General features: G+C 46.2%; 4 protein-coding genes and 1 long non-coding RNA gene across 10 annotated transcripts; 2 read left to right on the top strand and 3 right to left on the bottom strand.

Annotated features, from left to right (window-relative positions):
• Positions 1–24678: 24678 nt before the first annotated feature.
• Positions 24679–29879, top strand: LOC109786191 (glycine-rich domain-containing protein 2). Of its 6 annotated transcripts, none has more exons than XM_020344777.4 (7): positions 24679–25051; positions 25357–25764; positions 25880–26161; positions 27499–28007; positions 28273–28403; positions 28491–28633; positions 29173–29879. In XM_020344777.4, the coding sequence occupies exons 1-7, from the start codon at positions 24731–24733 to the stop codon at positions 29656–29658; spliced, it is 2280 nt and encodes a 759-aa protein (XP_020200366.1). In that variant the 5' UTR covers positions 24679–24730; the 3' UTR covers positions 29659–29879. The 6 variants fall into 6 exon arrangements, with proteins under 6 accessions (XP_020200366.1, XP_020200365.1, XP_073362121.1 ...); XM_020344776.4 differs by having other exon boundaries at positions 29170–29879; XM_073506020.1 differs by having other exon boundaries at positions 24684–25051; positions 25338–25764.
• A 307-nt stretch (positions 29880–30186) lies between these two features.
• On the bottom strand, positions 30187–32308 carry LOC109786192 (uncharacterized). The gene is made up of 5 exons (XM_020344781.4): positions 31617–32308; positions 31473–31518; positions 31096–31184; positions 30858–30916; positions 30187–30586 (listed from the first exon to the last, which is right to left on the bottom strand). The coding sequence occupies exons 1-5, from the start codon at positions 32148–32150 to the stop codon at positions 30481–30483; spliced, it is 834 nt and encodes a 277-aa protein (XP_020200370.1). The 5' UTR covers positions 32151–32308; the 3' UTR covers positions 30187–30480.
• A 518-nt stretch (positions 32309–32826) lies between these two features.
• Positions 32827–36509, bottom strand: LOC109786189 (putative L-ascorbate peroxidase 6). The gene is made up of 11 exons (XM_073506021.1): positions 36201–36509; positions 36017–36132; positions 35628–35727; positions 35151–35278; positions 34644–34714; positions 34472–34514; positions 34294–34390; positions 34085–34168; positions 33793–33914; positions 33649–33709; positions 32827–33197 (listed from the first exon to the last, which is right to left on the bottom strand). The coding sequence occupies exons 1-11, from the start codon at positions 36260–36262 to the stop codon at positions 33095–33097; spliced, it is 987 nt and encodes a 328-aa protein (XP_073362122.1). The 5' UTR covers positions 36263–36509; the 3' UTR covers positions 32827–33094.
• Positions 36510–36849: 340 nt separating this feature from the next.
• On the bottom strand, positions 36850–38806 carry LOC141028126 (chitinase-like protein 1). The gene is made up of 3 exons (XM_073506022.1): positions 38256–38806; positions 37660–37816; positions 36850–37565 (listed from the first exon to the last, which is right to left on the bottom strand). The coding sequence occupies exons 1-3, from the start codon at positions 38605–38607 to the stop codon at positions 37160–37162; spliced, it is 915 nt and encodes a 304-aa protein (XP_073362123.1). The 5' UTR covers positions 38608–38806; the 3' UTR covers positions 36850–37159.
• Positions 38807–40655: 1849 nt separating this feature from the next.
• LOC109786188 (uncharacterized) lies at positions 40656–42215 on the top strand. Its single transcript, XR_012190406.1, has 2 exons — positions 40656–41047; positions 41141–42215. It is a non-coding gene; the product is annotated as an uncharacterized lncRNA (long non-coding RNA).
• Positions 42216–70699: the final 28484 nt, after the last annotated feature.

Genomic DNA, 70699 nt, shown 5'->3' with positions numbered 1-70699 from the left:
TGAGTCTTAGGATTATATATATCGGAGAGTAGGATTCTTTTTACTCCTCAGTCCCTTCGTCGCTCTGGTGATGCCTCCTGACGTAGAAGTTTTGACTATTCTCTCCTCAGATTTCACTAAAAAATATTTTAGGATCACGCGGGTATCTTGGAATCGTTCCGATGGTTTTGTGACGAGAACATTGTTCTTGGTGCCTCCTGACATTTAGGGGTTGTGGCAGTGTCCCGGGGAGTTGAGCTCCGAGGTGTTGTCGTCACAATTTTATCCTTGCAGTTCTGGAATACCTGAGTTTCGCCGACATCGAAATCTCTTTTATGCAGTTGTTGGTGAGATCACCTCGACACCACCCAGTACTGGGGCGGGAGTTCGGGAGTATTGCCATAACTTGTATAACGGATGTTTTTCGAAGGTTGAGGTAAACGATTTCTGGAGTTTTCTTGGTTATGTGTTGACGGATGGATACAGCTGGATCTAGGGATTGCTAGTTTGGGTGATATATTTTGTGTCCCCTGTATCCCCAACACCAGATTGCATAACCAGCAAGTTTCGGGAGTTTATAAGTGGGAATTCAAGTAGCTCTTAGGATATCTTTCCGACAGACGCATGATATGAGATTGGGGTTCGACGTCTAGTGGTCCGCCTTTCCACGGTTGGTTTTACAGTGGTCTCGTAGTGTCTTAAAGAGTCCTTGGCTATGCCGACTCGGGGACGCTTCGTATGTCATGTGCACTGCCTTGTACATGATGGTGCTGTACGATCGAGCCCGTGTGGGCCCCACCACGAAAACTTCGGACGAAATCTCTAGCATATGTTTGTTCCGGCTTATTCTGCAAGCCAAATCCTTTGTCTTGTTTTATTTGTGGTATTTGAGTTGCTTCGAAGTCAAATGTGGATTCCATACCTTCCCTAAATGGTGTTCTCATATTGCTATGTGAATACTAATCCTTATTGATCTTCGAGATCGTCATGTTAATTCTTTTCCAACCGGCGTGTTTTTCTTCAAGTGTATCCAGTCATTCCAACGTTCGCAAGATCAATTCTCAGTTCTTTGCAACGGTGTTTATTCCATCTGCCCCAAGTTGCCTTTTGTTTTCCCGCCCTCCCACCCTTTTTTTTCTTCAAGGACTCAGATTTCTTAATCAAGTATCCATTTTATTCATGTGAAGCCCCTTCATTCTTTTCAATCAATGTGCTTACCCGGTGGTTCTCATGAAGTTGTTCTTCAAGTTTATTATTCTTCGTTCTTTTTCTCCTCCGGTGGATTAAATTCAAGCTTTGTCGATCATATCCTTTCCTTGTTTCAAATGTTTTCTCATGCCGGTGTACCTCTTAATCATCCACTTCTCGCCATTCAATTGTTCCGGAGTGCTGAAGATATCTCTAAAGATTCGTGTTTCCACTCCGCATCAATTCTAACTATTTCGAGGTTGTTACCTCATTCTAACCATTTAATTCAACCGGTGCAATCTCCTTTTCAAGTAATCATTTCAACGGTGTATCTTTTGAGTGGGCCCTAACCCACAGGTCTTTTCCCAGGATCTTACCTGACTCTTATAATTCTTTCCGGAGTTATTCTCAAATTCTTTTTGAAGTTTGACGTAAGAATGAATTATCATCAGTCAAATGTCTTTCTCCAAGATCTTTCAAATTCTTTTCATTGTTGATTCAACCTTTCTATTCTTCATGGTTCCGGAGTGCCTCAATAACTCTTGATGGTGTTTCTCTTTGTCATTCTCAACATTTGAAGACCGAAGAAGAATTTCTCCTAAATCTTATCTGTTCTCTTGAAGATTCATGGTTCTAGCTTGATGCCATCCTCTCCTAATTGTTTTTTATTGTGTCAATTCTTTTCTTACCATCCGGAGCAATTCAGGAGTCTTTTCAGTTTGATTCTCTGGAACTCATCATTTCAGAAGATTTCTTCGTTCTAAGTTTTCAGCTTTGTTCTCCAATTATTCTAAATTGATGTCTCTTCGTTCATCTCCATATTCTCCCGGTGCATCGTTCAACTATCCTCTAGTCAGCTCGTGATCTATTCGTTCACATGTATCTAATTTCCCTCGAGTATTTTCGTGCGTTCTTTAATTCTTACGGTGTTTCGTCCTCTTTTCTTTAATTGTTTTCAATTCTCGCGGTGGTTCGTTCAAGATTTTTCTCTCCCTTCGTTATCATATCAATTTATTCATTGTTTCAATCCTACCGGTGTTTCGATGAAGACCTTCTCTAGTTTGCGCAATATCTATCTTAATCCTTTCTACGAGAATAAGTAGTATGCAAGATCCGTTGCTTGTCATCAATCTAAATTGGTGAAGGTTGAGCATAATGTAATTCTTATTCTTGTTTCATCCAAGTGTTTAATCCCTTCTTTTGGAGTTCGTTCACGATATCAAATTCTCGGTTCCAAGTTGTTCATCTTTTCTTTCCGGAGCTTCAAGTTATTTCAATTATATCATTTCAAAGCTTCATCTAATCATTGCAAGGCTTCTCCCGGAGTTATTTTCAATTTTCCCTTTCGTTTGATCATTCTTTTATTACCGGAGTTCTTCATGGAGGCTCTACATGGTGGCTCATCAAGGATTCTTTTCATTCTTCAATTGTTCTTCAAGATTTTCTCGAAGTTAAGATCCGTCAAGCTATACTCTAAAATAAACATGGTGCTCAACACATGTGTTGTTTTGAGGAGTTCAAGCATTCTTCATCTTGCATTCCGAAGTGCAATTCTCTCTATCAAAATCTTTTGAGGTGGTGTTATGTCATTCTCGATAATTTTTCCTTCGGGTTTCATGATTCACAAAGTTTTCAAGAGTGACATATTTAAATCCATCATTTTATCTTCGTTCAAGAGATCTTTTCAACCAATCAATCTCTTTGTTGGAGTTATCTTGGGTTATATTTCACCTATAGCCTTCCCTAAGGAATGTAGCTATTTGTGGAGTTTATCAATGATCCTAGTTTTCTCCTATCCTCTCGGCGGCAGAAGTTTTCTTCTCTTCGTTGATCTCAAGCAAGAAATTGTTTCCGCTAGTGGCGGGTTGTCACCTCATAATTTTGAGATGTGTTCCATAAGCCCACTACAAGCTTATTCTTTTCGTTGTTGGTTTTCCAACAACTCCGTTCAATCCTACTTCGTAAGGATGCTCTTTACAATTCATTTATGGTAGGAGATGTTGGTTTCATTCTTCGTTCTATTCACTCCAACTATCTAACTATCATGCTTTGTTTCCGGAGGCTTTGTGATGTTGCTCTCTTCGACCAATCATCTTGTTTTGTCAAGATCATGTAATTTTTCCTTTCTTATCCGTTTAGCCGGAGTGTCGTGTTTTCATTCGAGCTCTCTCATCTTATCAAGTTTTGTCTCCTTCCTCAACAGGAGGGCTGTCTGAAATCTTTCTTTCCCCTTGTGCCATTCTTTCATTAGTTCCGGAGGCAATGTGTTGTTAATTTCATCGAGTATCCTCTCATCTTGTCAAGATCATGTTAAATTCCTTCCATTTACAGTCCGAGTGCTGCCCAAATTATTTCATTCTCGTTCCTTCTTTATCTCGTTTTACCGGAGTGTTGTGTCTATCAGTCCTCTTCTAACCGGAGTCTCATCCAAGTGCTTTCATTTTGCCAAGTCCATATTGTACCCCTTCCATTTTGAACCGGAGCGTTATCGTAATTGATCATTATCGTTCCTTATACATCTCGTTTCAACCGGAGTGCTTGCATGTATTTCTCGTTCATTGATTTTTCCATTCATGTCTTTCAACCCACAAGGTTCTCGTGATGTTCCTTGCTCCTCTTTCCTAATGGATTGTTTTCAACCTTGTTCATCTTCGTTGTATTCTCTCTTTTAATTCGTTCAATCTCTCAAGGTTCGTGGTTTCACTCGTTTATCAAAGAAGCAACTTGTTTTACCTGTTCCTCTTTCGTTTCTTTCCGGTGCCATCCTAGATCTCGGGACGAGATCCTCTTGTTGTGGTGGAGTGTTGTGACGCCCCGAGACCGACGCTCCGATTGCCTTCCTTGTTTGGCGAGTCAGCTCTGTTATTTATTTTGTTGTTGCTTTCTTCATCGCATCATTCGCATTGCATCGGCACTCTGTTACCGTCATTGTTTTTCAAACTTGCATCCGCTCGTAGTTGCCGCGTCCCCCCTTGCGTTCGTTGACCATTCTGAGCCTAACCGGATTTTCGATTCTCTCTTGTCTGACCGTTTGACCCTCTCTGCACAACCACCGAACCCCTCCTTGCGCAGTGCATAGACCCCTCTCGCGCGGGTTGTTGTCACTGTTGGATTCGGATCGTCCCCAAACATCTACAAAACATCTCCGCTTTCTTATTTGGACTCCCTACCTATTATTTTCTCGATCGTCCGATTTTAATCGAAGGGTCCGATTACCCCTAACCAAAACCCTCTTGCTATTTAAACCGTCCATCCCTAGCCCTAGTCTGTCCTATCTCCACCAAATCCCCACGCCGCCGCCACTCTCTCCCTTGGTTTCAGCGCCGAGCCAACCACCATCCATCTCCGACCTCCTCCCGTGTTTTCCGGCCATGAGCAGGAGCCCCTGCCTCGCACCTCCTGCGGGCCTCCTCACCTGCAAGCAGCCGGAGCAGCAGCTCCCCGTCGCCGGAGGAACCTCGCCTCTGCCTTTTCTTCCTTTCCTGTTTCTCTCTTCTCCCTCTCACATCTCTCGCTCTCTGCAACAGGAACATCATGGAGCCCCGCAGCAGACGCTCGCCGTTGCCGCTGCTCGCCCCGCGTCCCCAAGCACCTCTCCTCTCGTTCCTGCAACAAACCCAACCTCCTCTGCCTCATCCCCGCGCGCCTACAATCCGTCTGCCGAGACCCCGAGCAGGAGCGCTCGGCTTCGTCTCCTCCGCCCACTGGCCGCACCTCTCCTCCTTCCGTGCGCCTCACCTCGCGGAGTCCAGCTGTCACGCCCAATATGCGATACTATCCTAAAGAGACTCGAAGGCCCCACCAAGGATAGAACCGCATATTGAAACGCTTTTGCAAGGTGGATATCATTACATCAACATTACATAATATTTGGGGATACATACAAGACATACAAATGCCGCAAGAATACATCACTACCACATACATAAGATCAACATCCGACTACGGATGAAACATAAACTGAAACTCAAACGACATCCACCCTACTAGCCCAGGCTGCCGACCTGGAACCTATCCCCTGATCGAAGAAGAAGCAGAAGAGGAACTCCAAACAAGTAAACATCGCTCTCGCGTCATGAACATCGCAAAACCTGTACCTGCAACTGGTGGTGTAGTAATCTGTGAGCCACGAGGACTCAGCAATCCCATTACCATGGGTATCAAGACTAGCAAAGCTTAATGGGAAAGGAAGGGGTAAAGTGGTGAGGTTGCAGCAGCGACTAAGCAAGTATGGTGGCTAACTTACGCAAATGAGAGCGAGAAGAGAAGCAAAGGAACGGTCGTCAACTAGCAATGATCAAGAAGTGATCCTGAACTCCTACTTACGTCAAACATAACCCATAAACCGTGTTCACTTCCCGAACTCCGCCGAGAAGAGACCATCACGGCTACACACGCGGTTGATGTATTTTAATTAAGGTCAAGTGTCAAGTTCTCTACAACCGGATATTAACAAATTCCCATCTGCCACATAACCGCGGGCACGGCTCTCAAAAGTTTATACCCTGCAGGGGTGTCCCAACTTAGCCCATGATAAGCTCTCACGGTCAACGAAGGATATTCCTTCTCCCGGGAAGACCCGATCAGTCTCGGAATCCCGGTTACAAGACATTTTGACAATGGTAAAACAAAACCAGCAAAGCCGCCCGATGCGCCGACATCCTGATGGGAGCTGCACATATCTCGTTCTCAGGGCAACACCGGATAAGTCAAGCTACGAGTAAAACCAGACCTCGAGTTTCCCTGAGGTGGCCCCGCAGGCTGCTCGGTTCGGACCAACACTTAGAGAAGCACTGGCCCGGGGGGGTAAAATAAGATGACCCTCGAGAGAGCGACTCCCTAGGGAAAAGAAATAGGCTGAGCAAATGGTAAAACCAAGGTTGGGCCTTGCTGGAAGAGTTTTATTCAAGGCGAACTGTCAAGGGGGTCCCATAAATCACCCGACCGTGTAAGGAACGCAAAATCCGGGAACATAACACCGGTATGACGGAAACTAGGAACGCAAAATTACCGCGCTCGGCCTTATGCCTGGTGTTTTGTTCCACTCTTGCCGCCCTAGTTTCCGTCATACCGGTGTTATGTTCCCGGATTTTGCGTTCCTTACACGGTCGGGTGATTTATGGGACCCCCTTGACAGTTCGCCTTGAATAAAACTCTTCCAGCAAGGCCCAACCTTGGTTTTACCATTTGCTCAGCCTATTTCTTTTCCCTAGGGAGTCGCTCTCTCGAGGGTCATCTTATTTTACCCCCCGGGCCAGTGCTTCTCTAAGTGTTGGTCCGAACCGAGCAGCCTGCGGGGCCACCTCAGGGAAACTCGAGGTCTGGTTTTACTCGTAGCTTGACTTATCCGGTGTTGCCCTGAGAACGAGATATGTGCAGCTCCCATCAGGATGTCGGCGCATCGGGCGGCTTTGCTGGTTTTGTTTTACCATTGTCGAAATGTCTTGTAACCGGGATTCCGAGACTGATCGGGTCTTCCCGGGAGAAGGAATACCCTTCGTTGACCGTGAGAGCTTATCATGGGCTAAGTTGGGACACCCCTGCAGGGTATAAACTTTCGAGAGCCGTGCCCGCGGTTATGTGGCAGATGGGAATTTGTTAATATCTGGTTGTAGAGAACTTGACACTTGACCTTAATTAAAATACATCAACCGCGTGTGTAGCCGTGATGGTCTCTTCTCGGCGGAGTCCGGGAAGTGAACACGGTTTATGGGTTATGTTTGACGTAAGTAGGAGTTCAGGATCACTTCTTGATCATTGCTAGTTGACGACCGTTCCTTTGCTTCTCTTCTCGCTCTCATTTGCGTAAGTTAGCCACCATACTTGCTTAGTCGCTGCTGCAACCTCACCACTTTACCCCTTCCTTTCCCATTAAGCTTTGCTAGTCTTGATACCCATGGTAATGGGATTGCTGAGTCCTCGTGGCTCACAGATTACTACACCACCAGTTGCAGGTACAGGTTTTGCGATGTTCATGACGCGAGAGCGATGTTTACTTGTTTGGAGTTCCTCTTCTGCTTCTTCTTCGATCAGGGGATAGGTTCCAGGTCGGCAGCCTGGGCTAGCAGGGTGGATGTCGTTTGAGTTTCAGTTTATGTTTCATCCGTAGTCGGATGTTGATCTTATGTATGTGGTAGTGATGTATTCTTGCGGCATTTGTATGTCTTGTATGTATCCCCAAATATTATGTAATGTTGATGTAATGATATCCACCTTGCAAAAGCGTTTCAATATGCGGTTCTATCCTTGGTGGGGCCTTCGAGTCTCTTTAGGATAGTATCGCATATTGGGCGTGACACCAGCCGCCGGACCAGCAGCGCCGCCCCGGCGCACCATGACGCCGAGCGCCAGCAGGAACCGAGCGCCCCCGAGCCCAGTCCCCGTGCTGCCTCTACAGCCGCCGCCGACCTCCTTCGCCTCGTCCGCGGCGCCCGAGCACCGCCTGGAGCCGCGACTCCCATCGGACCTCCTCACTGCCCGAGGCTGCTGCCTCCCCGTCGTCTTCCTCTGCAGTCCGGCCGCCACCTCGCCGGAGTACGTCGTCCGCGTCGCCGCCTCGCTTCATCTCCGCCACGATCTGGTGCCATCGACCACCCCCGCGCCTCTGCCGCCCCGCCATGTTCCTGGAGCCACGGCGCCCGCTCGTCCTCTGCTTCGGGCGACAGGGAGATGCGCCTCCCCTGCCTCGCGCGTTGACCGAGCGCAGTGTCAGCGTGGCCAGCCTCCCAAGGCCCAAGCCAGCCGGCCTGCTGCCTCCAAGTTCCAGCGCTCCCTGCCCGGCCTCCTCCTCACCGACTGGGCTTAGCCCATGGTGAGCCACCCCAAGCCCAGCTCCCCAGTAGATTTCGGCCCGATCTGTTTTTTTTACAGATCTGTGATTTTAGACATTATCCAGGAGTTACAGTTTTACAGAAAACCCCCTGTTGTTCATGCATTAATAATTAATTAACCGTGCATCTTTTGTAAATAATTTATATATGTAAAATGCTCAGAAATTTGTGTAGTTTAATATTATGCCACTTTCACCCATGTTAAAATTGTTTAAAATGCTGTTTGATTAAATTTGCTCAAATAACTTGCTAAAATGATTTAATTCATAACTAAATAACCGTAACTCGGATTTTAATAAATTATATATGTAAATGGGGTAGAAAAATGCATAGATTTACATGGTGCACTTCCTTTTGCTGTTCAACAATATTAAAATTGCGTTTATGGCAGAACAGTACCAATCCCAATATGTGGACATGAGGATTTTCCGGAATTGTTGTTGTTTGTTTCCGGACTCATTTAACTTGCTTAAATAGGTAGTTTCCTTAATGCTTCACCTCTTGCCATGGTTAACAACATTTAACATTGTTGGGTACATAAACGAGAGAGAACTAAATAATTGATGTGGTGTTTCGTCAATTTGCAACTCGTTGCATATTGAGCTCCACTTAATTTGTAGTGTTGTTTGTTGCACTTTGCCATGCCATGCTCATTAAACCGGTCATGCATCATATTTGTTTTTGCATCATGTCATGTGTATGTGGTGGTTGTTTACTATGTTGTTTGTTTCTTTCCGGGTTGCTTCTCTCGTTAGCTTCGGTTTCGTTCCGGAGTTGTGAGGATTCGTTCGACTACATCCGTTTGTCTTCTTCATGGACTCGTTCTTCTTCCTTGCGGGGTCTCAGGCAAGATGACCATACCCTCGAAATCACTTCTATCTTTGCTTTGCTAGTTGCTCGTTCTATTGCCATGCTGCGCTACCTACCACTTGCTATATCATGCCTCCCTTATTACCATGTCAGCCCCTAACCTTTTAACCCTTCCTAGCAAACCGTTGTGTGGCTATGTTACCGCTTTGCTCAGCCCCTTCTTATAGCGTTGCTAGTTGCAGGTGAAGATGAAGATTGCTCCATGTTGGATTATGTTTATGTTGGGATATCACAATATCTCTTATATTATTAATGCATCTATATACTTGGTAAAGGGTGGAAGGCTCGGCCTTATGCCTGGTGTTTTTTTCCACTCTTGCCGCCCTAGTTTCCGTCATACCGGTGTTATGTTCCTTGATTTTGCGTTCCTTACGCGGTTGGGTGATTTATGGGACCCCCTTGACAGTTCGCTTTGAATAAAACTCCTCCAGCAAGGCCCAACCTTGGTTTTACCATTTGCCTACCTAAGCCTTTTTCCCTTGGGTTCTGCAGACTCAAGGGTCATCTTTATTTTAACCCCCGGGCCAGTTCTCCTTCGAGTGCTGGTCCAAACCGAGCGATGTCCGGCGCCCCCTGGGCAACCAGGGTCTATGCCAACCCGACGTCTTGCTCATCCGGTGTGCCCTGAGAACGAGATATGTGCAGCTCCTATCGGGATTTGTCGGCACATCTGGGCGGCTTTGCTGGTCTTGTTTTACCATTGTCGAAATGTCTTGTAACCGGGATTCCGAGACTGATCGGGTCTTCCCGGGAGAAGGAATATCCTTCGTTGACCGTGAGAGCTTATGATGGGCTAAGTTGGGACACCCCTGCAGGGTATTATCTTTCGAGAGCCGTGCCCGCGGTTATGTGGCAGATGGGAATTTGTTAATATCCGGTTGTAGAGAACTTGACACTTGACCTTAATTAAAACGCATCAACCGCGTGTGTAGCCGTGATGGTCTCTTCTCGGCGGAGTCCGGGAAGTGAACATGGTTTTTGGGTTATGTTTGACGTAAGTAGGAGTTCGGGATCACCTCTTGATCATTGCTAGCTTCACGACCGATCCGTTGCTTCTCTTCTCGCTCTTATTTGCGTATGTTTAGCCACCATATATGCTTAGTGCTTGCTGCAGCTCTAACTCACTACACCATCCTTTCCTATAAGCTTAAATAGTCTTGATCTCGCGGGTGTGAGATTGCTGAGTCCTCGTGACTCACAGTTACTTCCCAAAACAGTTGCAGGTGCCGATGAGACCAGTGCAGGTGACGCAACCGAGCTCAAGTGGGAGCTCGATGAAGATCTTGTCCGTTGTGTTGTTTCTTTTCATTTTGATCAGTAGTGGTGCCCAGTTGGGACGATCAGGGATCTAGCAGTTGGGTTGTCTTCTTTCCTTTTGGTTCCGTAGTCGGACCTATGTGTGTACTCTTGAATGATGTATGTTTTTATGTATTGTGTGAAGTGGCGATTGTAAGCCAACTCTTTATCCCATTCTTGTTCATTACATGGGATTGTGTGAAGATGACCCTTCTTGCAACAAAACCACAATGCGGTTATGCCTCTAAGTCGTGCCTCGACACGTGGGAGATATAGCCGCATCGTGGGCGTTACAGTTTATCTTTGAGCTCTTGAATACCACCGCACTGTACGGCTGCCCGGCCTCTCTGTCCCAGAGCTCACTCCAGGCGTCGTCCATGGCATCGTGGCGCACAGTAACTGGTAAGGAAGCGATGGCATCCCGCCGCGCCGCGTTCCTCGCCGCGCCGCGTTCCTCGCCGCCCGCGACCGCACACATGGTAAGGAAGCGATGGCATCTCGCCGCACCGAGTTCATCGCCGCCGCCAGCCACATAGTTACATGGGCGGACTTTGAGGCTGCCATGGCTGAATGGGTGCTAGATCTAGAGGCAGCCAAAGCTGCACAGAAGGAGCGAAAAAAGCAGAAAGCAGTCAAGAAAAGAGAGTCCCGCCGCCGCAAGAAAGAAGAGGCCTGATACGTCTCCAACGTATCTATAATTTTTGATTGTTCCATGATATTATATTATCTGTTTTGGGTGTTTAATGGGCTTTATTATGCACTTTTATATGATTTTTGGGACTAACCTATTAACCGAAAGCCCAGTGCAAATTGTTGTTTTTTTTCCTATTTCAGTGTTTCGCAGAAAAGGAATATCAAACGGAATGAAACCTTCACGAGGATCGTTTTTGGAACAAACGCAATCCAGGAGACCTTGAGTGGACGTCAAGGAAGCAACGAGGCGGCCACAAGGTAGGAGGGCGCGCCCAGGGGGGTAGGCACGCCCCCACCCTCGTGGGCCCCTCGTGGCTCCACCCCACCTACTTCTTTCACCTATATATACTCATATACCCTGAAAACATCCAGGAGCACCACGAAACCCTATTTCCACCGCCACAACCTTCTGTACCTGTGAGATCCCATCTTGGGGCCTTTTCCGGCACTCTACTAGAGGGGGAATCAGTCACGGAGGGCTTCTACATCAACACCATGGCCTCTCCGATGATGCGTGAGTAGTTTACCATAGACCTTCGGGTCCATAGTTATTAGCTAGATGGCTTCTTCTCTCTCTTTGGATCTCAATACAAAGTTCTCCTCGATTCTCTTGGAGATCTATTCGATGTAACTCTTTTTGTGGTGTGTTTGCCGAGATCCGATGAATTGTGGGTTTATGAACTTGATTATCTATGAATATTATTTGATTCTTCTCTGAATTCTTATATGCATGATTTGATATCTTTGCAAGTCTCTTCGAATTATCGGTTTAGTTTGGCCTACTAGATTGATCTTTCTTGCAATGGGAGAAGTGCTTAGCTTTGGGTTCAATCTTGCGGTGTCCTTTCCCAGTGACAACAGGGGTAGCAAGGCACGTATTGTATTGTTGCCATCAAGGATAAAAAATGGGGTTTATATCATATTGCTTGAGTTTATCCCTCTACATCATGTCATCTTGCCTAATGCGTTACTCCGTTCTTATGAACTTAATGCTCTAGATGCATGTTGGATAGCGGTCGATGTGTGGAGTAATAGTAGTAGATGCAGAATCGTTTCGGTCTACTTGACACAGATGTGATAACTATATTCATGATCATTTCCTTAGATATCATCATAACTATGCACTATTCTATCAATTGCTCGGCAGTAATTTGTTCACCCACCGTAATACATGCTATCTTGAGAGAAGCCACTAGTGAAACCTATGGCCCCCAGGTCTACTTTACATCATATAAGTTTTCAATCTACAATTCTAGTTTACTATTTATCTTGCAATCTTTATCTGTACCACAAAAATACCAAAAATATTTATCTTATTATCTTTACCAGATCTCACTTTTGCAAGTGGCCGTGAAGGGATTGACAACCCCTTTATCGTGTTGGTTGCAAGGTTGTTATTTGTTTGTGCAGGTACGAGGGACTTGCGTGTAGTCTCCTACTGGATTGATACCTTGGTTCTCAACAACTGAGGGAAATACTTACGCTACTTTGCTGCATCACCCTTTCCTCTTCAAGGGAAAACCAACGCATGCTCAAGAGGCAGCAAGAAGGATTTCTGGCGCCATTGCCGGGGAGATCTACACACAAGTCAAGACATACCAAGTACCCATCACAAACTCTTATCTCTCGCATTACATTATTTGTCATTTGCCTCTCGTTTTCCTCTCCCCCACTTCACCTTTGCCGTTTTATTCGCCCTTTTTCGTTCGTCACTTTTTGCTTGCTTCTTGTGTATCCGTGTGTTAGATCGTTTATTTTGCTGTTATGGCTAGTCCTTCTATCACTGTTAGTACTCCTGATTTTGAAGTTCTCCACTTCAAACAAAGACAAGGAGAAAACTTAAAAGATGCTTGGTATATGATGGTAGTATCTTATCATAGTTGCACCATAGAGGGAGATTTCAAGATTTTACTTCGCAATTTTTATGTTGGGCTTACCTTACCCCATAGACAACTCCTTGATTTTTTCGCCAAAGGGAACTTTATTGAAGTTGACCCTAATATTGCTTATGAAATCATATATGGGATAGTAGGAATACTTCCCCCACAAAAGGGACTTCACCTTACGCAAGAAGGGACCCAAATCTTAGAAAAATTATGCGAATTGAAGAAATTTATTGAACCTCTTTAAAATGTTGGTGGAAATCTTAACCGCATGAATATGTTGATTACACTATGCAATAAGCGGTTGGATTGTCTAGATCTAAAGATCTCCGAGCATGAAGGGAAACGTAAGGAACCTCCCGGATCCGAACATAACTCCATTAAAAAGATAAATACCAAAGATGACAATACCTGGATCTATTCTTGTTTTTATGCCTAGCTAGGGGCGTTAAACGATAGCGCTTGTTGGGAGGCAACCCAATTTTATTTTTGTTCCTTGCTTTTGTTCCTGATTAGTAATAAATAATTCATGTAGCCTCTGTTTGGATGTGTTTTTATGTTTTAATTAGTGTTTGTGCCAAGTAGAACCAATAGGATCTTCTTGGGTGATAGTTGTTTGATCTTCCTGAAAAAGACAGAAACTTTTCGCTCACGAAAATAATTGTTAAAATTCACCAGAACGTGGTAAATTGCCAATTCTTTTTGCAGTAGATCAATATACAAATTATCCAGGTTTTCCTAGTTTTTCAGAATTTTTGGAGTTCCAGAAGTATTCTAACAAATCAGATTTCTACAGACTGTTCTGTTTTTGACAGATTCTGTTTTTCGTGTGTTGTTTGCTTATTTTGATGAATCTATGGCTAGTATCGGGGGGTATGAACCATAGAGAAGTTGGAATACAGTAGGTTTAACACCAATATAAATAAAGAATGAGTTCATTATAGTACCTTAAGGTGGTGGTTTGTTTTCTTATACTAACGGAGCTCATGAGATTTTTCTGTTGAGTTTTGTGTTGTGAAGTTTTCAAGTTTTTGGGTAAAGATTTGATGGATTATGGAATAAGGAGTGGCAAGAAACTGAGATTGGGGATGCCCAAGGCACCCCAAGGTAAAATTCAAGGACAACCAAAAGCCTAAGCTTGGGGATGCCCCGGAAGGCATCCCCTCTTTCGTCTTCGTCTATCGGTAACTTTACTTGAGGCTATATTTTTATTCACCACATGATATGTGTTTTGCTTAGAGCTTCTTGTATGATTTGAATCTTTGCTTTTTAGTTTACCACAATCATCCTTTCTGTACACACCTTTTGAGAGAGACACACATGGATCGGAATTTATTAGAATACTCTATGTGCTTCACTTATATCTTTTGAGCTAGATAATTTTGCTTTAGTGCTTCACTTATATTTTTAGAGCACGGTGGTGGTTTTATTTTATAGAAATTATTGATCTCTCATGCTTCACTTATATTATTTTGAGAGTCTTTTAGAACAGCATGGTAATTTGCTTTGGCTATAAAATTAGTCCTAATATGATAGGCATTCAAGATGGGTATGATAAAAACTTTCATATAGAGTGCATTAAATACTATGATAAATTTGATACTTGATAATGGTTTTTAGATATAAAGGTGGTAATGTTAGAGTCATGCTAGTTGGGTAATTGTGAAATTGATAAATACTTGTGTTAAAGTTGGCAAGTCCCGTAGCATGCACGTATGGTAAACGTTGTGTGACAAATTTGAAGCATGGGGTGTTCTTTGAGTGCTTTCCTTATGAGTGGCGGTCGGGGACGAGCGATGGTATTTTCCTACCAATCTATCCCTCTAGGGGCATGCGTAGTAGTACTTTGCTTCGAGGGCTAATAAACTTTTGCAATAAGTATATGAGTTCTTTATGACTAATGTGAGTCCATGGATCATACGCACTCTTACCTTTCCGCAATTTGCTAGCCTCTACGGCACCATGCATTGCCCTTTCTCACCTTGAGAGTTGGTGCAAACTTCGCCGATGCATCCAAACCCCGTGATACGATACGGTCTATCACACATAAGCCTCCTTATATCTTCCTCAAAACAGCCACCACAACTACCTATTATGGCATTTCCATAGCCACTCCGAGATATATTGCCATGCAACTTTCCACCATTTCGTTTATTATGACACGCTCCATCATTGTCATATTACTTTGCATGATCATGTAGTTGACATCGTATTTGTGGCAAAGCCACTTTCATAATTCTTTCATACATGTCGCTCTTGATTCATCGCATATCCTGGTACACCGCCGGAGGCATTCACATAGAGTCATATTTTTGTTCTAGTATCGAGTTGTAACATTGAGTTATGAGTTAATAAAAGTGTGATGATCATCATTATTAGAGCATTGTCACATGTGAGGAAAGACTATAAAAATAAAAAAAAGGTTAAAGAAGCCCAAATAAAAAAGAGGCTAAAGAAGTCCAAATAAAAAAATGAGAGAAAAAGAGAGAAGGGACAATGTTACTATCCCTTTTCCACACTTATGCTTCAAAATAGCACCATGATCTTCATGATAGAGAGTCTCTTGTTTTGCCACTTTCATATACTAGTGGGATTTTTCATTATAGAACTTGGCTTGTATATTCCAACGATGGGCTTCCTCAAATGCCCTAGGTCTTCGTGAGCAAGCAAGTTGGATGCACACCCACTTAGTTTTCAGTTTGAGCTTTCATACACTTATAGCACTAGTTCATCCGTTGCATGGCAATCCCTACTCCTCGCATTGACATCAATTGATGGGCATCTCCATAGCCCGTTGATTAGCCGCGTCAATGTGAGACTTTCTCCCTTTTTGTCTTCTCTCATAACCCCCATCATCATATGCTATTCCACCTATAGTGCTATATCCATGGCTTGCGCTCATGTACTGCGTAAGAGTTGAAAAGGCTGAACCGCGTTAAAAAGTATGAACCAATTGCTCGGCTTGTCATCGGGGTTATGCATAATGGGAGCATTTTGTGTGATGAAAATGAAGCATGGCCAAACTATATGATTTTGTAGGGATGAGCTTTCTTTGGCTATGTTATTTTGATAAGACATAATTGTTTGGCTAGTATGCTTGAAGTATTACTATTTTTATGTCAATATTGAACTTTTATCTTGAATCTTTTGGATCTGAACATTCATGCCACAATAAAGAGAATTACATTGAAAATTATGTTAGGTAGCATTCCACATCAAAAATTCTGTTTTTATCATTTACCTACTCGAGGACGAGCAGGAATTAAGCTTGGGGATGCTTGATACGTCTCCAACGTATCTATAATTTTTATTGTTCCATGCTATTATATTATCTATTTTGGATACTTAATGGCCTTTATTATACACTTTTATATTATTTTTGGGACTAACCTATTAACCGAAAGCCCAGTGCAAATTGCTGTTTTTTTTGCTTATTTCAGTGTTTCGCAGAAAAGGAATATCAAACGGAATCCAAACGGAATGAAACCTTCGCGAGGATCGTTTTTGGAACAAACGCAATCCAGGAGACTTGGAGTGGACGTCGAGGAAGCAACGAGGCGGCCACGAGGTAGGAGGGCGCGCCCAGGGGGGTAGGCGCGTCCCCCACCCTCGTGGCTCCACCGAACTACTTCTTTCGCCTATATATACTCATATACCCTGAAAACATCCAGGAGCACCACGAAACCCTATTTCCACCGCCGCAACCTTCTGTACCCATGAGATCCCATCTTGGGGCCTTTTCCGGCGCTCTGCCGGAGGGGGAATCGATCACGGAGGGCTTCTACATCAACACCATGGCCTCTCCGATGATGCGTGAGTAGTTTACCACAGACCTTCGGGTCCATAGTTATTAGCTAGATGGCTTCTTCTCTCTCTTTGGATCTCAATACAAAGTTCTCCTTGATTCTCTTGGAGATCTATTCGATGTAACTCTTTTTGCGGTGTGTTTGCCGAGATCCGATGAATTGTGGGTTTATGAACTTGATTATCTATGAATATTATTTGATTCTTCTCTGAATTCTTATATGCATGATTTGATATCTTTGCAAGTCTCTTCGAATTATCGGTTTAGTTTGGCCTACTAGATTGATCTTTCTTGCAATGGGAGAAGTGCTTAGCTTTGGGTTCAATCTTGCGGTGTCCTTTCCCAGTGACAGCAGGGGAAGCAAGGCACGTATTGTATTGTTGCCATCAAGGATAAAAAATAGGGTTTATATCATATTGCTTGAGTTTATCCCTCTACATCATGTCATCTTGCCTATTGCGTTACTCTGTTCTTATGAACTTAATACTCTAGATGCATGCTAGATAGCGGTCGATGTGTGGAGTAATAGTAGTAGATGCAGAATAGTTTCGGTCTACTTGACACGGACGTGATGCCTATATTCATGATCATTGCCTTAGATATCATCATAACTATGCACTATTCTATCAATTGCTCGGCAGTAATTTGTTCACCCACCGTAATACATGCTATCTTGAGAGAAGCCACTAGTGAAACCTATGGCCCCCAGGTCTACTTTACATCATATAAGTTTTCAATCTACAATTCTAGTTTACTATTTATCTATACCACAAAAATACCAAAAATATTTATCTTATTATCTTTACCAGATCTCACTTTTGCAAGTGGCCGTGAAGGGATTGACAACCCCTTTATCGCGTTGGTTGCAAGGTTCTTATTTGTTTATGCAGGTATGAGGGACTTGCGTGTAGTCTCCTACTGGATTGATACCTTGGTTCTTAAAAACCGAGGGAAATACTTACGCTACTTTGCTGCATCACCCTTTCCTCTTCAAGGGAAAACCAACGCATGCTCAAGAGGTAGCAAGGCCGCACGCCGTGGTGAGGAGAGCTTGGCGGAGATCGAAACACGGTGGGCTGCCGCCTACAAGGCCGGGAAGGAGAACGCCGGCGTCTGGCCAGCATGCCCCGATGGTAGCATGTGAGAAGTAGTTTAAGTTTGTAGTATTAGAGCAAATTACCAGTAGTACTTTAAGTACATAGTATTAACGTACAATGTCGGTAAAAGCATCCTTTGAGGGCTTTGAGCGTTGATTAGCATGTGTGCCCGTGTGCTTTTTTTGCGTTAATCATTAGAAGATCACAAAACCCACGGTTTCTATGTCGTACCCGTCTGCGTTTTTTGCGTTAATGATCCATTAGTTAGTTACCTGTGCGATGTTTTCTAATTAACCAGGCGTACCATTGACCCAAAAAAATCAACTACACGTGTACATTTTTTTGGAGATGGGATCTGCTGATTTTCTATTTTCTCGCACACGAGTATTTTACACGCTTCGTCTGTGTTGTGTGTTTCCCCGCCCAAGTTTCAAGTTTTGCAGCGAAATTTTCATTAGGCGCGCGCTTTCAGAATTTATTCCTCCAACCACATCCCCACCCATCAAATTTCCTCAGTACCCCCCCTGCACCTCCTCCTACCGGTATCTCAAATCGCCGCCGCCGCAACCACAGCTTCAACCACATCTATGTTCTGCTCGGATCCAGTCAGGTAACCCACGGATCTGTATCACGGCCCTGGCCTGATTGCTTAAATGGCGCTTGCGAAACATTCTCATGCCTCCAAATCCCCACCGCTAGGAGCCGATGGCGGTCCATGCCGCGATGGCCGCTGTGCGTGTTGACCCGGAGGAACACCTCGCCTCCGCCGCCGCCGACATGGTGCAGGCTCTGGCCTAGATGAAGTGCCCCAACGGCTACCCCCCAGGACTTAATAGGTAAGATCTGACCAGCTAAATCTTACCAATACCACTTGCAACAGCTATGATTTGTACGGTTGATGTATTAAGTATGTTCGTGCCTTGTTTATTTCAGTACTGCACACTATGTGATGTTCAAATATTACCATGTCCAGCTCAATTTCACCAACACCAGCAACAAACTTACAATACATATGACTCAGGATATCACTAGAGATGCTGCCCATTTGCTATTTTTAGTGGATGCTAACCCTGTTGTACTTAACATGCTTGTCCATATACTTACGTAGGGTCATAACGACCGATGCTGTTGTTTGCCGTCGAGGTTAGCTGCATCTCATGTCTTATAGTATTTCACATCATTTGTGCAATTGCAGTTTAACTTCTACCATTTACTGGTTGCCTGTAGGTACACATGCCAGTGGCACTGATCCACGCTTCGACCCGAATGAACAGCTCGCCTCCGTCGTCGCTGACTTTGGGCGGGCTCTGGCCAAGATGAAGTGCCCTAGCAACTACCTCTCAGGACTTACTAAGTATGTACTCAGCAGTTCAATCTTACCAATACCAGTTGCAATTAATGGCTATGTTCTGTACGGTCGATGTATTAAGCATGTTCTAGTAAACATGCCTAACACGTTTTAGCTACTTTCCCTACCTTTTTATAGACATCTGGGCCATTCTTTGCTCTGGCAGCATCTGCCTTGTGATGTTTAACTATGCCAATTGCATTTTTATCAGTACCGGTTTCAATCTCTATTAAGCCTGTTGCAATTAATAGTTGAATCCATTTTTAAACAGTTGTATTTCAATGGCTACAAACTTACAAAACATGACTTAGGATGCTGTTAAGCCTATTGCAATTAACAATTGTATCCATTTTTTAATCTGTCACTTTGCTACCATGCTACTCTCCGCAATGAAGATGTACTAGAGATGCTGCCCATTTGCTATTTTTGGTGGATGCTAACCCTGTTGTACTTAACATGCCTGTCCATGTACTTACGCAGGGTCATAACGGCCGATGCTGTTGTTTGCCGTTGAGGTTAGCTGCATCCCATGTATTACAGTATTTCACATCATTTGTGCAATTGTAGTTTAACTTCTACCATTTACTGGTTGCCTGTAGGTACACATGCCAGTGGCACTGATCCACGCTTCACCCGGAGGAACAGCTCGCCTCCGCCGCCGCTGACTTTGGGCGGGATCTGGCCAAGATGAAGTGCCCCAGCAACTACCTCTCAGGACTTACCAAGTATGTACTCACCAGTTCAATCTTACCAATACCAGTTGCAATTAATGGCTATGTTTTGTACGGTCGATGTATTAAGCATGTTGTAGTAAACATGCCTAACACGTTTTAGCTATTTTCCCTACCTTTTTATAGACAACTGGGCCATTACCTGCTCTGGCAACACCTGCCTTGTGATGTTTAACTCTACCAATTGCATTTTTATCAGTACCGGTTTTAATGGCATTAAGCCTGTTGCAATTAACAGTTGTATCCATTTTTAAGGAGTTGTATTTCAATGGCTACAAACTTACAAAACATGAATTAGGATGATGTTAAGGCTGTTGCAATTAACAGTTGTGTCCATTTTTTAATCCGTCCCTTTGCTACCGTGCTACTCTTTCGCAATGAAGATATCACTACAGATGCTACCGTTTTATTACCATTTGCTATTTTTGGTAGATGTTAACCCTGTTGTAGTTAACATTGGCTTTCCATGTACTTACATAGGGCTACAATGGGCGATGCTGTTGTTTGCCATCGAGGTTAGCTGCATCTCATGTCTTATACACCATCTATTCCTAAATATAAGTATTTTTAGAGATTCCAATATAGACTACATAAGGAGCGAAATGAGTGAATCTAGATTGTAATCTAAACTATATCTATAATTCTATATACATTCGTATGTAGTTCATATTGAAATCTTTAAAAAAATACTTGTACTTAGGAACATAGGTAGTTGTATTTTACATCATTTGTGCAATCTCGGTTTAGCTTCTAACATTTACTGGTTGCTTGTAGGTACATATATGAGCGGTACTGATCCACGCTTCGATCCCTTTTGCGTATGGGGCAATGAGATATTCATGAACAAGCGTCAAGTGAGGAAACTAAGAAATATTGTTAGGCAAAAGAAACGGGTGATTGGAATTAAGCTCTTTATTTACACTTTGTCCAAGACAACATTGAACTTTAGGTGGTAAGTAATGTGTTGCCTTTTCCCCCTGCCCACAACAAGTTACCCTATTAGACCTCAATATCTGATATTTTTCTCTTTTCAGAGGTTTTCGAAGCTTTTTACTGATGATTACCTTGCAAACTACATGACCGGAGTGGAGGCAACTAAGGTTAATGTATATAATTCATGCTACCATGATAATGCTCTAGAATTCTTCCTGAAGGCGGTGAAGGATGGGCGGGCAATCGTCACAAGGGGTTGGACAAAAGTCGTTCGTGCCTATAGCATGCAGGAAGGCACATTATGAGCATTCCGCTTCTTCAACACCATCAGCAGTCAAAATGATTTACACTTGTCTCTTCACCTTTACCGCCTTTAAATATTATGGTTCATCATAGTTAATTGATGTCTAATCCTGTAATTACTGAACATATTGTACTGGCAATTTTATTTATGGATCCGTTGTTGAACCATTTGAGAATTTGAATTGCACGTTTCATATTTCAAAATTTCCAATTTGAATAATAAATTACAGGCAAAAATAAAAATATACAGGAGCTAATAAAATAATGTGCACATGGTTAGAAAGAAAATAGCGTGTGCGATGTAAAAAGAGAACAGACGGTCATGGAACTCTACAAATGGTTCTGGCAGTAAAAGCACTTGTGATGGATAGCCCAATGCCACACAGTTTTCTTCATCAAATCGTGTGTGATGTAGTTGATAAAAGCAAACAGTTAACCAAGGCAGAGCGTGTGTGATAGTTACACCTTTCACACACGAGCCAATACATAAAACTGTGTGGGATGTACACACGAATGGAAACGTTTTCCATAGATTGACTATGTGGGATGTACATAAGAACAGAAACGTATTCCTTGGATTGACTGTGTGTGATATACATACGAACGGAAATGTTTTTCTAGGATTCTCCGTGTGGGATGTACATACGGACGAAAATGATTGGGTTTTGATGCCTCGCCCGATCGCACATGAGCTCATTTTGCCCCAGCCTGTGTCCTAGGAGGGCCTATCCCCGACGGTTTTTGGGTTGTGTGGGAAGGATCCCCTATCGCCCACACTCACTTGGCGACGGTTCCAAATGCCGTCACGGAAAGGGGTTAAAAACCGTTTGTATAGCACCTCGTTGTACCAGTGTAAGGAGTTAGTTACGAGATGACGCATTACAGAACGAGTAAAGAGACTTGCCGGTAACGAGATTGAACTAGGTATGAAGATACCGATGATCGAATCTCAGGCAAGTAACATACCGACAAACAAAGGGAATTACGCATGTTGTCATAAAGGTTCGAGTGATAAATATCTTCGTAGAATATGTAGGAACCAATATGGGCATCCAGGTCCCGCTATTGGTTATTGACCGGAGAGGCGTCTCGGTCATGTCTACATCATTCTCAAACCCGTAGGGTCCGCACGCTTAACGTTACGATATAGTATTATATGAGTTATGTGAATTGGTGACCGAATGTTGTTCAGAGTCCCGGATGAGATCATAGACATGACAAGGAGCTCCAGAATGGTCCGGATGTAAAGATTGATATATAGGGTGATGCTATTTGGTCACCGGAAAGGTTTCGGGATGTACCGGGTATTCATCGGAGTGCCGAAAGGGGTTCCAGGAGGCCACCGGTAAGTGGTGGGCCTTATGGGCCAAAGGGGGGAAGCAAACCAGGCCACAAGGGGGCTGTCGCGCCCCTCCACCCCCTGCCCACTCACCAAGGAGGGAGGGAAGGAAGGGGGAGGCGCCCTAAGGCAGCCAGCCCCCTTCCCTCACCCCATGTTCAAGTATGGAGGGGGGGCGCGGCTAGGCAGGCCTCTAGGGCAGCCGCCGGCCACTTGGAGACGCCCTAGGGCTGCCTCCTCTCCCCCTCCACCTATATATGTGTGTGGAGAGAGAGAGGGGCAAGACACACCACGATTCCCTAGCCATGTGCGGCGTCCCTCTCCCTCTAGTTCATCCTCGGTCATATTTTCGTAGTGCTCGGCGAAGCCCTGCGGAGATAGTTGCATCACCACTGTTACCACACCGTCGTGCTGCTGGAACTCATCTACTACTTCGTCCGTCTTGCTGGATCAAGAAGGCAAGGACGTCATCGAGCTGAACGTGTGCTGAACGCGGAGGTGCCGTACGTTCGTACTTGATTGGGCGGATTGTGAAGGTGTATGACTACATCAACCACGTTGATAAATGCTTCCGCTTAACGGTCTACGAGGGTACATAGACACACCCTCCCCTCTCGTAGCTATGCATCTCCATGGATAGATCTGCGTGTGCGTACAAATTTTTTGTTTTCCATTCAACGTTCCCCAACAGTGGCGTCATGAGCCAGGTCTATGTGTAGATGATATGCACGAGTAGGACACAAAGAAGTTGTGGGCGGCGATGGTCATACTGCTTACACCAACGTCTTATTTTGGTTCAGTGGTATTGTGGGATGAAGCGGCTCGGACCAACCTTACATGTCACACACATGAGACCGGTTCCACTGACTGACATGCCACTTGTTTCGCATAAAGATGGCTGGCGGGTGTCTGTTTCTCCTACTTTAGTCGAATCGAATTTGACTACGACCGGTCCTTGAAGAAGGTTAAAACAGCAAACTTGATAATCCCGTTGTGGTTTTGCGTAGGTAAGAACGGTTCTTGCTAGTTGCCCGTAGGAGCCACGTAAAACTTGCAACAACAAAGTAGAGGACGTCTAACTTGTTTTTGCAGGGTATGTTGTGATGTGATATGGTCAAGATGTGATGTGATCTACGTTGTTGTATGAGATGATCATATTTTGTAATATCGACAACCGGCAGGAGCCTTAGGGTTATCTCTTAATTATTGTATGAAACGCAAGCGCCATGTAATTGCTTTACTTTATCGCTATGTGTTAGCAATAGTTGTAGAGGCGATAGTTGACGAGACGACCCCGACGCAGCGATGGAGATCAATGTGACGAGCCGGTGACGATGGAGATCATGACGATGCTTTGGATATGAAGATCAAAAGCACAAGATGATGATGACCATATCATGTCACATATTTTGATTGCATGTGATGTTTATCCTTTATGCATCTTATTTTACTTAGAACGCCGGTAGCATTATAAGATTGTCGGCATTCTGGGATCGGGGGTACCCAGATCTGCCTGCCTATGGCCCACAACGTGGCTCCCTCGACAGCCTGGTACGGCCAGCTGCAAGGCTTCTAAGTCAAGACCCTCGCGAGGGCCCCGCCCTCGCGAGGAGAGCAACATCAAGACCTCCCAAGAGACGACAGATGGAGGATGAAACAAGCTTGGACACCGAGCACTGCTACCAAATCTAATGAAAATTCGTCGTGCTTGCATGAATGTCACCAGCTTTGTATAAAATGCACTGTGTTTGCATGAATTTCATTCAGTTTGTTGAAGAAGTGTTTGAAATGTATGCGGGCAGTGTTGGCAACGGCCTCCTGCATCCGTGTTCGCGAACTGGTCCCCCCGTTCACGGATGAGTGCAGGAGGAAATTTACAGGTTGTCGTTGAAGATATTCTTATAGGAATAGAATGTATGACCATGCGTTCATAGGTATGTGCATGTAACTAGCTTCAACGATTATACTGTATTAAAAAAACAGTAACGGACAACATCACACAGAAAAAACGTAAAATTCTAGACAAGAGATTGGTTATTTCAGGTTAAGAAGATGAGAAAGCATCTTTTTCTATAAAAACGTGTTCTGAGGTGTGAAGTGGGAGAAAAACTCTAGACAAGAGATTGGAGTGGATGAAAATTTTCTTATGAAATCTATTCTGGCCTAAAAAAACATCTTACATTTTGAGAATGAGGTGGTGCAAAAAAATATAACAAATCTCTTATGAATATAAAATGCTATCCTACAAATCAAACAACCTACATAAAAAAATCCCAAAGATCAGATTGCTTAAAAAGAAATTCTTTTTAGAAATCGTTTGCTCGGTCCGTCCCATCCTAATCATGCGCCATGATTCATCCATCAGTCGGCACATGCCCCTTTTGACCAACCGCTCTCTGCACTTTCGCGAGTGACAACAAAAAATATTCTCACCGATGACAACAAGGCGAATGGCCTCCGCAGCAGAGGCGCCGCCGGAGGACACCATGCCCTCCTCGTCCCCTGGTCCCCGCGGGCAGGCGGGCTATCCCGCCGCCTTCTTCTCGGTCGACCTCGCCGCCGCCGCGCGCCGCCTACTCGCGTTCCTTCGCTCCGAGTCCGCCCGAGGAAACGCGGGGCCGCGGTCCGTGCGGAGGTACGAGGAGATGTGGCTGCCGCTCGCCGCGGATGCGGCGGGTGGAGGGGGAGAGGAGGCGGCGATGCTGGTGCCCCCGCCCGACGTGCACCTCGTCTGGCTCTGCCACTGCTTCCACCACGTGAGCCTTCTTGCCGCCATGTCTTCTTTTACTGGTTGAATTACGTCTTCATGACTTGCTCATTTTTCTGGAGGTTATTTTACTTAAGGCAAGCCAACGTAGCCTAAACAGTTGTTCCATTCACAATTTAGGAATACAAGATTACTTTGCTTGTTCTTAACAAAATTTGTATTTTGAAAAAGATCCCCTGGCTGTACTTCATTTTCTCAAAAAAAGAATCACTGAACTTTAGGATCTACTTATATTTGAGCCTTTAAAATTTTCTGACAAACTGTGCGATTTCAAGTGGATTCTTCTGTTCCCAGGAGAGCTATGTTGCGTACTGTGCATCAAGGTTTGGGCGCCTCATCGATCGACCATCAATACTTGATGCTGAGAATGAGGAGCATGCCGCTGACTGTTGTCGGGACATCTGGGCCGCGCGCTACCCATTGGAGCCGTTTGACCTTGACAGCAGTGAATTTGATGGAAATAATTCAAATGGCATTGAGAATGACAGTGCTAATAGTGAAATTTTCATGATGGTTCAAACATACGCCGGCCTAGCAGACCACTTTGCCTCGCCCTTTGTCTCAGAAGGTGTCTACCATGTCGCTGCGAGACGGCGTTACACGTGTTTCCTTGACCTCATCAGAAAGGGTGTGTGCACAACCAGAGAAGACACTCGACTCGTGCCTAGCCTGGACATATTACTGATGTGGCTTGCTCATCAGGTATGTGTAGTGACGACTTGCCAATCCTGTTAAGCTGTTAAGCAAAGTAGCAACCGAATGCTTTGTTGCCATCTGCATATATACAGCTTATACAGTTGTTATGTATCCTTGGCAGAGTTTTCCGGCAAGCTATGCAACAGACATGACACTGATGTCTATCAAGGACAGCGTTATGAAAATGGTGGTCAGTTATGGGGAGGTGGCCAGTGAGGAGACGGTGGAGAGGACAAGGATCTTGTGGGAGGAGGCATATGATGAGCCATACGATCTGTCTGGTTCAGAGGTTGATGCGGCAGCAGTTGGCACAGCAAGGGAGGCGTTCCACTGGCAGGCTGCAGCATCAGAAGAGGACACCAACCGGCTGTACAAGGGGTTGCAACCTAGATTTCTTATGGAGGTATTTCTTAGGCTGTCCAATCATATTTTAACTTTATGAGGAACTTGTGATACAGCTTCATATTAGCTAGATTGATAGTGTTCTTGGTGGCTGGCCGGTAAAAAACAATTTCTACTTGGCTACTTACCCATTCGATTCTTCTTCACAAAAATTCCATCTGCTTTGGCATTTCCTTATGTCTTGGATCGATAAAGAACTTGGGGATCTGCCAGGCATGATGTCCACAAGCTGTCATACTGTGGCAAATATTAAAAAAACATTTGTCAAAAAGCAAATAGTTTGTTCCACATTATGGGCACTTCAAGACGAGAAGCCCAAGATGCAAGATTACCTATATTGATTCTGTTAAGTACTGAATGTAGTTGGTAGACCTGCAAATATTAATACTTTATCGCGGTCATCATTTCATAAAAAAAGCCGGGGATTTTTATATCAATATAGTTCAGTTATTTAATTATCCAATCACAAGAGTCCACCAATATAACTGCAAGTAAAATGTTAATTCTTGTGTTCTTCTGTTCTATCCTTGGAAGAGCAAAAAGCTAAAGTTTGCACCGTTATTGAGTTAATGAGCTTATCTGCACCTACTCATTAGTATTTGCAGCTGATACGCTATTCGGAACAAAAAGCTAGAGTTTGCACCGTTATTGAGTTAATGAGCTTATCTGCACCTACTCATTAGTATTTGCCGCTGAACGGTATTCGGAAAAAAATTAGGCACACATATCTTTTTGTACTTCCACTGAAAGTTCTTAGAAATAATATCGTACCTAGACGGCATGAACTTGAGTTTGCTGTGGGGGCGTCCCCCACCGCTTTCCCACTGAATATTGAAAAGTGGAGAATTGGCCCATGATGCCACTACAAAATAAGGTAAATTAAGTTATTATCTAAACTCATTTTTTTGGTACACAAAGGAAAGCTCACAACTATGACTTTTTTGGCTTTACTAGATAATTGCCCTTGCGTTGCAATGGGTCCAGAAATAATTTGTACGCAATCACCATGATTACATACCCAAAATGGAATTTAGCTGCCAATTGAATCAGCACTTCCTTAAAAAAAGAATCAACATTTATCGACTTGCCAAAAAAGATATGTTTAATTATTTGGTAAACCAATAAGATGTGCGCGGTTTTCAATGAAAACATGTGGAAAAAAAACGGAGAGGGGGGGAGGGGGAGAGGGGGGGGGAGGAGATGATGTACTAATTGTTGGACAAAGGTGAGGAGCGAAATGCTTTAGGGAACCTTACGTCTTTTATAGATAGTACAGATGTGAAGTATGTACTACCTATTTTGTATGTTGACAATCATATAATTTATTCTTGATAACAGGTATGTGTGTTCCTGAAAGGAGAATTTGACAGCGAGCACATTAGCAAGGAATTTCTGCGTTTGCGAGCACAGAGGTGTTACAGATCATTAAAGCTCGATAAGTCAGTGTCCAATTTATCCTGCAAAAACTGGCAGAAAATGTGGCACATGTATTGTGAATTTGCAACCCGAGGTCTCACCATTGAGGTAAGGCGCAGCATGGGTGGGTGCTTCAGGAACAGCAAGATCCTCAAGAATATATCATTCTCATGGAATGATATGCTGCATGAGAAATCACTTATGCTTACAGAGGAGCTCGATGCCAGGATTATGGTGATGGCATCGATTACCCCTCCAATTCAAGCACCTTACTTATTGAAGTGCGTGCCTGACAGAGTCACTGATGATGGCGGGGCAATGATTTCTGATGTCATATTGCGCATGAGAAGTTACCGTCCACAGGAAGGACGGTGGCTGACCCGTACAGTACTTGATTATGGTGGGAAAGAATGTTTCGTCGTTAGGATGAGGTATTGTTCAGAATCTATATGTATTTGAGTTTTGGAATTTATAGCTTAACATTATGTGGCACATACCACACCCCTTAACAAGTTTTTGGTGAATTCTCTAACAAAATACACCATAGTTAACCCTTTTGCTTTTATATGAAGTTACAATCTGCTGTTGAGTGGTTATGTTACTAAGCTTTTGCTGCGGGGGAACGGCATTTACTGTTATAGCATTTACTGTTATATCTCAGTACAATTGTGCTGAATTCAATTGCAACATGTGTAGAATAGGCAGAGGGATTTGGCGGAGAGGACCTGAAACTCCCATGGCAGTGAAATGGGAAGATAGGATCATTGAGGTCCGAGAAGGCTCATGGTCCTACACTGCAAGTGCAACATCCGTTGGTTATGCTCCGGGTAACTTCATTACACTGAATAGTTGCTTGATGTCAGTATTATACCTTGTGCTGAGAGGAGCCTAGTTGTTTCCCTTTGTTGATGCAGAAAAGGTGGTTGGCACAGCAACGCCAACGAAATATCAACAGGAGAATAAGGTTGTTTGGCGTTTTTCAACTGGAGATGTACTGACAGTGTGGTTGGGAGATGACCTCAACTTTCAGCTACATAATGAGACTTCAGAAGAAGAGGTATGTCCCATAAGTTTCTTTCGCTCGATTTCTTGATGCATTTTTCGTCTGGAATTGGAGTTAGTATAGATAATCTTGAGGTGACATAATCACATAACTGTCCTGCATTAGGTGTTCATTGCTGAAAGCTCTGGTGGTATGAACATTCTATATTAGTTGATTTATTAGTAAATCAGTTAACAGGCAAAAAGGATTACAGCACTCCATCTTTATTGTTGCTTTCAGAAATGCAACATATATGAGTTGTCTGTATGTACAACAGATGCCATCTAACTTCTCTTTTTGAGTATACATGTCATTTGACTGATCAACCATATTTGTTCATGTTTCCTATTTAATTCGGATGTGTAGCTATTTTTGTTCCGTAAAAAAAATATTTTTCATCTTAGACTAGCTAGATTTAACTGTGATAGATGGCATGTGACTTGCACCACACATGTAAGTGGAAGTTCAGTTCGCTACTGATATAGTACTTGATGGACTTTCCAGTGCCATTTTGTAATGCCTTCTAACCATACCGCGATAAACCATATTAGCAGGCAAGGCTGCTTGTAGGGAGGAGACTGAGTTACAGCGTAAAGAAGGACAGCACATCAAATAACCACAGCGAGGAAGAGCAGTACCTCACCCTAGTCCGAACATCACCATATTATCCTGATGGCAGGGCAACCGCGCTCCTAAACTGGAAATTGCTCGCAATGGAGTTCTTACCCAAAGAGGATGCAGTCTTTGTGCTCCTCTTATGCATGGCAATCGCACGGACAATGACGGAGATCAGAAGGGAAGACGTGGCTGGGCTTCTGGTGCGACGAAGAATACGCGAACCGCAGGTAGGGCAGAGAGACTGGGGTTCCGTGATGCTGCCGGACTCGCCTTCCCTTGACCCTCATTTGCAGCCGTGGTACCGGAATGCAGCGCGTGTTTTGAGCTCTGCAGAGATGGTGCTGCCTAACAGAGCGATGCCCGTTGGGAACTCGCCTACCGATGGCAAGGATGAGCTGTACAGGCAAGCTCTTATACCTTGAAGCCCTGATGGAGATAGTTTCTGTGAAGGAATGTACAGGACAAACGATGATGATGATCTTTACCACAGATTTTTTATTATTATGGTTGTACATGTCATCTAAAAATGGCTTGATTTGTTGTTGTGTATGGTTTGCCTGTCGATAGATCGAAATCTTTGTATTGATTCTAGTGTATTGTGATTCAGAATAATATGGAAGATATCCCAGAACATGTTTCAAAACTGTCCCAGAAAATATGTCTGCAACTGTTAAAGTTGTCACTGGACTAGAGAAGTTTCAACTACTGCAATTTCTTGAGGGAAACCTCATGCTGTTTGAACATGTGTAATGTAATAGTATTACATTGAGACTGATGCAATAATAACAACCAGAACCTTCAACATCATGCTAATGTGCAGCATGAGTTTTCTCCCTCCATTCCTAAATATAAGTCTTTTTAGAGATTCCACTACAAACTACATGAGGATGTACACAGACATATTTTAGAGTGTAGATTCACTCACTTTGCTCCGTATGTAGTCTATAGTGGAATCTCGAAAAAGACTTATATTTAGGAATGGAGAGATATGTACATGGGTCAAAAGTTAGCTAGGCACAACCTTTTCGAAATTCGAATGATTTCTCTCAAAGGTTAGGATGGGATGTACAGTAAATGATTCTTTCTTATATCATGCAAGCATCGACAAATTGACCCATGCCGCGTCCTCGTGATTCTTTCTTGGTGCTGCTGCCAGCTGGATTTGATGGAAGCCGAGCCGGCCATGAATCCCAGGAATCTGCTAGGTAGGTAGTGTTAGTTTCAGACTTTGGGCAGTCACTTGCTCATGAGGATGAAGACTGGGCCTGCTGCTGAACCCAGGAATGGTAGTCCCTCAGCAGCTGCTCGCCCAGCATCGGGACAAGCCTGTCAAGCAGCCCTTGCATCAGCCTGCCAAACAAACATACAGTGGATGCCAATGTTACTTAACTCAAAAAAGTGACACCCATCAAATTCAGTTTTCTTCTTCTTTGAAACAGGTAAAACTCAGTTTCACGACAATTGGGAAAACGGCGTAGCTTGAGGCGTGAATTATGCGCTTAAGCATCTCGATGGGGGCGCCGATCCTTTCGAAAGCTAGTTTATTGCCATTCTGTATGTAAGCATCAGGAAAGCACTTGATCCTAAATTGCAGAAACTTCTAAGGGATGCAGGGCCTTACAGGTTGCCTGGTTTCTCCACTGCCGACAGCGGGAGCAAGCTGAATGGCTTCGTGTACACCTGAAATACAACATATGAGGAACTTGAGGGCTCGTCTTGTAGGAAACCCTTGTCATCCACTCATCCCTGGGAGGCTGGGATGATGATGATACTCAACTAAACATACTCCATCTTAGTGTCATGCATCAGTGTGAATTTTGTGATGCAAGCTATATCACTAAACTCAATGCCATATTTACCTCCAGAGTGACCTCCAAATTGACATCGATGTCCAAGCATGGCTCCTGATCACCATTGTCTCCCCATGTTATTCGGTTCCTCATAACCGCTGCCAGCATCCAACACTCCAGCTCAGGCACATTGTATTTCCAAAAAAAAAAAAACTTAGCCCAGCAACTAACTGATCATGGTGATGCACTATCTATTGGGCAGAGATATCAAATGTTTGGAAATCGTAAAGAAAAAATCCTCATGCAAGTGTGAAACTATGAGTAGAACATAACTAACTGAATAATTGTTTCGCAAAAAAATCTATCTGAATAATTGATGCAGCTATTCCACCATTGACAGAGATAGAGTGCTTGTGAAGAATGTTAGCTAAGCATGGATTGATGACCTGAAAAGAGCTCATTCTGCTGTTCGATCGAGTCCGAACCCTCAAACTGTCACCAAAGGCAAATTGAACCACGGTTCAGCGATCATTTTTTCATCCAGGGAGAATAGGTCCATGGAATCAAGCGTGTGTGTGTTGGTAAGTTACCCTGCAGGAGAGCATCTCTACGGTGCAGTCGTCGCGGGTCGGGGTGACGCGGAGGTCCAGGACCGGGGCGACCTGGAAGCCGAGGAAGCCCATGGGGTGCAGCGTGCACCTGAAGGCGCCGGCCGGGCCCGACTCCGACTCCGGCTCCACCGGCGCGAAGCTCTGCAGCGCCCGGGTGTTGAGCAGGGACTCCACGCCGGCGGGGTGCCGCAGGAACTCGCCGATGCCGCCCTGGCCCGGCAGCCCGTCCAGGAGCCTGATGCTCTCCCGCCGCCGCGCCGACAGCCGGGCCCGCCTCCCTGACGGCGTCGTCGCCACCGTCGACACGGACTGGCCGCGCTCATCGCTGCCGTCGGCGCCGTTACTACCTGCCGATGCGGCTCGCCATGACCGGCCAGTGCGCCTAGACTTCTTGGGCGGCTTGCATGGATCGGCTGCTGCTGCTGCTACCCCTGCTGCCCTTGACGAGGTCGGGAATGGTTGGTGTCCGGCGAGGAGGAAGGAAGGCTTGGTTGCTGCTGCGGTGGGCCTCATCCCATCGCCTGGATCATCTAGGATGCAGCGGCTTTACCTGTCATGGACATGGACTCGTGGAGTGACAGAGGGCTCAGGGGAAGAGAGAGAGAGAGCGAGAGGGGCAAAGCGGAGCCAGCCACTGATGGAGCTTATCGTTTCTGCGCCTGCATCGAACTTGTCTCTGCGCTAATCACTCGTAGCCGTCGTACACATGGACGTCAGTGTGTGGTTCCTCACATCACATGCTCTGCTGTCATCTTCGTACCGGTTCATGTCCGCCCGCCCGTCAGAACCGGAAATTTTCCTGATAAATTTGAGCGGTATTTTGGCACTGCAATTCCGCACATATACATTATTCTAAGCATAACTTTAGGACCGGCTTAACCAGCGAACGTCAGCTGGGAAGCATGGAAATTACAAACACTTGCATTGCAATTTATGTTAGTTGAGAATGACAAGTTTAGACAAGCATGGCAGATCCGCTTCAATTCAGTTATTTGTCAGGATTTGCCGTGCTTGCTAACTAAATTTCCATCCTCATGACAATATAAATTGCCATAAAAAATGTTTGATTTGTCATCCCTGCCCAATGAACATCATATTTTTTTTGCGGGCCCAATGAACATCATCTTAATAGCATTACGGCAACTTTAACCATTTCCTTCCTCTCGTAGTCGACCCCTTACCCACATTGTTCAGTCTGGAATAGCGCAAATCTATTCATGTCAACAAAACGGACCAACAACGGCGGCCCCAGCAATGGAACGCTAGGTCGATCCGTGCATGAGCCAGACAAACAGTAGTTTGTTTTCCGTACAAATTTCCCGAGCTCCAAACAAACAGGGAATGAGCACAGACAATTTCCACGAATCTTACACTTGTTGTGTGCATCAATAGATTCAGAGGCCGGGGAACAGGGGGTGGCACCTCCTTATTGACAAAAAAAGACTTAGTAATTCTAACTAAGCTGTTCTCCACGAGGCTCCGCTATTTACAAGCTTGGTGTATGCATCTCTGAAGTCGGCGAAAAATTTATCCTCGTCCTCCGCGTAGATATCGATCCACCTGCAAGCAGTTTAGCGTCTGATGTCAGTGGGCCGATCACCTGGCGTAAATATGCAAGGAAAATCGCTAATATCCATTTGGCGTAGGTTGCTTAACATTTTCTAGGTCGCTTAGGCTGCTTAGCTTGTCACCAAAAGTTCAGTCAGACGGCAAATATGTTAATTCATTGGTGCTTGTATTTTAAAAATGAGAGATTGGGCAAGCAAATGGTGTTTTTTGTAAGGAAAGCAAATGGTGTTTAGAAGATTGTGAATGATCTACAGCATGTTATAAGCTAGGGCCACCCCTAGAACTATTCTGAGTTTTACTATTCATATAAGCCATCTTATCTAGCTTATTTGAAACAAGCCAAATCATCTGGCTCTAAGATGGTCATAATAACTTTGTCAAATTAACCCTAAGAAGGATATGTATTGGTAGGCAAAGCTGACTGTCTGGTTCAATAGAATACCTTAAGCATTCATCATCTTCAGTGAGTGCCCAGTCCGTGGGCAGCCCTATCGGCATGCCAGCTTCATATGTGAACACCACATATAAGTACATTTACAAATTAAGGGGTATTAAAGAGAATGGTGATAATATCACAATGACTTACATGAAGTCGGCCGTGGCTTCTCAAGGAGTACTTTGAAATAGGCGTTATCAAAAGCATTTGGATTCCCGAATCCTTTACCCCCAATTGTGTGAGCTCCAGATAAAACGACCATCTCCTGTGTCCTGCCAAGCAGACATGGATGGACACTGGCTGCTTTATGGAATCCTTGGAAGAATTCTAGGGAAAATCATATACAGATATACAATTCTGGCCACCGGAGCCAAGTTTCATTAGGTAATACAAAATAGACAACGGAAATTCACAGAGGTTGTTGAACAAAAGCGAGACTCACGAAAAGCCCTTTTTGCCAAATGACGTTTTCAAGGCCACAACATCCAATGTTTCTTCAGGAAGTTTACCGGTAGGATCAGCAGTGCTACATGAGACATGCGTTACTTCAGGAGAATAATGACAAGCACTAAAAAGGAACACCTCTAGAATAGCTAAAAGTTTGGTTAATGTTGTAAGGAATTTGTAAAATGACAAGCCACTATGATGCACCTGGAATCTAAACGGCCTAATCTTATGGAAATTTCAGGCCCTCCACAGAGTGCAACTGCTTCAGCACCAGCCACTGCGATCAAGTCCGCCCATGACACTATAGAGAGACAGTAAAAGGTTGACTCCAGGATACAGATAAAGTTAAGTTAAATACAGAACACATGTGTAAAGCACATACCTTGCTGAACCTGGTCGATCCCTTCTTTTGCTTTTCGTAGTATCTGGTTGGTTTTAAAGCAATCAACAGATATGTCAAGTTAGGTGTTCCTTGGTAGGATATGGCACTATCCATGACAACAAGCAAAGAAGAAAGATGTGTTGTAAAGGTACTTTCTGAAGAGGAAAAGAACCTTTAAGGATTTACTAAGTCCTGCATTTTCAGGTCTGTCAGCTTCATAGATTATGGAGCCATTCATGCCACCTGCAAGATATTGTCATCAATCATCAGTGTTTCTCTAGTGTTTTTGTTATGTGGCTGCTAGAAGGAGGGCGCGAGAGGGCCTTTTGCCCACGGCCGGGCAAGATGGAAGGGATTTCCTTCTTAATTCTTGCTTGATTAGATTGATACATCTCCTTTCTTTATATAGAGAGGTTTACTTGACTCCCAAGCAAGGCTTACTTGACCCCTAAGCAAACGACCCTTATCTCTAATTAACCCTAAGACTAACGGGCTATACCACCAGCCCAGGCCATTAGGCCCATTACGTAACAGTTTTCTACTGTACTTTGCAACAATCATTTTTAGATATCTTCAACCTTAGCATATTTGAATTCCCAATTCTAGATCATTAGCCTTTTAAACACATGCAAAACTTGCTCTGTTATTAAACTTTGATAACATACAAATAATATCTAACCTGATTTGTCACTAATATCAAAAGTCCCTGCATCATGGAAAACCAAACGAAGCACGCCAGCTGCTTTCACCTTGGTTAAGACATTCCTCACACCGTTTTGAATAATTGATCCATCATATGAGTCAGCCCTACAAAGTCAATCCAAATTAGGGAACTTCTTTGAGATCATCTTGGTGATGATGTTTAAAGATCAAGAAACAACTACCTCAAAGTACATAGGGATGTTTAAAGAACAAGAAACAACTTTGAGTAGGTTACTCTTTTCTGCAAATCGATATTCTAGGTCATACTCATACTTGATTGGCCTATGATCCACTTCTTATAATTGATTCTAGTCTATGATTGTACAGTTCAACAAATTGACCATAAAGAAAATGCTCACATAAATGTAGGTTTAACAGCATTAGATTGATAGGAACTAGGTATGAGAATTAAGTACAATATAGGAATGTAATAGTGGCTGAATACTGTACTTACGCACTCGCCATATCAACGTGAGGAAGTAGAAAAGGGAGCAGAGCAACAGCAGCAAAACCCCTCCTTCTATAACATTGGGTATTTGCAGGACCTGAGGCCACTATACGCAAAGAAAATTTAATTGGCCAACAATATATTAGCAGACCGGAAGAAAACTCTTAGTTCTTGCTATATATTTATTTTGTCAAATAGTTGGATCGCAATACAAGTTATTGTGTGAGAGAAGTGAGGCAAGTGAAAAATGCTCAGCTGTAGAAGTATACTCATTATCAGCAACGTTCTCATTGTACAGACTCCCCAAAGCAACAAAAAATCAGCAATGTGTCGATGTTCTCGACATTACAGTGCTACAATTTACTGCGAAAAATTAGCCATGAAACGCGCCATACCTGAAAGGCTGTCTACATTATGCTGTTCAATGGGCTCTGGGCATGCAGAATCAGCACTGCACCTACTACCAGCAGCAAGCGCTGTTATCACAGCCTTCCCAGTTCTTCTTCTACTTCTGTAGCACCACAATATCCACATGTTATCCGCCGCCATGGTCGGCATGAGAGGCGATGCAAACATTACCTGCAGCTGGAGAAGAAGAAGCTGGAGGAGGAGGAAAGATGGGGGATGTTGGTGAGCTCCATCCCCTTCCTGCTCGCCTTGTTTGAATGCCAGTAATAGTTGCTGGTGCCCTGAAATGGAAGAGGAAAAAGACACAGCTCACTAGTTAGCCTATCTGTACCTGGCTATCCAGGTCCATGTGTGGTTCCCAGCTGACGGTCCCCAAAGAAGGCACTTGGATAAGCCGCTTCAGTGGTAAATATCCATCCATCTGTAGTGCTGTAAGAATATGGCTCTGAACTCCCACACTTGTTATCGCTGTAAATTCACAATAGATTTTGAGGTGTTGACTGTATTTTATGTTCGCTGTGATGTCCTTTTTTCCACCCATGCTCCCATATATCTGTTTATATATACCATAACAAAGTATGGTCAATGTTTCTGCCTCTGAAAATTAATTAACGTCACACATTACACCAAAATAGAGAAAATGCCAAAAAAAAGAAAACTGTGGTCCACAGAACTCAGAAAGCAAACCAAGGCAAGATCTCTCTACTCAGATCGTTTAAAAATCATCATTGCTGCCCAGCAGTCATCTTCACAGAACAAGAGAGCAATGGCAGGTTTTTGCTGAAAGAACATCCATGACAGGAGCAAACCAGTAGTGAACTTATGTTAAAGCAAAGGGCGATGAATTATCAATTACCTTTAGTAACAGAAGTAATATAATTTACAAGGAAGTCATCATGTGTTCAAATGCGAGTTCTCTGCTGTAATATACATGGCAAAAACACATAATGAGAGAAGGTTACGGGCTTACATAAATAGGTTACAGGCTACACAAACGCAACAGTCGTCCTCAGAGCTACTAATAAATACTATCATATAGATTCGCATACAATACTTCTAGCGTTACCGATGCAAGATAGCTGCGCCTCAAATTTACAGGGAAATATACATGGATCTGGCATGCAGCTTTCTTATGAGTCGGGACTCTTTGATGATGGATTGAATGGCACTTGGTCGGCACAATCCAAGTTATCTCCAGAGTGCTGAGCACCAACTCCCATCAAATCAAGATAATGTTGATAGTGGGATATAATGCCATTCATATTATCAATGGACCCTTTACCACAGATGGCATCACCATACAAAATGTTCATTGTCGCACCGAAGCCAGGATACCTCTTGGACAAAGTATCTTTCTTGGTTGGTTTCCAGTTGCCAACAAAGGCATCATGGGCTGATGGCTGCTTCCTCTTCATTGGAGTCATCCACCTCCAGATCGCTGCTTCAAATGCTAGTGTGGCATTCTGTTCCAATAACTCTGGGTGGTTCAACAGATCCTGCTTGATACCCTTACCCATGATACCATAGTTGTAGTTCCTGAGGATCATTAACAAGCAGATTCAAAATCAATAGCTTGACCCAGCCGGTTTCTAATTAACAACAACTGACAGAAGAACATATCAGACTTGACCAGTAAACAGGAAGGGTGCCTCGACCATAGTACTCAACTCCTTCAGCACAACGGTATAATTCATTGCTGTCGTCACAGTAGCTCTGGCTTGGGCTCATTTCATGGTTGTAGCAAAGACCCCAAGCCAATGAACCACCGTCAGCTAGACTATATCCACCTGTAGGAGTAACCATCCAGTAAAATGAGATGCCACTCCTGATTATCATCTTTAGGTTTCTTATACATTTGGAACTATACGATGTGTTATACTCCCAGTGAACATGTAGGGCAATTAGAATGAATCTTCTAAAGATCTCTAGTCAGTTGTACAGAATTATACAAACTAAAACTTGATGGGCAATAATTATACTACTAACGATGCTTTGCAGATGTCAAGTTTCAAATCTAGGTAGGAACCATTCTGATGAAACACTATTCCAATGGAAACTAAATACTACCTAATTCACATTTCGTTGCATCCGGAAAGCCCACACAACGTTTAACCCTGGCTTGAAATTCATGAAGCCTATGGTTAAAACTGTTACTGGCAGATGATTTCTCTATATCCCGGAAGGCACATCAAGGTGAATTAGAATGAGGAGCAGAGAGAAGCGTACACGAGGTCTTGGCGCCGACGTGGCCGAGGAAGGCGGCGACCTCCTTCATGCTCATCTCCCTGCCGCCGGTGGTGCCGAACCCACGAGGCTCGAAGAGGGCCGCGGCGGTGATGAAGGCCTGGTAGTCCCAGAAGCCGGTGGCGTGGGCGAGGGAGCTGTTGCGCTTGGCGAAGAGCTCCTCGAACTGGTAGGCCTTGAAGTAGTCGGTGATGGTCTCGTTGCAGCAGAACCTGCTGCCGCTGCACTCCCACCCCTTGTCGCACGCCGTCTCGCCGCCCTTCTGCCTCCTTGCGTCCGCCGCCGCGAGCAGCGCCAACAGGAGCAGAAACGACGCCGCCCGCACCATCCCCATTGCCGCCGCGGGACCGGCGCCGGAGGAGGGGAAGCTGGAAGAGAGGAAGGAGGGGGTCGTCGGTGGTGGGCTTCGTTCCCTCGCCGCGTGATCTCCTGGAGAGGTGAGAAGAGGAATGGGAGCTGGTTGGTGGCCGTCGATGCAGAGGGGATGGCGGTGCGCGGCAGCTGTTCCTGGGCATTTCCGTCATTTGAAGCAGGGCAATGTCTACTACTCCCTCCGTCCCAGCGTATAAGTCATTCGCGTAATTCTAGGTCATCGATTTGAGAAATTAAATATGTATTATATGTCATGAAAAATATATCACTAGATTTCTACACACATGTAGTTTCTGAAAATATATTTTTTGCCTCTCCCCTCTCCCACCTCTCCCCTGGGTCGCCCCCGCGCGGCGACCAGGGGGGAACCCTAGCGCCGCCAAGCCCTCGGCTCCCTCTCCCACCTCTCCTGCCCGCCGCCGCCGGGCAAAGCCCGGTTGGCGTCGGCGGCGGCGGGATCTCTCCTCCCCGCAGCGGCCGGACCTGGCGCGGGTGGCGTTAGGCGGCGCGTTGGCGACTGGGCGCGCCGGCGAGGACTCAGGGGGCGACGGCAGGAGCTGCTTCCCCGGGTGGTCGCGTGGGGGGCCGTTCGGGGCGCTCCTACGGTGGCCTGGTCCATCTGTTTCAGATCTGACCGCCGGTGCCTCGGGCGGCGCGGGGATCTCGGGGCGACGGCCTCGATCGGTGGCACGCTGTGCGGCCTGCCTGGCGGGCTGCACCCGCGGGTGCAGATGGGGGGCCTTCCACGGCTGCGTGGGCGTTGTGGAGGCGGCGGCACTATGGCGGCTCCTCGATGGCCGACCGGAGTTCCATGGGAGGCGTCGTCTCCGACTCGATCTACTCCGGTTCGTGCTGGCTACGGTAGCGACTACGGTCGACGCCAATACTGCCTGGATGGATCTGGCGGGTGGGCATGGATCCGGGGGAAACTCCAGGCCGGCGTGGCGGCCGCACCAAAGTCGACGCCCTCGGCGCCGATTCCCTTCCTGGAGGCTTCGGTGTGGATCATACGCCCCCCACCTCTGCCATGAGCGCAGGCGAAAGTCTCTGTTCCTCTGTTTGGGCGACGATGGCACTTTGGTGTCGTGTTCCTTCCTGAAAGCGTCGGCCGAGGACTGCTCAGGGTGGTGGAGTTGCTGGTAGTTCGGAGTCGACGCGAGATGGCATGTAGGTGGAGCGGTGTGGCATCAACAGTATCATAGACGGTGGGTCTCGGCGGCATGGCGCAGTGGAGACTCGGCGTCCGATGCGCGGAGATGGACTCGCGCAGGAGGAGGAAGCTGTCTGGCGTCATGGTGGCGTCGACGGTAGCTAGACCGTGCAAGGTAGATGCAGCAGTACATCTCTGAAGATGGATTGGTGGCAAGTGGCTGCGGCGGCCTCATACCCGGCAGGCGTCCTGGTTGAGGAGCACGCCGAACCGGTGGGTGCCCATACCCGGAAGGCGTCTTGGTTGGGACCTCAGGTCTTAGATGTTAGGTCTGGCTGCGATGTCTGTTTGGTATTAGGCCTAGGCTATCAGCGCCCCTTCATCAATTGGATAGGTGTAGCGACAGTTGTTGCTTAGACGGTGGCTTTAGTCTTACTGTTATATGACTTTGTAAGGTCTTATGAGAATAATTAATAAAGTGGCCATATCATCGCCCAGATGCAGAGGCCGGGGGTCATCCTCCTTCTCTAAAAAATAATACATACTTATATAGTCAAACTGTCGACCTAGAACTACGCGAATGACTGATGCACCGAGACGGAGGTAGTACCTAAAAGAAACGTAGTGTTCCGTTTCCCCTCTTACGTTTGCCGCTCTTCGTCCAACCTCTCATACGACCCCCTCCACTCTGTAGTGATTTTCTTTTCTCTCTCTACTACCTAAAAGAAACGTAGTGTTCCGTTTCCCCTCTTACGTTCGCCCCTCTTCGTCCAACCTCTCGTACGACCCCCTCCACTCTGTAGCGATTTTCTTTCTCTCTCTACTACCTAAAAGAAACATAGTATTTTGTTTCCCCTCTTACGTTCGCCCCTCTTCGTCCAACCTCTCGTACAATCCCCTCCACTCTGTAGCGATTTTCTTTTCTCCCTCCTAAAAAACCGATGCAAATTGATTCCCCTAACCCTATCCCACCTCTGATCTGGCCGCCGCCACAAGCTCCCCCATCTGGCAAACGGCGGGAGGTCGCGTGCTCCCCTTCCACGAACTCTTGCTACGACACCCCAAGGTCACCGTTGTGCGACACCGAGGGATTCGCCGCTGCTGCCCGGAGCTACTTTGCCCTTAGCGTCGAGGAGGCGGTGGGCGAGAGATCATGTCCTCCCGGGGCTGCCGTTGTTGGGCTCGTCTCGTCAGGCGGACACGGAGTCGATGGGGCCGCTGGCCACGCCCTGTTCTTCTCCTCTCCCTCCCAGTTCATGCTCCTTTAACTCTTCCCCCGTTCTTGAGGTCAATCTCGTGAGGGACTCCTGATTTCTGAACATACATGTTGCTTGTTGTGTTGCAGCCCGCGGGTCGTTGAGGTCGGGTGTGGAAACTCGGGATGCGGCGAGGAGCTAATGCGGCACAGCGCCGTCGGCACCGACGTCACCTGCATCAACCTCTGCCTGAACAACCTCCAGCTTATTTTCACTTGGGAATAGGTGTTGCTGAGTGCTGATGCCACTTGAATTTTTAAGCAATCACATCCTAACCCTTTCTAGGTTCTTCTACACATGTCACTATCCCCGCAACAAGTGACAACTCCGTAACAAGCATGGCTGAGAAAAGAATCTGGGAGATACGATGTCAAGCAAAAGTGCAGCAGTTCTTGTGGAGGCTAGCCATTGTCGTTTCCCTTTGAGACTCTCCCTGAAGCGTGGAGGAATAGAGTGTGAAACGTCGTGTGTGTGCTGCTGCGGCAAAAGATTAGGTGATGACGGGCCCTCGTTCATAAGATGCAAGGAAGTCAAGAAACTATGGAGAAGTTTAGAGCTTGAAGGACTACATCCACATGTCGGCTGCATATGGATATGCTAAAGAAGTAGTACAAGTACTAGACTTGCCAGAAGATCAAAGGGTGCTGGTTACATGCATGCTATGGAGGTGGTGGAACCGCCGAAACAAGGTAAATGCTGGAGAAAAAAAGGAGGCCTGCAGGAGGAATGCTACGGTTATGGAGTATTGGGCATCAGAATCCATCGACATGTTGGGAGCAGAGAGAGTGGCAGAAACCAATGGCCGACGTCCTCAAAATCATTGTTGATGGGGCCTTTCATGAAGCAGCAATGTGTGGTAGCTGGGGCTTTATGATGAGGGATAATAACGGGGACGTTATGGGATTAGGAGCTGCTCGGATGGAACATGTGGCCAGTGCTATGCAAGCGGAAATGATGGCATGCCTTGAAGCTCTACAAGCAACGTCCACATGCATGGGAATGACTTCTGTCCAGCTCAAATCCGACGGCCAATCCGCGTGGGTATGTTGCTGCTAAAAATGTGTTGTTTTTGGTTGTTTGATTTGTGTCTTATAGGATATAAAAAGAAACAAAACATAACTAGAGATAGAAAGGAAGAGTGAGAGAGGGAAGAGGTTTACATGATGATTGGTATTGAACCACTAGAATATATATGTGTTGGGAATTGTTGCATGGAAAACAAAAAATTTCTACGCACACGCAATGATCTATCCATGGAGATGCATAGCAACGAGAGGGGAGAGTGTGTCTACGTACCCTCGTAGACCGTAAGTAGAAGCGTTTCACAACGCGGTTGATGTAGTCAAACTTTCTTCGCGCTCCAACCGATCTAGTACTGAACGCACGACACCTCCGCGTTCTGCACATGTTCAGCTCGGTGACGTCCTCCGCCTTCTTGATCTAGCAAGACGGCGAGGTAGTAGATGAGTTCCAGCAGCACGACGGTGTGGTGGCGGTGATGGTGATGTGATCTCCGCAGGGCTTCGCCTAAGCACTACAAAAAATATGACCGAGGGAGTAAACGGTGGACGGGGGCGCCGCACACGGCTAAGACAATGTTGTGTCCTTGTGTGGCGCCCCTCCCCACATATATATATATATATATAGGTGGGAGAGAGGGAGGAGCGGCCAAAGGAGGCGCCCAAGTAGGAGGAATCCTACTTGGGGTCCCTCCCAAGCCGTGCCCCTCTTTCCTTATTTGGAGTGCGGGGAAAGGCAGGGGAGGGTGCCCCCTTTCCTTTCTCCCATGAGAGGGAAAGGCAGGAGGGGCTAGCCCTCCCCCTTTTCCTTCCCTAGGGTTGGCCAAACAAGGGAGGGGGCGCACCAACCCCCTTGTGGGCTGGTCTGTCCCCTCCTTTGACCCATAAGGCCCATAACTTGCCGGGGGTGCCCAGAACCCCTTCTTGTGACCCGATTCCTTCCTGGTACGTCCCGAAACACTTTCGGTGTCCGAATTGTTGGAAATATGCCCTAGAGGCAATAATAAAATGGTTATTATTATATTTCCTTATTCATGATAATTGTCTATTGTTCATGCTATAATTGTGTTATCCGAAAATCGTAATACATGTGTGAATACATAGACCACAACATGTCCCTAGTGAGCCTCTAGTTGACTAGCTCGTTGATCAATAGATGGTTACGGTTTCCTGACCATGGACATTGGATGTCGTTGATAACAGAATCACATTATTAGGAGAATGATGTGATGGACAAGACCCAATCCTAAGCATAGCACAAGATCGTGTAGTTCGTCTGCTAAAGCTTTTCTAGTGTCAAGTATCATTTCCTTAGACCATGAGATTGTGCAACTCCCGGATACCGTAGGAATGCTTTGGGTGTGCCAAACGTCACAACATAACTGGGTGGCTATAAAGGCACACTACGGGTATCTCTGAAAGTGTCTGTTGAGTTGGCACGAATCGAGACCCGGATTTGTCACTCCGTGTGATGGAGAGGTATCTCTGGGCCCACTCGGTAAGACATCATCATAATGAGCTCAATGTGACCAAGTAGTTGATCACGGGATGATGTGTTACGGAACGAGTAAAGAGACTTGCCGGTAACGAGATTGAACAAGGTATAGGGATACCGACGATCGAATCTCGGACAAGTATCATACCGATAGACAAAGGGAATTGTGTACGGGATTGATTGAATCCCCGACATTGTGGTTCATCCGATGAGATCATCGGGGAACATGTGGGAGCCAACATGGGTATCCAGATCCCGCTGTTGGTTATTGGCCAGAGAGATGTCTCGGTCATGTCTGCATGATTCCTGAACCCGTAGGGTCTACACACTTAAGGTTTGGTGACGCTAGAGTTGTTATGGGAAATAGTATGTAGTTACCGAATGTTGTTCGGAGTCCCGGATGAGATCCGGACGTCACGAGGAGTTCCGGAATGGTCCGGAGGTGAAGATTTATATATGGGAAGTCATCATACGGTCACCAGAAGTGTTCGGGGGTTTATCGGTATTGTACCGGGACCACCGAAGGGGTTCCGGGGGTCCACCGGGAGGGTCCACCTGCCCCGAAGGGCCCTATGGGCTGTATGTGGAAGGGAACCAGCCCCTAAGTGGGCTGGGCGCCACCCCCCTAGGGCCCATGATCCTAGGGTTAGGGGGAACCCTAAAGGGGGCGCCCCCCTTGGCTTGGGGGGCAAGCCCCCTCCCCTTGGCCGCCGCCCCCCTCTAGATCTCATCTAGAGGGGCCGGCCGCCTTTCCCCTTCGCCCTATAAATAGAGGGGTTGAGGGAGGGCAGCAGCACCTCATCCAAGGCGCAGCCCTCCCCCTCTCCAACACCTCTTCCTCCTCCGTTGAGCTTGGCGAAGCCATGCCGGAGAACTGCAAGCTCCACCACCACGCCGTCGTGCTGCCGGAGCTCTTCCCCAACTTCTCCTTCCCCCTTGCTGGATCAAGAAGGAGGAGACGTCCCCGGGCTGTACGTGTGTTGAACGCGGAGGCGCCATTGTTCGGTGCTTAGATCGGAATCAACCGCGATTTGAATCACTGCGAGTACGACTCCTTCATCCGCGTTCTTGTAACGCTTCCGCGTCGCGATCTTCAAGGGTATGAAGATGCACTCCCCTCTCTCTCGTTGCTAGTCTCTCCATAGATTGATCTTGGTGATGCGTAGAAATTTTTTAATTTCTGCAACGATCCCCAACACAAATACCATCGTCCTATATATCAATCTTTACCTATCGACCATTTCAAGACTCCTCGTCATGTCTGTGATATCATCCGGGACTCTGAACAATATTCGGTCACCAAAACATATAACTCGTATAACACTATATCATCAACGAACGTTAAGCGTGCGGACCCTACAGGTTCAAGAACTATGTAGACATGACTGAGACACCTCTCCAGTCAATAACCAATAGCGGAACCTGGATGCCCATATTGGCTCCTACATATTCTACGAAGATCTTTATCGGTCGAACCGTTATGACAACATACGTAATTCCCTTTGTCCATCGGTATGTTACTTGCCCGAGATTCGATTGTCGGTATCTTCATACCTAGTTCAATCTCGTTACTGCCAAGTCTCTTTACTCGTTCTGTAATACATCAACTTGTGCCTAACTCCTTTGGTCCTTTTCTTGCAAGCTTATGATGTTGAAAGGATCGATATAGTTGACTAGAGGGGGGGGGGTGAATAGGCAACTAACAATTTTTAGCTTTTCTTTACCAAATTAAACTTTGCATCAAAATAGGTTGTCTAGATATGCAACTAAGTGAGCAACCTATATGATGCAATGACAATAAGCATGCAAGCAAATAAGAGATATAACACGAGTAAACTTGCGAAAGTAAAGGGACGAGATAACCAAGAGTGGAGCCGGTGAAGACGAGGATGTGTTACCGAAGTTCCTTCCTTTTGAGGGGAAGTACATCTCCGTTGGAGCGGTGTGGAGGCACAATGCTCCCCAAGAAGCCACTAGGGCCACCGTATTCTCCTCACGCCTTCACACAATGCGAGATGCCGTGATTCCACTATTGGTGCCCTTGAAGGCGGTGACCGGACCTTTACAAACAAGGTTGGGGCAATCTCCACAACTTAATTGGAGGCTCCCAACGACACCACAAAGCTTCACCACAATGGACTATGGCTCCGCGGTGACCTCAACCGTCTAGGGTGCTCAAACACCCAAGAGTAACAAGATCCGCTAGGGATAAGTGGGGGGAATCAAATTTCTCTTGGTGGAAGTGTAGATCGGGGCCTTCTCAACCAATCCCGAGCAAATCAACAAGTTTGATTGGCTAGGGAGAGAGATCGGGCGAAAATGGAGCTTGGAGAAACAATGGAGCTTTTGGGGGAAGAGGTAGGTCAACTTTGGGGAAGAAGACCTCCTTATATAGCGGGGGGAACAATCCAACCGTTACCCCCCACACCAGCCCCGCAGAGAGCGGTACTACCGCTGATCACAGCGGTACTACCGCTCCCCTCGGCGGTACTACCGCTAGGCCCAGAGCGGTACTACCGCGGTGGTCAGGGCGGTACTACCGCATACGAGCGGTACTACGGCCCCCACTGCCGCGGCAAATACCGTAAAACCCAACACGAAAAAAGACCCCTCGAATCGAGGCGGTACTAGCACGAGACCGCAGCGGTACTACGGCTGGGGGCTACCAGCGGTGCTACCGCTCTAGAGCGGTACTACCGCTTGTAGCACCCAAGCGGTACTACCGCTCCGGCCCGCGGTACTACCGCTGGGACCAGAGAGGGCACACTGAGAAGGGGAACGAGCCCATCATAGAAGCGGAAAGGCTCGGAGGGGGGGCAAAGGAAGTGTACGTGATGATTCCGCCCTAGCCTTTCCAAAACGGACCCCCTCTTGATAGTACGGTGATCCCTATGAAACTAGTCCACCAAACTAATTCGAAAGGACTACACCGTCTTCGCTTCAAGCTCCGAGGGGAGGGAATCGTCTCGTGCCAAAAGGATGAATCTCCGAAAACACTCAATGCACACGATTAGTCCGCAAAAGCATTGTCATCAATCACCAAAACATCTTAGGGATAAATAGGCCTTTACAATCTCCCCCTTTTTGGTGGATTGATGACAATACGGGATTTGCACAAACGGGAAAAGACAAAGGACATAAGCAAACCCCAAATCTCTAAAATATAGACGGGCTCCCCCTAGATGTGTGCCATCAAGATAAGTCCTTTGGATTGCACGACACACATACTAGGATCAACACTCCCCCTGTATTTTAGAGACCAACAACCTAAGCGAGATTCAAGAGAGCAGGATATATAACATAATAAGCATGCAACTCATGAGATACCAAATGACTAGAGACATAGATAAAGATATGATAAGGATAAGGTAGCATATGTCTCACACCATATGACTGGAACTAAGGTCTCACTGAACACAAAACCACATAGATAAAGATATGATAAGGATAAGGTAGCATATGTCTCACACCATATGACTGGAACTAAGGCCTCACTGAACACAAAACCAAACAAAGCACAAGGTAGCAAACACAACGAAAGCACAAAGACAAAGACACACTCGCAACACAACGACGCAAATCCCTAAACTCTCTCCCCCTTTGGCACCGAGACACCAAAAAGGGGCAAAGAGGTAACCTACGGCTCCAGGTGAGAGCATGCCGAGGATCTCGAACATCAGGACTCTGCGTCATCATCTGCACCGCCGTCCTCGGCCGGAAACTGCTTGGCATCTGAATCGGTCCACGGACAGTGCTGCTGGATCCACTCCTCCTCCTCAGTGATCTGACCCTCAGAGCCGCTGGTGACTGTCGCACCCAACTGACGCATAAGCTCCTTGTGACGCCCCCTTGCCTTCTTCTCAGCCACATGAGTCATGTACTGACCATGAGACTCCATGCAGAACAACTTCTTCATCTTGTGTTTGAGCTTCTTTGCCCAAGAGGGCTCTGCCGCAGAAGGCTCTGTCCCAGAAGGCACATAATCCTCATCGTCATCATCGGCATCAGTCTCGCCCTCGGTCTCCATGGCAGCAGCAGAAGATGGAACTCCAGATCTAGGAATGCCCCAATTATCCTTCTTCCTCAGACGCTTGATCTCATGAGAAACCAACTCTCCAGTTTCCAGCTGCTCCTCAGGATAGGTACGTCTCCAGGCCTTCTCAATGAGCAACATAATGAACAGACCATAAATCGGGCACTTGCGCTCAGAAATAGCAGCAAGAAGTTCAGACCACATAACATGAGAGATGTCCAGGGACTCGCCAGTGTTTGCTTCCTTCTCACGCTGGCAAAAGAGAAGCATGTCCACGAGATAAGAGTGTACCATGTCCAGATTCCCGATACGAGGGAAGAGAGTCTCGCGGAAGATACGGTGAAGGATGTCCAGATAGGCAGACAACTCATAGGTTTCCTTCCTGGTCTCAGGGTTGACCTTCCGAGTACAGTAGGGCCAGAGGGCTTGCTTGTGAGTGGAGGTGACATTGTGGTGAGGACGAAATCCGACTAGAGTCTCGAGCCCTTGATCTTCCACCTCTAGCAACCCCATGAAGGCCTTCCACTTGACAGCTAGCACCTTCCCATTAGTCATCCAAGTCAGAGTCCTGTCTTCATCAGTTCCTAGGTGGACAGTGGCAAAGAACTGAGCCAACAAATCTGCATCAAAGTCCTTGTTGAACTGCATGATCCTGAGAATGTTCAACTGAGAGCACATCTGAAGGGCATCACCAAAGTACTCAGGGTCCTTCTCCATAGCATCCGTGTTGATGGAATGAACATTGACAAAGAGGTTCTTCTTAGCCTTGATCACGTCAAAGTAGGTGGCATACTGAAACCGGTTCTAGAACGGGCGATTGACAAGGTTGGGTTCTTGGTCTTCCTCATATGGGTTGCGGCGACGCCTGTCCCAGAATTCCTTGCTAGTCATCTCAGTCACCTTCTTGCCACTTGGCTTTGGCCTCTTGGCAGTCTTCTTCTTGAGAGGAGGATTGGCACTTGAGGAAGCACCCACTGGCGGTGGGGGAGCACTGGAAGAACCACCTGCAGCCTCAGATGAGCGGTACCGCTTTGACGTTGAACGCCCGGGGTTGACACGGCAGACTTGCTGCTCAGGATGTTCATCACCTGGAACCAAACACACGGACACAGAAACAACCAGAAGGAACGATCAAAACCAAATAAACACAACAAATATGGATCAACATGTGGTAGGAAACAATGGAACTGGGCATCCGGCGGTAGTACCGTGCCTGCACAGCGGCAGTACCGCACCAGCGGTAGTACCGTGCCTCCACAGCGGCAGTACCGCTCCAGCGGTTACCGCGCCAGATGGGCGGTAGTACCGCCCGAGACGGGGCACGGAGGATACCTACTGCCGTGGTCAGATCCGGCACTACCGGGGATGCCAAATTCAAAAATAAACCTACCAAACATCAATCCAAAGAGTCTAGTTGCCTTCTCCAACCTACTCAAGCCTAGATTTGGCCAAAAATCTAGAGATGCAACCACTATTGCCCCTAAAATGCGAGATCTGAAAACTAGACAAGAAGAGAAGAGGAACGGGGGAAATACCGGCATCCATGGCAAGAGGACGAGGTGGGGATCGACTCCACCGAAGGAAATGGAGAGGAACGGTCCGGAGACGGAGGGCCGCCGGAGCCCTCTCGTGGCGAGACGGCGCTGGAGAGAAAGGAAGAGGAACGAGAGGACGAAGAAAATGGGTATGGGGGAGGAAACCACCCCTGCCCACGACTTAACCCCCTGGCCCCGCCCCTCAGCGGTAGTACCGTGGTGATGGGCGGTAGTACCGCTCCACCGGTAGTACCGCGCCTTCACAACGGTAGTACCGCCCAGCGCAACTCAAAACAAGACTCAACACCTATGGCACAAAATAAAAGAAGGGAAGCGACGGCAAGAAGAGAAAACCAACACAAAGCAACAAGAGCACCAACAAGAGAACAAGAACCACACACCTCTACACGAGAGGGCGGTGGCCGAGGCCACCTATGTTTGAGTCAATTGGTATGGCACCGCGAAGAATTATCCTTGGGCCCATGACCAAAACTCGTCTTTGAAGCACAAGTACCATAAAAAATGGCTAATGTGAAAGAGTGAGATTAGTTTATGCATTATGGGGGGAGGAAGAGTTCATTGAGAGAACCACACTCCCCCTAAGTCCATGCCTACACCTAGACAAGAATGCATGATGAATGTGAGGGGTGTACAAAGGTTCAAACCACATTGCTCGAATCAATGATGTTTAGCTCATGCCTTAACTCGCGAAATCTTGCTTGATCCAATGGCTTCGTGAAAATATCTGCAAGGTTATCATGAGTGTTGACATAGTTGAGCTCGATCTCCCCTCGCCTAATATGATCCCGGATGAAGTGATACCGAATCTCAATATGCTTCGTCTTGAAGTGTTGCACCGGGTTGAGAGAAATCTTGATGGCACTTTCATTGTCACACCAAAGAGGCACTTTGTCACAAATGACACCGTAATCCTTTAAAGTTTGCCTCATCCATAAGAGTTGTGCACAACAACTCCCGGCCGCCACATACTCCGCTTCGTTGGACGAGAGAGACACACAACTTTGCTTTTTAGAAGACCAACTTACCAAAGAGCAACCAAGAAATTGGCACCCTCCGGAAGTGGACTTCCTATCCACTTTGTCTCCCGCCCAATCGGAGTCCGAATAACCTACAAGCTTGAAGTTTGCTCCTCTTGGGTACCATAAGCCAAAGTTTGGGGTATGAGCCAAATATCGAAAGATTCGCTTGACCGCCACAAAGTGGCTTTCCTTAGGTGCGGCTTGAAACCGTGCACAAATTCCCACACTCAACATGATATCCGGTCTAGATGCACAAAGGTAAAGCAAGGATCCAATCATGGAGCGATATACCTTTTGATCCACCGCTTTACCATTGGGATCAATGTCAAGTTGGCACTTGGTGGGCATTGGAGTGGAAGCCAGCTTGACATCACTTAGCTTGAATCTCTTTAGCATGTCTTGAGTGTATTTGGCTTGGTTGATGAAGGTTCCTTCTCTTCTTTGTTTGATTTCAAATCCGAGAAAGAACTTCAACTCTCCCATCATAAACATCTTGAACTTTGAGGTCATGAGAGCGGCAAATTCTTCATTGAAGGCTTTGTTAGGGGAACCAAAAATAATATCATCAACATATAGTTGGCACACAAACAACTCCCCTTTGACCTTCTTAGTAAAAAGACTGGGGTCAATTTTCCCGATTTCGAATCCACGATCTTGTAACAACTCCGTAAGATGCTCATACCACGCACGTGGGGCTTGTTTAAGGCCATAGAGCGCCTTGTGGAGTTGATACACATGATCGGGAAAATAGGGATCTTCGAACCCGGGGGGTTGTTTGACATACACCAACTCATTTATGGGACCATTAAGAAAAGCACTCTTCATATCCATTTGTTGCAACGTGAAATTATGATGAGAAGCATAAGCAATCAACAAACGAATAGATTCAAGGCGAGCGACGGGGGCAAAGGTTTCACCGTAGTCGATACCCTCGACTTGGGAGTAGCCTTGTGCCACCAAACGAGCCTTGTTGCGAACAATGATCCCATGAGCATCTTGCTTGTTCTTGAATATCCACTTGGTTCCAATGACATTATGTTTCCCGGTTGGCCTTGGCACTAATTTCCACACTTGGTTATGTTCGAAGTTGTTGAGTTCTTCATGCATGGCATTGAGCTAATCCGGGTCCTCGAGCGCTTCATAAACCTTTTGGGGTTCGACACAAGAAACAAACGCATGATGTTCACAATAGTTTGCTAATTGTCTACGAGTGCTTACCCCCTTTGTTAGGCTTCCAACCACATTCTCCATGAGATGACCTTTGGTGGTGAGCTTGGAAGCGATCTTAGCGGCACGGCGCTCCAATTCCTCCTCGGAAGTGAAACTAGGAGGGGTTACTTGATCATCTTGAGCGTCGCTTGAGCTTGTCCTTGATCTTGAACTTGCTCGAGGGGGAGAACTTGACCTTGGGCATCATTTGGTGGATCACCACCATCTTGAGGTTGATCTTGCCCTTGATCTTGTTCATGAGGTTGAGAGCCTTCACTTTGTTCTTCGGAAGCGTGTGGGTCTTGGGTTGGTGATGGCTCCACTTGAGTGGAGCATTGTCCTTCTCCTTCGGCCACAAGGGGTTCCTCAATGGGTAGGATATAACCAACACCCATTCTTCTTATGGCTTGGGGAGGAATTTCATCACCTACATCACAAGTACCACTTTGCTCCACTTGGGAGCCGTTATTCTCATCAAACTCCACGTTACATGTCTCCTCAATAAGTCCCGTGGACTTATTGAGAACACGGTAAGCATGGGAGTTTGTAGCATAACCAACAAATATGCCCTCATGAGCTCTAGTCTCAAATTTAGACAAACGAACACCTTTCTTGAGAATGAAACACTTACACCCGAACACCCGAAAGTACTTGAGGTTGGGCTTGTTACCGGTGAGTATCTCATATGGAGTCTTGTTCAAGCCTTTGCGGAGATAGAGCCGATTTGAAGCATGACACACGGTGTTGATGGCTTCGGCCCAAAAGTTGTATGGAGACTTGAACTCCGCCATCATGGTCCTTGCCGCATCCATCAACGTCCGGTTCTTCCTCTCCGCAACACCATTTTGTTGAGGGGTGTAAGGTGCGGAATATTGATGCTTGATCTTCTCATCACTAAGAAACTCATCCAAGGTGTAGTTTTTGAACTCGGTGCCGTTGTCACTTCTTATTGTCAAGATCTTTTCATTGTGTTGACGTTGGGATTCATTTGCAAAGTCAATGACGGTTTGTTGGGTCTCACTCTTCCTCTTGAAGAAATACACCCAAGTGTATCTTGAATAGTCATCACAATTACCAAGCAATACTTTCTACCCCCAAGACTATCAAAGGATGGAGGCCCAAAGAGATCCAAATGAAGGAGCTCCAAAGGCCTCTTCGAGTAAATGAGAGTCATGGGAGGGTGAGCCTTCTCATGAAGCTTTCCTTAGATACAAGCACTGCAAGCACGATCTTTAGCAAAACTAACGTTCGTTAGTCCACGGACATGGTCCCCCTTGAGAAGACTTTGCAAAGATCTCATATTGACATGGGCTAAACGGCGATGCCAAAGCCATCCCACGTCAACTTTAGCCATTAGGCATGTCGCGGTCTTAGTGGGTCGCTCCGAAAAGTTAATCACATAGCCGTTCTCGACATGCCCAACAAAGGCTACTTTAAGAGTCTTGCTCCACAAGAGGGCCACGGTATCAATATCAAAGAAAGTGGCAAAGCCCATGGTAGCAAGTTGACGAACGGAAAGTAAATTGTATGCAAGGGACTCAACTAGCATGACCTTCTCGATCGTGAGATCATGAGAAATGACAACTTTGCCGAGTCCCAATACCTTAGAAGACGAGGCATCACCCCACTCGACATTGGTGGGCATAGATGGAATCTTGTGCACGTCCACCACCAAGTCCTTGCTTCCGGTCATATGATTTGTAGCTCCACTATCGAGCAACCATGATCCCCCACCGGAAGCAAACACCTACAAGAGATCAATGCTTGGTTTTAGGTACCCATTTTGTAATGGGTCCTTTGATGTTAGTAACAAGGGTCTTAGGAACCCAAATGGACCATTCAATATACTCATGAGGAGAACCAACAAATTTGGCATAAACATGCCCATCACTTGCATGGCATAACACATAAGAAGGATTAAAGTCGCCGACTTTGTTGGATGGGGTGGTATTGCCCTTCTTGACACCGTCACCCTTCGCATTGTTCTTCTTCTCCTTGGAAGCACCCTCTCCCTCCTTCACAAAAGTTTGCTTGAGAGGAGGAGGTTGTTTGGTCTTCTCATTCTTCTTCTTGTTCTTGGGCTTGGATGTGAACCCAATCCCCTCCTTGGCCACAACTTCCTTTTGGTTTCTCAAAAGGTCGTTGAGGTTCTTCTCACCTTGTATGCATGACACAAGGCCTTTCTCAAGTTGCTCCTTCAACTTAGCATTCTCCTCAACAAGATGCACATGCTCACAACAAGGGTTAGTAGCATTTGCATTATCAATTAACACCATATGAGGAAAGGTGGCTTTCTCCTTAGTTAGCTTTACTTGGAGTTGATCATGAGACTCCTTGAGGCTAGCATGAACGCCCTTCAAGACTTTGTGAGCCTTGTCGAGAATGTCAAACTCCTCTTTAAGTCTAGCAAGATCAACCCCAAGTTTTGCCTTCTCGGAGTTTAGCACACGAGACACAACAAGAGCATGATCAAGATCTTTCTTTAACTTAGCATGATCATCGTTGTATGACTCCTCAAGAGCCAAACGAAGACCATGCTCTTCGTCAAGAGCATTGGAAAGATCCGAAATCTCATCGGCCTAGTCACGACTATGCCCCTCCATCTTAGAGATGGTATCTTCGTGAGCCTCGATCATGTCATTGGCTTCACCAAGTTGTTCCAAGAGAGCAACGAAGTGCTTCTTGGATTTACCCTTGAGTTTACCCATAAAGGTCTCAAACTCATTTTCCTCCACATTTGTCCCCTCATGTTCATCAATGCTATCCGTCGAAGAAGGATGATTAATGATGGTAGTTTTGATGTTGGAGGTTACCTTATTGGTGGCTTTAGCCATGAGGCACTTGGCGGTGATGTTCTCATTGGGTGAGTCGAAGAGAGACACCCGTGGAGTCTTCGCAATGGCAACGGAGGCCATGGCAACCGACTCACCATCTTCATCATCGTCATCATCCTCATTGTACTCTTCTTGTACCACCAATGCCTTGGGAGGAGTCTTCTTGGTGAAGTTGCTCTTGTTGGGGAATGACTTGGCCTTGTCCTTTCTAATGAGCTTGCCACCATTGTCTTCCCTCTTCTCGTAAGGGCACTCCGCAACAAAGTGGCTCACATTGCCACAATTGAAGCAAGTCCTCACTCGTTGCTTGCCCTTTGCGCCACTTGAATTGCTCTTGTTGAAGTTTGGCCTTGTGTTCTTCTTGCTCCAAAATTGCCTTGAAGCAAGAGCCATGTGTTCATGATAGGAATACTTCGTATCTTCGAGGTTGCCCTCCTCTTCTTCCTCTTCATCCTCTTCCTCCATACTAACCTTGGCCTTTAGAGCAAGGTTGGGCTTCTTTACTCTTTGAGAGCGAAGAACCGCATTGTCGGCGGTCTTGTCCAAGATGCTCATAGCAACAAACTCATCCAACACTTCACTTGATGACAAGGTGTGGAAGTCCGGCCTTTGACGAATTACAGAGGACATGGCTTTGTGGTAGGGCATCATTGCCTTGAGGAATTTGCGCTTGATCCAATTGTCATCCGTGTCCTTACTTCCATGATCTCGAAGAGAGACCGCGAGTTTGGTTACTCTCCGAAAAAGCTCACGAGGTTCTTCATCTTCTTTCATTGCAAACTCGTCGGCTTCATCTTGCAACACTTCATAGTTGGAGCGTTGAATGCTTGCGCTTCCCCGATAGAGGGAAACAACTTGGAGCCAAGCATCTTTGGCCACGGTGTAAGGCCGGAGATGAGGAAGATCTTCGGGTGGGATTGCTTCTTGGATGATGAAGAGAGCATTCTCATTGAATTGATGATCCACAACTTCTCTAGGAGTGAAGTTACTTCGGTCATGCGGATAAAAACCTTCTTCAATGATTCTCCAAAGGTTAGTGTTCACATGATTTAAATGACGCTTAAAACGATAGACCCAAGAATCAAAATCTACATTCTTCTCAATCTTAGGGGCCGGGCCGGCATGATTCAAATGAGTGGAAGGGAGCGGTCCACCATAGACAGGTGGAGGTTCCACATGGGCAAAGATGCCGGTCCCATTTTTACCACTAGAAGAAGGAGCTTTCTCGCTAGTAGCTTCCCCCTTGTCGGAGGTAGCATCCGTCACCTTGTTAGCGGGATCACCCACTTTCAACGGTATGGTGATAAGTTTAAGCCCTTCTAAGAATTTATTAAACATGCTTTCGACCTCGGTCGTCATGGAGGTTTTCAATGTGTCCAACACCACATTGAATTCCTCATGAGAGACCGCGGTTCCCCCATCTCCCGTAGACGAGACCAGATTCACACCGGAGTGCTCCTCCACACCGTCTACGACGTCAACCATACTCTTTGGATGGTAAAGTCCTTAATAAAGAGACGAGGCTCTGATACCAATTGAAAGGATCGATATAGTTGACTGGAGGGGGGGGGGGTGAATAGGCAACTAACAATTTTTAGCTTTTCTTTACCAAATTAAACTTTGCATCAAAATAGGTTGTCTAGATATGCAACTAAGTGAGCAACCTATATGATGCAATGACAACAAGCATGCAAGCAAATAAGAGATATAACACGAGTAAACTTGCGAAAGTAAAGGGACGAGATAACCAAGAGTGGAGCCGGTGAAGACGAGGATGTGTTACCGAAGTTCCTTCCTTTTGAGGGGAAGTACGTCTCCGTTGGAGCGGTGTGGAGGCACAATGCTCCCCAAGAAGCCACTAGGGGCACCGTATTCTCCTCACGCCCTCACACAATGCGAGATGCCGTGATTCCACTATTGGTTCCCTTGAAGGCGGCGACCGGACCTTTACAAACAAGGTTGGGGCAATCTCCACAACTTAATTGGAGGCTCCCAACAACACCACAAAGCTTCACCACAATGGACTATGGCTCCGCGGTGACCTCAACCGTCTAGGGTGCTCAAACACCCAAGAGTAACAAGATCCGCTAGGGATAAGTGGGGGGAATCAAATTTCTCTTGGTGGAAGTGTAGATCGGGGCCTTCTCAACCAATCCCGAGCAAATCAACAAGTTTGATTGGCTAGGGAGAGAGATCGGGCGAAAATGGAGCTTGGAGCAACAATGGAGCTTTTGGGGGAAGAGGTAGGTCAACTTTGGGGAAGAAGACCTCCTTATATAGTGGGGGGAAAATCCAACCGTTACCCCCACACCAGCCCCGCAGAGAGCGGTACTACCGCTCCCCTCGGCGGTACTACCGCTGGGCCCAGAGCGGTACTACCACGGTGGTCAGGGCGGTACTACCGCATACGAGCGGTACTACGGCCCCCACTGCCGCGGCAAGTACCGTAAAACCCGACACGAAAAAGACCCCTCGAATCGAGGCGGTACTAGCACGAGACCGCAGCCGGACTACGGCTAGGGGCTACCAGCGGTGCTACCGCTCTAGAGCGGTACTACCGCTTGTAGCACCCAAGCGGTACTACCACTCCGGCCCGCGGTACTACCGCTGGGACCAGAGAGGGCACACTGAGAAGGGGAACGAGCCCATCATAGAAGCGGAAAGGCTCGGAGGGGGGGGGCAAAGGAAGTGTACGTGATGATTCCGCCCTAGCCTTTCCAAAACGGACCCCTCTTGATAGTACGGTGATCCCTATGAAACTAGTCCACCAAACTAATTCGAAAGGACTACACCGTCTTCGCTTCAAGCTCCGAGGGGAGGGAATCGTCTCGTGCCAAAAGGATGAATCTCTGAAAACACTCAATGCACACGATTAGTCCGCAAAAGCATTGTCATCAATCACCAAAACATCTTAGGGATAAATATGCCCTTACAGATGTGTATTACCGAGAGGGCCCAGGGATACCTCTCTGATCCTCGGAGTGACAAATCCTAATCTCGATCTATGCCAACTCAACAAACACCTTTGGAGATACCTGTAGAGCATCCTTATGATCACCCAGTTACGTTGTGACATTTGATAGCACACAAGGTATTCCTCCGGTATCCGGGAGTTGCATAATCTCATAGTCAAAGGAATATGTATTTGACATTAAAAATGCAATAGCAATAAACTGAACGATCATTATGCTAAGCTAATGGATGGGTCTTGTCCATCACATCATTCTCCTAATGATGTGATCCCGTTATCAAATGACAACACATGTCTATGGTTAGGAAACCTTAACCATCTTTGATCAACGAGCTAGTCTAGTAGAGGCTTACTAGGGACATGGTATTTGTTTATGTATTCACACATGCATTTAAGTTTCCGATCAATACAATTCTAGCATAAATAATAAACCTTATCATGATTTAGGAAATATAATAATAACCATTTTATTATCAATATGTCCCGCTGCAACGCACGGGCAATTAGCTATTCAGATTTCTAAATGGAACCAACTAAAATGCTCGTGCGTTACAACGGGAAAACACTAATTATGTGAAACGTCATTCACATCTGATGTATTATTTTAAATGACGTAGTCGATTTCTTTTTACCGAAAAGATAAATTCACTCTTCTTCTTTGTTCGTCATCTACTATAATACATGTGTGTTGCTATGAATTAAAAATTTAAACTATCCAATATGTCACAATTTTCATGCTCCAACAGGATCATTGATTTTGTATGGCGGTCGGCTGAGCCAGAAGTTGAGAACAATTGAGTAAGGATGGTACAGAGCTAGCTCCACATTGCCAAATGGTCTTTTCTTTTTGCAAGAAACACATCGCCCAAGTTCTATGGAAATTTATTAACATCCAATGGTCGTCCTGCTTCCTGAACCTATGATTTTCTTACTCCAGTCGTCCAAACCACCACGTGCTCCTACCTCCCGTGGCCGGCTATGTTGCTGCGCAGGCCTCACCGCCCCCTTCTACTCCCACCGCTGGCCAAGCCATACCTCTACTCACCCACACCCCCTGTTATTCTGCGGCGACAGAAGCCTCACACAGCAGCCGAACCAGTTAACCCTCATACTACCCTCCGCGTCTTCCCAGGCCCCGCGTCATTCCCTACCTCACCGTTGTCCACCGCCTGGGTGTTGTCCGCGCGGCATGGTCAACTTGGTCAATGAACGACAACCATCGGAAGAGGAATGTACGTGGTGAGGTTGATAGCTGGACGCCTGGACCCACCAGCTACATCTTCGCACGCAAGGAAGTGCCTCCTCATTACGTGCAAAAAAAATGAATCCCCCCTGATAGCTCAGGCCCACCATCTATATCTTCCTACGCAAGGAAGTGCCTCCTTATCCTCCCTGACAGCTGCGACCCACCCAGTCGAAGCGTATGTAGCGTTGTCATTCTGGTCGCAAATGTGTACATACATACTGGTCCATCGGTCTGTCTGCCACGATGAACCGTGGCCCAGTAAGGAGCGGTAGCTGTTCAAGCAGTCCTGTCTAAATCTTGTACACATACGACAACCACGCTGCAAAAAAGACGGCCACGTACGTACATACGAGCGTGGTCTCGAACGCGTACAACGAAGACGTCCGGTTCATTTGCAGCCAACCGGCTGGGCCAGAACGGAGAAACAACGTCGTGTTCATCGGGAGGCAACCGACTGGGTCGGAATGCGTTATGTTCAACGGGAGCCAACTGGCTTGGACGGAACAGCCGAAACGGGGTCTGGCGTACCGCAATATAGAGGAAACAACCTTCTATTCGACCGCCTACGGTTGAAACGGGATCCTGTTCATTGGGAGGGGTCTAGCGTACCGCAAAAATGAACTTTTGTTTGAGCTCCTACGGTCAAAATGGGGTCCTGTTGATCGGGAGGGGTCTGACGTACCGCAGAACAGAGGAAACAGACTTCTGTTCGAGCACCTACGGTCGAAACGGGGTCCTGTTGATCGGGTGGGGTGTGGCATACCGCAAAACGGGACTCCACGGACTACTGTTCATCCACCATCGACTTCCTCCGGCCTCCACCTGCTACTGTTCATCCACCGTCGACCTCCTCCAGCCTCCACCACCCGCTGTTCATCCACGGGCTACTGTTCATCCAGCCTCCACCAACTACTGTTCAACCAGCCTCCATGGGGTCCTGTTCATCCACCCCCAATCGACTGTGGTGTGTGGCGGCCTCCTTGGGGTCCTGTTCATCCAGCGGCAACCGCCTACTACCACAGGGTCATGTTCATCTAGTGGCAACCGCCTACACACGGGCGGAGTCCTGTTCATCCAACCCTCACCGGGAATTATTCATCCACAACCAACCAACCGGCTGGACTCACCACGTCTCATTCTACGTATCACGTGTGCGGCAGCAACGGGCACTGTTCATCTAGAGGCAACCCAACCGGCTAGCTAGCTACATCTCGCACGGGGGTTCGATTGGCTTCAAGTAAGCAGCAGCAGCGATTGATCGCTGGAGTTCAGTTAGCAGCAGCAGCGAAGGAATCACTCGATCGGGTTTAGTCAGGAGCGAAGGAATCGCTCGGGTTCAGTCAGCAGCGAAGGGATCGATCGCTCAGGTTCATCAACGTAGCTAGTGCAATCGCTCGGGTTCAGTAAGCGCACGCCTCCCTCGGGTTTAGTTAGAGCCAATGCCTCGCGCACACACACACACATACACACACACGTGCGTGCGCCTACATATGAGAGAAACGCGCAAACCACACGACATCACTCGGCCCCGACCACCCACCGTAACAGGGAACTCCATAAAAATTTCATCGCCCTCACTTCTACCATGATTTTTTATGTCATGGACGGCCCAAAGAATGTCATGCAGGTGCGTCCCCGGCCCGCCCTGGACGAAATGCCCATTTTCTGTCAAATTTTTTTATCATGGAAGTAGGAGCCCACCACATCTATGATGATACATGTTTTTGTCACAATTATCATCATAGAAGTGCCATAACCATGACATAATTTTTTTCCATTCGGTCCATAATGTCACGGATGTGTCTTTTTGGTAGTGTATGGTGTGAGACATATGCTACCCTATCTCTATCATTGTGTCAAGTATCGTATTAGCTTGTCAGATGTTATTTATCTTGTGCCCTATCCTTATGCTCACATGCTATTTCCTTGCATCTATACTTATATGTCTCTTTATGTTAACGCAAGTTTTGTTAGTCTATAAAATATAGGGGGAGTGTTGATCCTAGTGTGTGTGCTTTGCATTTCAAAGGCATACTCAATTAGTGCACACACATCTAGGGGGAGCCCATCTATATTTTGTAGATCTTGGGATTGCATACTTTCTTGCTCTATATGTAACGCCCACGATGCGGCTATATCTCCCACGTGTCGAGGCACGACTTAGAGGCATAACCGCATAGTGGTTTTGTCGCAAGAAGGGTCATCTTCACACAATCCCATGTAATGAACAAGAATGGGATAACGAGAGTTGGCTTACAATCGCCACTTCACACAATACATAAATATAATCCATACATCATCCAAAATCCACACATAGACCGACTACGGTCAAGATCCAAATGAAAAAAAGATAACCCCAAATGCTAGATCCCCGATCGTCCCAACTGGGCTCCACTACTGATCATCAGGAAACGAAACATAGTAATGACCACGTTCCTCGTCGAACTCCCACTTGAGCTCAGTTTCGTCATCTGCACTGGCATCGTCGGCACCTGCAACTGTGTTGGTAGAATCTGTGAGTCACGAGGACTCAGCAATCTCACACCCGCGAGATCAAGACTATTTAAGCTTATAGGAAAGGATGGTGTAATGAGGTGGAGCTGCAGCAGGTACTAAGCATATATAGTGGCTAACATACGCAAAAGAGAGCGAGAAGAGAAGCAACGGAACGGTCGTCAACTAGCAATGACCAAGAAGTGATCCTGAACTCCTACTTACGTCATTCATAACTCAACCGTGTTCACTTCCCGGACTCCGCCGAGAAGAGACCATCACGGCTACACACCCGGTTGATGTATTTTATTTAAGTCAAGTGACAAGTTCTCTACAACCGGACATTAACAAATTCCTATCTGCCTCATAACCGCGGGCACGGCTTTCGAAAGATATTACCCTGCAGGGGTGTCTCAACTTAGCCCATCATAAGCTCTCATGGTCAACAAAGGATAAACCTTCTCCCGGAAAGACTCAATCAGTCTCGGAATCCCGGTTTACAAGACATTTCGACAATGGTAAAACAAGACCAGCAAAGCCGCCCGAATATACCGACAAATCCCGATAGGAGCTGCACATATCTTGTTCTCAGGGCACACCGGATAAGTCAAGCTACGAGTAAAACCAGACCTCGAGTTTCCCCAAGGTGGCCCCGCAGGCTACTCGGTTCGGACCAACACTTGAAGGAGCACTGGCCCGGGGGGGGGGGGGGGGGGGTTAAAATAAAGATGACCCTCGGGCTCGCGAAAACCCGGGGGAAAAAGGCTTAGGTGGCAAATGGTAAAAACAATGTTGGGCCTTGTTGGAGGAGTTTTATTCAAGGCGAACTGTCAAGGGGGTCCCATAAATCACCCAACCGCGTAAGGAACGCAAACTCAAGGAACATAATACCGGTATGACGGAAACTAGGGCGGCAAGAGTGGAACAAAACACCAGGCATAAGGCCGAGCCTTCCACCCTTTACCAAATATATAGATGCATTAATTAAATAAGAGATATTGTGATATCCCAAAATATCCATGTTCCAACATGGAACCAACTTCAACTTCACCTGCAACTAGCAACGCTATAAGAAGGGCTGAGCAAAAGCGGTAACTTAGCCAAACAACGGTTTTGCTAGGAAAGGATGGTTAGAGGATGACATGGCAATATGGGAGGCATGATATAGCAGGTGGTAGGTAGCGCAGCATGGCAATAGAGCGAACAACTAGCAAAACAAAGATAGAAGTGATTTCGAGGGTATGGTCATCTTGCCTGCAAGGTTCTCAGAGTTGTCGAAAGCTTGATCCTCGTAAGCGTAGTCAACAAGTTCCTCGTTCACGAACTCGTCCCCTGGCTCTACCCACAACAAGAACACAAGCAATGTAACCACAATCAATCACGAGAAATGCACTAGCAACATGATGCAAAACATGTATGATATGCGAGATATGGTATGCGATGCATATGCGTGCTCCGGAAGAAAAATGATGAAAAAGGCAGTAACTTGTCAAAACAAGCATGCCACTGGAAAGATGAGATGATTTCGGTCGAAATCGATATAAAGACCACCGGAAACGGATGCACGGTTTGCAAATGGCAAGCAAAACAAGAATGACACGAATCTGCGATTAACAGCATGATAGCACTTAGAATGCAACAAGTAACAATGCTACCGCACTCCAACATAGCAACAAAGCATATGGCAGTAATCTACAGGTGATTCTTGACAAAAGATGAACACTGAGCTACGGCTAGATCACACCACAGCAGGTTCAAACAAGCATGGCAGAAGTGCAAAAGATAACAGGTTCACAGACTTGGTGAAAATTACTGGACATGCCTGAAACAGCATCAGGTAGCAATGTTTAGAGCACGAAATCAACATGCTACAGGAACTTAACATGGCAAAACAAGGCATGGAAGTATTCTACTAAATGCATATGACAAAAGTCCGTTACTAACCATAATCCAAAAAGGACCAGAAGATATGATGGCAACCATGTAAACATAGCAAGTTTCGTTAACAGGTTTCAGACTTGGCAGAAAACAGAGCATGGCAGAAACAGACATTATGAAGGCATCTTTGTGAGCTTGATGCACTCATCACGAAGCAATGCATGACAAAACAAGCATCCCTACAGCAATATGGCATGTTTATGAAGCTATCCATGGCAAGATAAAGTACATAGCATGAAAGGAATAACTACAACAAGCTTGGCAAAATTGAATATCATGTTAAGAATCTGCCAGAAATATTTTATAGCAAAAGTAGATCAAGATTGAGTCATGCTATGGCACTCCATAATTGCAAACAAGGGCATAAATGGATCAACTACAATAATATCTACAAAACATACTTACTGAGCATCACCAAAATAAGCATGGATCTCTCTGTAGCCACATGGATACAAAGCAACAAAATAACAGCAGTCACAGACTTACAGAAATTACCAAGTCCCTGAAATCAGAAACATCACGAGGCCTAGTTTGCATGCTTGTGCTAGTCACCACAGAGATCACAAAAATACATGGCATACACCTCTGTAAAGATGGCATGGCATACATCAAAACACATGTAGAGCTCATGCCCATAAGATGCACAGATTAAATGCAACAAAAATAACAAATCCTCAAGTTCTGTCAAGTAACAGCAGATAACAGCAACTAGCACTCTTGCACCAGAGATTTGGGCATCAAGATGGACTCAAATGAATATGGTGCAATGGAACAAAATGAAGAGCATCTCGAGGCAATCGATATATTACACGCACGAAACGGAGCTATATGCAGAGAGTTATGATGCGATGAACATGAGCATATAATGTGAAAGATAAAGGACTTAGAATATTTCGGGGGAAAGAAAAGTCAACCCTCGTTCTCAGATCCGATCGGGCCGAGCTCGGGGACGGCTCGCCGGAGCTGGTGCTGCCCGCCGGAGCGAGGGAGGACGGCGGAGGAGATGGAGAGGAAGGCCGGGGCTCAGGGACGACCGGCGACGGGAGGAGGAGAGGGCGACGACGCGGTGGAGGAGCGGCGACGGCCGCGGTCGCCGGCGACGTAGGGCGGCGGGGTGCGGCGGCGCCGACGGAGGAGATGGAGGCGCACGCGGGGGCGCGGGATCTGGGCCGGGAGGGCCTCCCGCGGGCCTCGCGGGCTCGCGCGACGTACGGGCGGCGGGCTCGGCCACGTGGCAGCGCGGGAGTGGCCGGGCGCGGCGGCGGGATCCGTCCGGCGGCGACTGGACGTGTCCGGCGGCGACGGGAGGAGCTTTCTAGGGTTTCATCTGTGATATGGACGGGGGAGGCACATATTTATAGGTAGAGGGAGCTAGGAGACTCCAAATGGAGTGCGGTTTTCGCCCACACGATCGTGATGGAACGACCTAGAGCATGGAAGTGAGTTTGCTGGGTTTTAGGCTGTTTAGAGAGGGGTTTTGCTGCAACACACAAAAGGACTTTGAAGTTACCCGGTTAACCGTTGGAGCACCAAACGACCTCCAAATGGCACGAAACTTGACAGGTGGTCTACCGGTGGTATACCAAGGCCACTTGGCAAGCCTCGGTCCATTCCGAGAACGTTCAACACCCGCTCACGAAAAGAAACAAGAGGGGTGCGCCGGAGGAGGTGGGAGTGCCGGATTGCAAAACGACCAACGGGGAAAATGCTCGGATGCATGAGACGAACACGTATGCAAATGCAATGCACATGATGACATGATATGAGATGCATGACATGCACAAAATGCAAAACAAAAAACAAAACCCGACCACAAAGGGAATATCATAACACATAGCTGAAAATGGCAAGAGTTGGAGTTACAAATATGAAAAGTTACATCTGGGGTGTTACACTATATTTGTGCAAATCCCGTGTTGTCATCAATCCACCAAGAAGGAGGAGATTGTTAGGGAATATTTCTCCCTTAGTGGTTTTGGTGATTGATGACAATGCTTTTGCAGACTAATCGTGTGCATTGAGCATTTCAGATAATCTATCATATAGCACAAGACGATTCATGCCCCTTGGAGCTATTACGAAGACGATGTTTTTCCTTCGTTTCATTTTTGGTGGATTTGAGACTTAGGAACACCGTACTATTAAGAGGGGTCCACGTCGGAAAAGTTTGGTGGAATCAACATGTACACAGTCCCTTCGCACCCTCTTTCCTTCCCGACATTCGAGCTTGACCTTCCCTTGTGCTTTGGCTTTCCAGAGCATACTAAGTGGTAGTACCACTCTGCCCAGCAGAGTACCGCTCCAATGGTACTGCCGCTGGTCAGTGCTACCCTCACTTCCACTTGTTATTCGTGTTCTATAAATGGGCGGTAGTAGAGCGGCAGGTCAGCACGGTAGTACCACTCCGGTGGTACTACGGCTCTGATTGACCACTCCAATACCGCAGGTTTACTGGGCATTATATAGCTAAGCGGAAGTACCGCTCCAGTGGCGCGGTAGTACCGCTCTGACAGAACAACCACGGTCTTCTGCCGCAAGGAGTACCACTTGTTTTCTGCCTTCTGGAAAGCTCTGCCCCTCGAGCGGAAGTAGAACGGCAGTTCTCAGCGGTAGTACCGCCCAGGGTGGCACTACCGCCCTGCCTTTCTCTTCTACTGCTGTTTTCCAGCTGCTATTCAACACCAAGCGGAAGTACCGCTGGTGGGAGTGGCAGTACCGCTCCGACGGCACTACCGCCTCCCTGACCTGCTCATTTGAACGCAGTTGCTGGAACTTCCGTGCCAGCGGAAGTACCGCTCACTCGGGAGGTACTACTGCTTGCGCATGGGCTGTGGGTGCATAACGGTTGGATTTCTTTCCCCACTATATAAGGGAGTCATCTTCCCCAAGTTGACTCACCTCTTCCTCCCCTAATCTCAATTGTTGCTCACAAGCTCATTTTCACCCGATCTCTCTCCCTAGCCAATCAAACTTGTTCATTCTTTAGGGATTGCTTGAGAAGGCCTAGATCTACACTTCCACCAAGAGAAATTTGGTTCCTCCCACTAATCCCTTGCGGATCTTGTTACTCTTGGGTGTTTGAGCACCCTAGAAGTTGAGGTCACCTCGGAGCCACATTCCATTGTGGTGAAGCTTCGTGGTGGTGTTGGGAGCCTCCAATTTGGTTGTGAAGGGAGCCCCAACCTTGTTCTAAAGGTTCGGTCGCCGCCTTCAAGGTCACCACTAGTAGAATCATGGCATCTCGCATTGTGTGAGGGTGTGAGGAGAATACGGTGGCCCTAGTGGCTTCTTGGGGAGCATTGTGCCTCCACACCGCTCCAATGGAGACGTACTTCCTCCCAAAGGGAAGGAACTTCGGTAACACATCCTCGTCTTCCCCGCTTCACTTGTGGTTATCTCTTACCTTTACTTTGTGCAAGCTTTACTTGTGTTGTTTATCTTGCTTGCTTGTGTGGTTGTTATTGCTAGCATCATATAGGTTGCTCACCTAGTTCCATATCCAGACAACCTATTTGTTGCTGAACCTAATTTGTTAAGAAAAGCTAAATTTTGGTAGTTGCCTATTCACCCCCCTCTAGTCAACCGTATCGATCCTTTCAGTTCATGTATTCACCAAGTGTTAATGCTTTGTTACAATTTTCTATTAAAAGGAGGCCTTAATATCCCTTAGTTTCCTTATGGACCCCGCTGCCACGGGAGGGTAGGACAAAAGGTGTCATGTAAGTTCTTATCATAAGCACGTATGACTATATATGGAATACATGCCTACATTACATTCATGAAATTGGAGTTAGTTCTGTGTCGCCCTAGGTTATGACTATTACATGATGAATGTTATCCAATGTTATCACCGATCCAATGCCTACGAGCTTTTCACATATTGTTTATTACTAAGTTACTATTGTTGCTGCTACTGTCACAATTGCTACAAAACTATTGCTGCTACCGCTACTGTTACTATCATTGCTACTACTATCAAACTACCATACTACTGTGCTACTAATCACTCTGCTGCAGATATTTGGTCTCCAGGTGTGGTTGATTTGACAACTCAATTGCTAATACTTGCTAATATTCTTTGGCCCCCTTGTGTCAAATCAATAAATTTGGGCTGAATACTCTACCCTTGAAAACCGTTGCGATCCCCTATACTTATGGGTTATCAGCCTACTGCCCCTGACTTGCGGTGCACGCCGCAAGCCGGGATGGGGAAGATCGTAGCAGTAGCTCAGTGCTCAAGAGCTCGATGGCATGAGGCAAGTGTTCTCTAGTGTGTCTCTCTGGAGAGGAGCAACCTCTCTTTTATAGACACGGGAGGAGGAGGAGGCGAACCGGCAGCGACGGAAGATGAAACAAAGTAGCTAAAGGGTGCATCGTTTGTATTCATTCTCCACTATAGCAGAAATGTTTCAGCTCCTGTGCGACCTCTTTCACATACCAGTCACGTGTGGCAAAAATTCAGACAACCGCTCAGCTCATTCCCGCAACTCACGGCGTGGCGGGCGGCGGAGGAGGAGCGCGCTTGAATGTCTCTCTTGTTCTGATGTTCATAAATGTGGAGAAACAACCTCCCTTATAAGAAGGTCCAACTCCTACCAGGTGAGCAGTATGGGACTAAACTTTAGTCTCACCTCTTGCCTCTTGGGAAACGTAGTAGAAAACAAAAAGTTTCGCACTTACGAACACTCAAGAACAATATGAAGATGCATAACGGGTTGTGATTAACGATCGTTACCGACTCCAAGAGTGCAGAGGAAGTAGACGAGTTGGTGTAGATCGTACTTGAAGTACCTTGAACGTTGATGACGATCCCGCGAACCACCCACGAACGATCCCTCGAACGGAAGACCGAAAGCACGGCCTCTCTACTTGGTTGCAAGCGTACGGTCTTCACGATCTGGCAGCGCTTCGCCGTCCAGAGCTAATCGTCGCCAGAAAATTAGAGGGAGAAGATTAGAACCACACAGGGCTTCTAATTATGAGGATTAGAGGTGGCTAGGGCTGGCTCTAATTAGTCAACTAAGACCAACTAGAACGTGCACTAGATCAACTAGAGGAGGCTCCAAAACTTGTGCCATCATAGGGTGGAAATCCTCTAGTATATATAGGATTGCGGGGGGGGGGGGGGGGGGAGGGGCTGCCACCAACGGGGAAAGAGCCCCCTTGGGGCACCGGCCAAGGGAGGGGGAGTAGGACTCCCCCTCCAAGTAGGATTCGGCCCCCCTTTAGGAAAGGGGGGCGCCTCCCTTGTTGGGCCCTTGTGGCCCAACTCCTTCTCCACCTCTTGGCCTTATTTGGCCCATTGACATTAAATTAAATATATATTTGTTCTAAACATTTTCAGAGCATAATATATATAATTTTACATCTCCGGAAACATTTCCCACCTATATATATATATATCAATCTGTAATACCCGGTATTACTCGATATTCACCTAAACCCTTTCGGTGACCCCGAAACGCTTTCGGAACCTCTTGAAACTATTCCGGATATTAATGAAACAATTCCACAAATATATGTGATTACCTTAAGCTTGTGACCCAGTAGGTTCGGTAACCATAGACATGAACGAAACCCCTTCGTTCAATGACCGATAGCGGAACCGTGGACATCCATATTGGTCCCTATGATTACACGAATGATATTCGAGTGAACCTTTGGTTATCATGTGATATTCCCTTTGCTTCGCAATACTTTAAAAAACCTGGTGTGCATCGGTAACCTCTTGAGTCACCACCATGCTCACTATATCGTTGCTCCTGTTACCGGTTTTGTTCTTCTTTCTCGTTGACGTGTTCCGGCATCCCTGTGACGTAGTCACCTGTGTCTGGCCAGATGATGATGGATGCCTTCACACCAAGAGGACCCTAAGAATATATATCCATCGTCGGAGGAGCAAATCCCACTCTCGAGCTGTCCGGTCACTTGTCAAACTTTCCGGTGAGCCTGAAAATTGTCGTTATGATCACCTTGTTATAGATGACGTTTGAGAAACCCCAAAGCCCACCATTTGGTAGGAAGTGACCGAGACACTCTCATGGTTTGAGGAACTAAAACACATGCTAACACTTCGTGTTATAACAGATGATTTCAGACGATATGATCACATAGTATAACAGGCAAGTATTGGGTCGATTCAATATGATCGTTCTTCTAACGTCATACCCTCAATGTTGTTTTTAGGACTATCGTTACACTTAGCGATATCCTAAGATTCAGAACACGTGATCACCAACAACACTTGAGGCGGTCTTAGAGGCGAGACCGAGAACCTATTGTTTACCATTTATCATTCCACACGTGCATATGAGTTTTCCACTGAATCGCATATTCCAGGATCATAGCAGTTATAGTATGGAATATAAACTCTTAACTATGAATAATGGAAATATAATAATACAATATTATTGCCTCTAGGGCATATTTCTAACAGTCTCCTACTTGCACTAGAGTCAATAATCTAGTTAGCACTTTTAACTTTTACACCAATGGCAATCTGGTGTCAGTCCATGCTTTGCTTGTGGTATAGACTTCGTCCTATCGAATATGGCAACTTCAGATCCGCGTGTATCATTTGCATTTCTATGCATATATCATGCTTTCACAAGAATTCATAATTTGTGTGAACCGGCTTTGTATATATATTGAATCACTGGTAGAACCTTTGATTCCTTAGACTGAGTCATGGAACCACTATTAAGAATAGTGTTCCCATGATACAATCATCTAGAAACCATACCATGCCCATAAATGAACTTTCGATTCATCACCCTTCATTTTTGCTTCTAAAGCAATAATATACTTAGCCTTCTGTTATAGAATTCACCACAGTAACTTTCTTGGACCAATTTTAAGTTACCGTGCCACCATAAATCACTTTTAATTTGAAATAAAAAATCACTTGTAGCATAGATGAAGATTTTATCGATGTACTACTTACAACGAGCCTTCATAAATGTAAATCCTTACAGCAATCTCTTCATTTTCTCCGTGTGTGAGACACATGTCGTTAATCCTTAACGACATTTTCATTGTTGTACTATGGTCAACAATTTGACCATACTAGTAACTTTTACTTACAACTAACTTGGAGTATTGGAAATATCTGGTTGCTTACATACCATGGAATACAAGTGTGGTTGAAATCATATTTCGCTCATCAGTATTTCAAGATAAGACTCCTTCCATGTGACATTGACAAGAAACTCTTCTTGACATTTTACATACTAAACCGCTTTAGTATTCGGTCAGTATATATTTTGGCTAAGTCCGATTAGACATCATTATATCCATAGAACATTATGTCTAATACCAAGACTATTCATTGCCTAAGTATTTTATTGAAAAACTAGTTTCAGTAAAGTCTTAATCTGTGTCAAGAAATTTATATAACTTCCAATCAACAATATGTCATGTACATATAGTCACTACAAAAAAAATACACTTCCGTGATGATACGTGTTTTTCACAGTAGGTCATGTTTTCTGTCATGCATGTACATCCATGACGATTTTATGACAGAATCATGATAGTCATACATGTGCTGTCATAGAATTGTTCCATGACATTACCAAAATTATAATCACGGAAGTGTCCACTTCCATGATGATAAATCGCGCGTCATGGAAGTGCTTTCGTCAAGGGTGACCGACACGTGGCATCCAGCATAACGGGTCACCGTTAAGCTATCGGGTTCCAGTTTGGATCCGATAACCCGTTAATAGCCCGGACCAATGGGGATTTTCCATGTGTAAAATTCTCGTTGGCTGGAGGAAACACGTGTTGGCTCACCGTTGAGACAGATGTCATCCACTCATTGGACAGGAGGCGCC

Source organism: Aegilops tauschii, chromosome 7, assembly GCF_002575655.3.
Source record: "Aegilops tauschii subsp. strangulata cultivar AL8/78 chromosome 7, Aet v6.0, whole genome shotgun sequence".
Classification (NCBI taxonomy): domain Eukaryota; kingdom Viridiplantae; phylum Streptophyta; class Magnoliopsida; order Poales; family Poaceae; genus Aegilops; species Aegilops tauschii.
The sequence above is the reverse complement of the archived record's forward strand: the minus strand, read 5'-3'. Positions and strand labels throughout refer to the sequence as shown.

Excerpts from the sequence above, each read along its gene's own strand:
- LOC109786191 (XM_020344776.4), top strand. The coding sequence starts at position 24,731 with ATGACAACAAGGCGAATGGCCTCCGCAGCAGAGGCGCCGCCGGAGGAC. Across the intron at positions 25,765-25,879 it reads TGATGTGGCTTGCTCATCAG|AGTTTTCCGGCAAGCTATGC; the intron begins GTATGTGTAGTG and ends TATCCTTGGCAG. Across the intron at positions 28,404-28,490 it reads ATCCGTTGGTTATGCTCCGG|AAAAGGTGGTTGGCACAGCA; the intron begins GTAACTTCATTA and ends TTGTTGATGCAG.
- LOC109786192 (XM_020344781.4), bottom strand. The coding sequence starts at position 32,150 with ATGAGGCCCACCGCAGCAGCAACCAAGCCTTCCTTCCTCCTCGCCGGA. Across the intron at positions 31,519-31,616 it reads TAGAGATGCTCTCCTGCAGG|TTTGAGGGTTCGGACTCGAT; the intron begins GTAACTTACCAA and ends CTTTGGTGACAG. Across the intron at positions 30,587-30,857 it reads GTGGAGAAACCAGGCAACCT|GCTGATGCAAGGGCTGCTTG; the intron begins GTAAGGCCCTGC and ends TTTGTTTGGCAG.
- LOC109786189 (XM_073506021.1), bottom strand. The coding sequence starts at position 36,262 with ATGGAGCTCACCAACATCCCCCATCTTTCCTCCTCCTCCAGCTTCTTC. Across the intron at positions 36,133-36,200 it reads TTCTTCTTCTCCAGCTGCAG|AAGTAGAAGAAGAACTGGGA; the intron begins GTAATGTTTGCA and ends GTGGTGCTACAG. Across the intron at positions 33,710-33,792 it reads GAAGCCACGGCCGACTTCAT|CTGGCATGCCGATAGGGCTG; the intron begins GTAAGTCATTGT and ends TCACATATGAAG.
- LOC141028126 (XM_073506022.1), bottom strand. The coding sequence starts at position 38,607 with ATGGGGATGGTGCGGGCGGCGTCGTTTCTGCTCCTGTTGGCGCTGCTC. Across the intron at positions 37,817-38,255 it reads CGTCGGCGCCAAGACCTCGT|GTGGATATAGTCTAGCTGAC; the intron begins GTACGCTTCTCT and ends TTACTCCTACAG. Across the intron at positions 37,566-37,659 it reads GGCACCCTTCCTGTTTACTG|GAACTACAACTATGGTATCA; the intron begins GTCAAGTCTGAT and ends AATGATCCTCAG.